We start from the raw sequence: 71,328 nt of genomic DNA on the forward strand, positions 1-71,328 counted from the left end.
AATTCTATGGGAAAAAAAAATTTTAACTCTAGGAGTTAGATCGAAGAGGTTAGATTTTCATATCATGCGTTATGTGTTGATATGGTTGATATTTATGAGTACTTATTTAAATAATATTATAATCAATTTTTAATAAATATAAAATATTTTATCCATATTAAGATAAAATATCGGTAAATTAGAGAAAAATCCCCAATGGTAATCATAACTTTGCATGCAATTCCCATGCCTAAAAAATTTTGTTTCCACTCCCTGCATGCAAAGTATTACTTGTTTCAACTCCCTCATGCAAATATTGATACCTAAATTGCCCCTCAGATTTTTTAGGTACAAAAGTCCAAAATTGAGTACAAAAAGTCTGAAAATGAGTATAATTCTTCTTAAAGTCAGTACTTTATATTAAAAATCGAGTATATTTTCTATCAAAATTGTCTCTCTTATTTTTTAGGTATAAAAAGTCTAAAAATAAGTATAATTTTTGTTAAATTCAGCACTTTACACTATAATCCAGTACTCTATACTAGGATCGAGTATATTTTCTATTGAAATTAACCCATATTTTTTAGGTACAAAAAGTCAAAAATTAAGTACAAAAAATTCGAAAATGAGTATAATTCTTCTTAAAATCAGTACTTTATATTAAAAATCAAGTTTATTTTCTATTAAATTCAGCACATTAAACTAAAATGAGTATATTTTGAGGTGAAAAAAAGAATCGTACTCAATTTAATAGAAAATATACTAGATTCTAATTTAATATACTGAATTTAAGAGGATTTATACTGATTTTTGGATTTTTTGTACCTAAAAATATCATGGGCAATTAGGTAAATATGTTTGACTGGGGAGTGAAAAGGAAGTTTTTCATGAATGAAAACTACATATAAAGTTAAGTTTACCAATGGGGAATACATACAAATTTACCCATAAAATATCCCTTATAATTTGTGTATGTGTATTTATCTTCTAAAATTTCCCATTGATGTATTAGAAAATTCTAGATATTGAGTGGGACCCAATTGCTTCTCCGCCTCGGATAGTGTCTGCGAATTCAAAACCGTCCGCACCCGCCGAAAGCTATCGGATTTTTTTTTATTACTTATTTTTATGAGTTGAAAACTATTTTTCGACGGCTCTGATACACTTTGGCGTGAGATGCACGCGTAAGCCTCGGAACCGAAGCAGACTTCAATCGGGTACATATTTTTCGGTCACGGGTCGATTTTGAGGCTATAAAACAGACAGCGGAGGTAGAGAGGACGTCATCCCAGAGAAGAGAAGACTTCCACCGTCTCGTTGTCGTCGCTGTGGTAATGAAGAAGGCTGGTGCGTTCGCCGCGTCCATCGCGGCCGCGTCTGCCGCCGCTCTTGCCGCCGCAACGTCCGACCATCGCGACGCCTGCTCCATCCCTCCATCCAAAGAGGTACGCCCTTTTCGTCTCGAATCGGGAAGAACGAGATGATCCGTTTTGACGGTTTAATTGATGATATGGATTTTGTCGATTAGGGTTCTGGATCGTCGAGGATGAGAGATGCCGCGGGAGCGGGGTCCGGAAAGGGTGCTGATAACAAATTCGCTCCGAGATTCGACGGGCTCAGGTTCATCGAGACCCTGGTGACGGCGCATCGATGATTTCCTCCCGTTTAGGGCGATGGCTTCGGCCGCCTTCCCTGCGTTTATTTCCTTTCTTTTTCATTGTTAGCGTGGGATTGCTACCAGTTTTGTTTCGAAGGAATGGTGATCCTTTTTCCGTGATTTATTTTTCTTCTGGAGTTTGATCCAAATGCTCATCGGCTTTAGGTGGCTAATTATGTTTTATTTATGCTCCGTGACCGACTCCAAATTCTTGAGAACCGATTGATCTTTTTGGAGAGAGAAGAATCTTTCGGAATGTTTATCGCGAACAAGGGGAATTCATTACAGATTTCATCATCAATCATGTAGCTGTTACACATTTGATATCAAAAGACCAATTCAAATTTTTATTTTTTTAAAAAAAATTATTTTACCTCTCAAGGATTAACAATTTTTATCTATTTGAGAGAATACAAGAACAATGAGATACGTATGTAATTTGTTCGCTTTATTACTTTTTGCTCTCAAGTAAATGAAGGTTGATTTCTGGCAGCGTTTTAACATATGCGACAGCGTTTTCTCAAGAACTGAACACCTTATTCAAGTCGAAGACATCGACAAGTTTAGGAGAGGAAGGCAAAAGAAAAGACATTATTCATTTGCCATAAATAATTTCACGAGACGATCACAAGTGCAGCATGCACCTCAGAGCCTTCCCCTGTTCCAGCAGTTCGAATGCCTTGTTGATGTCCTCAAATGGCAGCTCATGGCTGATGAACCCGTCCAGATTAATCTTATCTTCCTGCACCACCCAAAAGATGTGAAATCTAAATCAATCAAATCTTTAAAAAAAAAATCGACAAAATATCATAAAAATAGACCGAATCATTTTGTTGACCGGCACTACAGAAAAAATCTGACCCCATTCCCATGCATGCATTTCTCCGCAAACGAAGGCAGCTGCGACTTGCCCTTGAAATCTCCGAAGACACTGGCGACCAACCTCCGGCCGTCGAAGAGCTCCATGGGGTGAAAAGGGAGCATTCTCGGGGTGGGATGGATTCCCAGCATCACAGTCAAACCCCATCCCTGCCGATTCCCATCGACAACGAGACCACTTTCATGAATTTTTTTATTAAAAAAAAAAACTCATCCCTTGTGAAATTTTCGAAGAGAATGCCTACGTACGTCATGGGTCGATAGGAAAGCCTCGCGCAGGGCGTCAAGGTTTCCGGCGCACTCAAAGCTGTAGTCTACGCCTCCTCCAGTCAACTCCCTTATCACCTGCTTTCTCAGTCCATTAATTTGATTTTGTGTATCATATATTAGCACGCGTCTAAAGTTTTCTTTGAAATAGTTGACAGATTAACTCTACAATTCTACAAACAAGTAATTGCTTAGATTAGCCAAAAGAAAGTTTCACTGTTTGTATGTAATTACCTCGTGTACCGACTTGTCGTGATCTTTGGGGTTGACGAAGTCCGTGATGCCCATTTGATTTCCTGAATGGCCATAACAAATGGGTATATGTTCTCTCCTCGATCATTAATTTATTGTAAGATAACATTTAATCAGATGTTCACGGCAGCTAATTAATTAAAACAGTCATGGATCACATTAGATTATATAACTAAATAAATCCTGAGAGAAAATTTAAAAAAAGGATTTAAAAACTGACCTAAAACAAACTTATCTGGGTTGATGTCGACGCCAATAATTTGGGAAGCTTTCCTGTACCTTGCTCCTTCAGCAACCTGCACTTGTTCTTCCGATTAGAAAGACTTTAAAGCAGATTTAAGGTTTCTGAACTGTGCAGCAACATTTTGAAAATTTTGAAATGAAAAGGAAAGTGCGCAAATAATGATTTGCGCAATTTCTCACCGCAAGGCCGACGGCACCGAGTCCAAACACGGCGACGGTGGAGCCGCTGGTGACCTGAGCGGTGTTCCATACTGCACCAACTCCTATGCATTTGTGAGAAAAATAAGAAATTCGGCGAGCACTAGAAAAATTTCTACGGAGATTCGATCAAGAAGAAGAATTTTTTTTTGCAAGTTTCTCCAGCCTAAGATCTTAAACATTGGATCCAGTACCGGTGGAGATGCCGCAGCTGAGCAGGCACATGCGCTCGAGCGGCGCAGCCGGCGGGATCTTGGCGACGCAGGCGGCGTCGAGCACGGTGAACTCAACGAAGGTCGATGTGTTGAGGAAGTGGTACACGGGGCGGCGGACGCCGGAGGCGCCGTCCACAGCGGAGAAGCGCGTGCCGCCGTCGGCCACCATGACGCTCTTGAAGGGGTCCACCCGGTAGCGCGCGCAGAGGTTGGTGTTGGGGTTGCGGCAGTGCGCGCAGTCTCCGCACTCGCCGTTGAAGATTGGCACGACGTGGTCGCCGGAGCGCAGGTCCTCCACCCCTTCGCCCACGCTCTCCACCACACTGTTCGACGAAACGCCCAACTCAAATCAAAGCCAAACACTTCCCTCTTCCAAATCGTCGTCATAAACGATGTTAAATTCCTCACCCCGCTGCTTCGTGCCCAAGGATTCGAGGGTACACTCTTTGCAACTCATTCTGGAAGATCCAAACAAACAAAAAAAAAAAACAGAAACTGAAATCGTTAAAAAAACAGAGGAAGATTAAAGATGAATGTGAAAGAATAAAAAAAAAAAAAAAAAAAAAGAAGGTTACCTCGCCCTTCCATGCGCTGAGATCGGTGTGGCAGATGGAAGTAAAGAGAATTTTGATGCGAACCTCGAGCTTCTGCGGAGGCTCGACTTGAACCTTCTGGATCACGAAAGGTTCTCCAGGAGCCCACACAACAGCGGCTACAGATCAAAAGATAGACGGGTACAAGAAGGGCTTTGGCATGGAAAAAACATGAGCCTTACTCTTGCTTACCTTTGCACGTGATGATTTTTCTGTCGGCGGCAGCGGCGGAGAAGCCATTAGATTCAGAAGCCATTTATTCGGGGGAGGAAAGCCGACGACTATGTTCGTCAAACACTTGGTTTTTCATATGTATATAAAGAATTTGGAGGAATCTTAAATCGGCAACACATTAGTGCCTGTTCGTAATTTTCGCGAACAATAAATTAGTCTGCCAATTCTGAGCCGACTGTCGAATCTAATTGGCCCACTGCTACTGAAATTCAAAGGTTGCCACTTTTACCACAGGAAAAAGGGGAAAACAAATAACTATCCAAAATTTATTTTAGCCAGATTCATCAGAGAGGAGAAATCCAAATTATGTAACTCAAATAGAGATATCATTAAAAAAACTTAAGATTCACTCACTCCACGCCCGCATTTCTCTGCAAACGAAGGTAGCTGCGACTTGCCCTTAAAAAAAAAAACATAGTAGATTCGTTATCTTAGCGACCTCCTTAATATTGATCTTATGAATATGAAGGGAGGTTCATGTAAGTACACAGGCCATAGGCGCATGACGGATAAATCTCATATCGTAAATTCCTGAAAATCGACCCTGGATGGATACCTAACATCACACTCAAACCCCATCCCTGCACATACCACCAACAACAACAACAAAATTACTCATCAAATATTGTTCTTAAACTCATACACACACGCATACGTCATGGGTTGATAGGAAAGCCTCACGCAGGACGTCAAGGTTTCCAGAGCACTCAAAGCTGAAGTCAACTGCCTTATCACCTGCTTGCACTCAAATTCAAGCACAAAAAAGCCAAATGGCTTGACCAAAATCTCCGTTTGTGGAGAAATAGATGAGTGTCTAGTTATTTTTGTTTTGAGAAGTATATATAATTGATTACCTCATGCGTCGGCTTCTCGTGATCTTTGGGGTTGACAAAATCTGTGATGCCCATTGGCTTTCCTGAAGAAAGCAACTCTCGCTAATTTAGTTTTACTGTCTTAAATTCCATAAAAAAAAAATTGGAAAATAAATGTAAAATCGTATATCCGATTAAATAAAATTTAAAAGAAAAACTGACCTAAAGCAAACTTGTCTGGGTTGATGTCAATGCCTATAATTTTGGAAGCTTTTCTATACCTGGCCCCTTCAGCAACCTGCGCTCGTTTTCCCATTAGAGAGGTTTAAAAGCAGATTAAAAATTCGGAATTATAAAGCAGTATTTTGAAAATTGCTGTGCAAACAGCGAGTTTGCCGATTTCTCACCACCAGGCCCACAGCACCGAGTCCAAACACAGCGACGGTGGATCCTCGGGTAACGTTTGCAGTGTTCCATGCCGCTCCAACACCTGTGTTTATGGGGAAAAATCGAAAAATTGACCGACAACACAAAAGTCAACTCGATCGATCTACCAAAACGAGACTCAATCTGCTCCTGAGAAAAAATGCACGTTTCCCAGGAACAGATCCAGCGATCTGCATATCGAGGTACCGGTGGAAATGCCGCATCCGAGCAGGCACATGTGCCCGAGCGGCGCGGCCGGCGAGATCTTGGCGGCGCAGTGGACGTCGAGCCCGGTGAACTCGGCGAAGGTGGACGCGTTGAAGAAGTGGTGCACGGGGCGGCGGAGGCCGGTGGCGGCGTCCACGGCGGAGAACCTTGTGCGGCCGTCGCTCAACATGACGGTCTTGGAGGCGTCCACCGGGTAGTGCACGCAGAAGTTAGTATCGGGGTTGCTGCAGTAGGCGCAGTCGCCGCACTCGCCCTTGAAAAGGGGCACGACGTGGTCGCCGGCGCGCAGGTCCTCCACACCTTCGCCCACGCTCTCCACCACCCTGTTCGACGGCCAACTTAAATCAACAACAAACCATTTTTTCCTCTTTCAAACACAACGATGCTAAGTTCCTCACCCTGCCGCTTCGTGCCCATAGATCCGAGGATACTCTTGCAACCCGTACTGCGAGATCGAAACAAAGCGGAATGAGATCAATCAAAAACAGAGGAATATATATATATATATATAGAGAGAGAGATTTTAGCCTGCGGTACAATTCTTGCGGTTTTGCTGCGGTACTTATCACGTCAACGAGAAAACACAAAAAAAAATCAACGCTTCTCTCCTCTTTCTCTCCTCTGATCGGCCTGGACCGATCATGCTCCCACCTGATCGGTCTGGGCCTCTCCTGATCGGTCTGGGGGACCGATTAGGCTCCAACCTGATCGGTCCCCCAGACCGATTAGGAGAGGCCCAGACCGATCAGGTTGGAGCATGATCGGTCCAGGCCTAGATTTCTTCGCAGACGTGACAAGTACCGCAGTAAAACCGCAAGAATTACACCGCAGGCTAAAATTTCTATATATATATAGAGAGAGAGAGAGAGAGAGAAATTTTAGCCTGCGGTGCGATTCTTGCGATTTTGCTGCGGTACTTGCTACGTCAGCGAGAAAACATAAAAAAAAATCAACGCTTCTCTCCTCTTTCTCTCCTCTGATCGGCCTGGACCGATCAGGCTCCCACCTAATCGGTCTGGGCCTCTCCTGATCGGTCTGGGGGACCGATCAGGAGAGGCCCAGACCGATCAGATTGGAGCCTGATCGGTCCAGGCCTAAATTTCTTCGCAGACGTGGCAAGTACCGCAGTAAAACCGCAAGAATCGCACCGCAGGCTAAAATTTCTATATATATATATATATATATATATATATATATATATATATACAGAGTTGTTCCCCTGCGGAACAACTCGTGCGGAATGGTGCGGACCTGCCCCCGTGGCAGGTCCGTGTCAACGTTAGTTTTTTCCGCGTCAGTTTTTATCCCTGCAGCCCTAATTTCTAGCCCACGCACCCGCCGACCCCTTCCTCCTTCCCCCTCCTTCGTCCTCCCCTTCCTCCTTCCCCCTCCTTCGTCCTCCCCTTCCTCCTTCCCCCTCCTTCGTCGCGACGCAGCCGCCGACCCCTTCCTCCTTCCTCCTCCTACGTCGCGACAGCCGCCGACCCCTTCCTCCTTCATCGCGACAGCCGCCGATCCCTTCCTCCTTCCTCCTCCTTCGGAAACATACAGGCACCTTCCTCCTTCATCGTGCCAAAGCTAGGGTTTCCTATCTATTGTTACTTGATCGACAAGCTGAAGCTAGGGTTTTTCCGCACCACACCGCACTTCCCTTCATTTGTTCTCCTCGACGGTACACTCTATTGCTTGGTTTTATTTTTGCTTTTCAAAAATAGCTTTGTGTGTATAATTGCTTTTTTACACAAAGCGTGCAATTCATTTCTTTGAAGTTGAACTATGCTACTGAGCAATGATAGTGGTGCTGCAAGATGCATCCAAGATTATCATAATCAAGATGACTTGTGAACCATTAATATTAGTAAGACATTTACAGTATTGTGATAAGACACTTAATTGAAATTAGTTGTATCATATTAAACATTAAAATGATATATAATTATTGTGTTGTATTTTTGTGCTGTAAGGAGTGACTATAAATGACTATCACATGAACTAAAGATGATTATTTCATTTTCAAATAAGTCCTCTTTAACATTCGACAAAAAGTATGTTGTCTTAAAAATGTTTCACTTTTTTGTGAATTGAAGGAAATTTTAGGCCAGATGTGATGTATGAATTGCTTACTTCAATCATGGTGATTTTGTTGGGAATTTATGGCTCATGAAAAACTACTTAATGATGCTACTGTTTAAAAGCTACCACACCTGCTACTTTTTTGATGACCGTAACATTTATTTTTTAGTTGGATAACATCCGTTGGATAACATCCGTTGGATAACATCAGTTGCCTGATTATTATATAGCATCTATTCATTATCATTTCTTAATCTTCCTGATTGCATTCTTGAAAATGACACTGGTTCATTAATTTTGTCTCACTATAAACACTAATATTTACTTATTACAAAATATGATGTCATAAAATTTAGGTATTTTAATGTAAATTGTGGCTACTTTTAATGCAAATTGGTCGAATTTATCATAAAATTGTGTGATTTCCCATTACTTCAAATTGCTATTGTTTAGCTTAATTTGGTCAAATTTTACTTTTTAGGTTGTGCTTGAATGGCATCATCAAGTAATAGCAGCATCAACCATACCAAATATGAAACTGTGCGATGCAGGGACTGTGGACAAAGAGCATTGGTGCTAGTCTCTAGATCGATCAAGAACCCAGGAAGACTATATTATGGATGTAAGCATCATGGATGGTTAAAGTGGGTGAGGTCTGATACTGGACTAAATGAAGACACTAATGATGTACATTCTAGGATGTTGTCAAGAGCGGAGTCAAGGGTGGGGAGTGAACACATTGCTTATCCTGGACATAATATGGGAAATTGGAATGTACCACTTATGGTCTGGCTATTAGTGATAGTGAACTTAATTCTTTTGGCTATATACTTGTTTTGTTTGTTGGTTGGCCTAGTTAAGTAGTACTAGTATTGTAATGTGATAAAGAAATGTAATTATGGATGATGTTGACATTTGATTTTTTTTTTTATTTATGAATGATGTTGACATTTATTTACCAAAATTTATGTTGTAAACATATCTCTTGAACTTGCATGATAAACTTGCATGATTAACAAAACTCGCTTCTGACTGGTGTACCCGCAAGCCGTCTTCCAATGGATGAAATTATCATGATTTAATGATACAGGGGAGGGCAAAAACGGCATCATCACCACATTCTGCATCTCTGCTCAACTATATCAGAAGTCCGTCAATGGCTTCTGTTACACCATTGGCTAGTGCATAAGCCTCATTGCCTCTTCCATCTTAGTTTTGGATTGTTTACTAGGCTAAATCTATTCTTTTCTCCTTGGTGAGAACTAGGTCATGTCTATTCTCTAATAACCAATATCTATTGATCATGTACCGTGTAAACTGAAATTAGGATTTTGGTTACTGCCAGCTTGGTGTGTGGATTTTCTTCAATGTTCGGAATTTTTTAGGTAAAAACTTCCTATTCCTTCTGTTCTTTTCTTTTTTTTTCATAAGGATGTATATGTAACTTTGTGAGTGATCACACAGAAACTCTCTGTGGGTTATCTGATCGGTCTGGGGACCGATCAGTAACCACACAGAACATTCTGTGGGTTATCTGATCGGTCTACAGACCGATCAGAAAGAAGCGATCAGATCAGAAAGACGCGACTCAAAGGGGGATCGGTCTGTGGACCGATCCACCCATAGGCTGATCGGTCCACAGACCGATCAGACTCTTCCCAGACCGATCATCCTGATCGGTCCAGAGAGCCGTGGATCGGTCAACAGACCGATCCCCCTATCGCTTTGAGTCGCGTCTTTCTGATCGCTTATTTTTGATCGGTCTGTAGACCGATCAGATAACCCCCGATCCACCCATAGGCTGATCGGTCCACAGACCGATCAGACTCTTCCCAGACCGATCATCCTGAGAAGTATGGGAAGTATCGGTCAGAGGAGCATCGGTCAGAAAAAAAAACAACCATTTCACAAATGATACTCATTTCAGTTATATGGGAAGTAAATGATTCTCATACAACAAATGCAAGGTTCCAGAGGGAAGTAAAGACAAGGTTCCAGAGGGAAGAAAAAACAATTGCTGAAGCTCAACACTTCAGGGAAGGAAATGAACACCATGGAAGAGCAATGCTCCTGTGCTCAAACCATTTTAGAGTTCCCCAGCTTGCTTTGTTTTTTTTTTCTGCTTGCGAAGTATCAGCACTCTTGATTTTTCCTCTCCAATTTTATAGCTTCATAGGATATCATAATTTCTTTAAATTTTGCTTCGGCCACCACTGCAATAAGAAGAATGATATGCTTCCCATCATCAAATATATTGTAACCAACAAATTCTAGACACGATATAGATAAGGTAAATTGTGCGGAAAGCAGACTGTAATGCATAGACAAGTTCTAACCTGAGACAAGCAAGCACTCCAAGACGCTTAGACCCATGGTTAGAAATTTCATTGTATTCTTTTAGGAGTAATAATTATATTATCCACATAAATAAAAAAATAACACTCAGCATACTAAGAGATAAAGTGGTTTGAAGCACTTCAAATAACCTAGCTAGTAATGGATACTGGTACCTCATGATACCTAGCTAGTAATGGATACTGGTACCTGACAATCAAGCAAAAAAAAAAAACTAAATTTACACAACTTATTCACTAGAGAAGTGCCACTATAGTTAACTCTAGATTTATCATAAGAAAGGGCTAGCAGACCTCAAGTATCATAAAAATAGCAATAATTTACTAATCTAACAGCTATCAACAAACAAAATAACATACAACAAGACACTGATGATAGTGTACCATCTGAACAAACAAAATAACTCAATTGCATCTACTAAATCCAAATAAAATACATACTATCAATTAATGCATTATGAAACAGTATGATTTAGAAGTATACATTCTATACTAGACTCTTTAGAAGTATGCATTCAATACAAAAAAAATGCAGTACAGGAAATAGATGAATACATACTAGCCATAGATATTTACGACATCCTAGCGCATGTTACTAGAACCTGTAACAATAAAGATAATTTATTAATCTCATTTTCTCAATAAACAATAAACCACTATAATTTAATAAATTAAAATTTTCATAGTACCCGCGATAGATCCCAAATCAAGTTCATATGTGTCGTCAAGACTGATATGATTATTATCTTCAATCGATCTGATAAGTGACACATTGTCATATAATAAATATAATAAAATAAATTTATTTGTAAGAAACATATAATAAAAATGAAAAAATGAATCGACACAAACCCTTGTTGCAAATTGGGACAGTTACGTTTGTCATGTGATACTCCTTGTTGTCCGCATCCACGACAAAGCCTAGAATTTGATGTAGATTTCTCCTTTGATGATTTTAATCTCTTCCCACATCCCTTTGTTCTTACTGTAGAAGGATCAATAATACCAAGACCCTCATCAATGGATTTTTTTCTTTGACTTCTTTCACTGCATGTTGTACTAATGGACATCTCTTGAATTTTATTGTAGATACAATCGAATTGTTCATCCAAGAAGGTTGTCCTTTCATTACTCAAAGATGCATCATCAACTAACACGGAAGCTTTATAGGATAACCTCGAATGCCTCGACATCAAATACCTTTCTGAATCTGGATCATCAATGACATTTTGCTCCCCTAAAGCATATATTGCTCCAACTTTTGCAAGTCGTGTCCATCGTTTGAGTATATATGTATCAGGCAAATGAAACACTTGGTTGATACGAAAAAAAGCTAACATATGTCTGCATGGAATGCCCTCAAACTCAAATTTTGTGCAGCTACACGATATGTAATCTCTTTGTTTGTCATGCGTAAGCACTCTTAATTTTGAGGAAGAAGAACTTTGAAATTTCATCACGTGGTAAACCGCTGAGGCAACTCCTGTAAATGACTGTTGCACATAATAACTATGACTCTCGGTCATTTCACTTTGAAACTCCAGCCATTTTTTTTTTGTGTACAGCTTAACCATTTGAGTTTCCATTGGCCAGGTTGTATTAACCCTGGGTTGCTCATTCATATCAATATGGTCCGCAACTAACTCATTGTGTCTTTGATGCCTCAATGCTCTATTAAAACGTGTGATAAAATCCATTAATGAGTTTTTATTTGAGACATATTTCTTGAAAAATGCATGTGAGCCTTCAGATCTTTGGCTACTTGACATTCCTGCAGAAAATACATGACTAAAATATGTTGGCACCCATCTGTGTCTCAATTCATACATCAAGGATAACCAATCATTTTTCTCTAAGTAAGCATCTTTGATAGTCTCTTCCCATGACTTCTCAAAATCATCAGGTGTTGTAGAATTTACAATGACGTTCTTTATGCTGTGATAGTGGTTTCGAAAAGTCAAAGGGTCTAATTTATCTGGGAATTTATTCAATATATGCCACAAACAATATCGATGCACCATTTGAGGGAAAACTTGTGCAATTGCTTTTGTCATAGCAGGATCTTGATCAGTGATGATAATATTTGGTGAACCTTTAGGCATGACTTCTGAGAACTTTGTAAGCAACCAAATAAAAAACTCAGTTTTCTCATCACTAAGAAACCCACAACCAAAAAGAATTGTCTGATGATGATGATTAACCCCTACAAAGGGTGCCAAAATCAAGTCATATTTGTTGGTGTTATATGTCGTATCAAATACAACTACATCACCAAATACACTGTATGCCCTCCTTGATACATGATCATCCCAAAAACACCTACTAAATCTGTAATCTGAATCTGTCTCATAATCAAAGAAAAAAGCTGAATTTTTATCTTGCTCAGATGTAAAAAACTCTATCAGTGATTCAGCATCAATACCCTTTTGTTCATCTCTTAGATTTTTCTCCAAATTTCTAATATCTCTTTCTGTGCAACTGACTCCCTCAGGCCCTCCATACTCTATCTCCAATATTCGCATTTGTTGACAAGTTGGCACATTGGCCTCTGAAAACTGTTTTGTCAATGTTTTCTTTGCTGCTGAAATATTACGATGTGAGCGTAGCAAATGCACCTTTGATGGAGTCGAGAGTGGATGATTATGGGCTTCTATGAAGTTACTGACAACCCAAATAGGTCCGGCCTGTTTCTTGAGAAATGCAATATTCGACTTACAACCCGTTCTAACTGCGCCACGTGCTCTTTCCCTTGATACATGATCAACTTTTGGTTGTTTATTCGACCGCATTAGATCTGTATGATCCTCTTTAAAGCAAACAAATTGTTTCCATGTCACTTCATTTGTTATCTTATTTTTCTTGCTTGTGTTTATCCTTGAACTAAATCCAGCTTCTCGTGCATATTGATTATAGAATGAATATGCCTCCTCTAGTGATGAGAATTCCATTCCAATTTTTGGCTTTCTATCATCTACAACTTGGGGAATGAATTCTTGATCATCAACTGTATTTTCTTCCATTTCTGAAGCTCCTCGCATTACATTTGACAATATATAAGTAGATAAATAAATAAGAAATATAAGTTATTTTTTATAAAGTCAAATTTGCAAACAATTTAATAGAGAAAACGCCATATAACAAATCACAGATTATAAGTTATTTGACTTGATGATACAGTGTCAAATAAAAAAAATTAAGTGATGTCGTATAACCAATCACAGATTCATCTACACTGATATTCTTAATTGATGTAACATTGATCATGCACTTATTATAAAATCAAAACTGCAAGTTTAATTCAATTAAATTCTCTTACTTGCGAGGGATGGGAACCCTACAGTCTAAATAACTGCAAAACTTTGAAACAGGTCTGTGCATTGCTGAAACTATATGAACCTCATTCATTAATAATGATCTGCTCTAAACATAATGACACTCCTTTTTCCTTCCTAAAATTTAAACCATTTTTTCACAAACTATTTATGGTTTTTATAGCATAGCTAAGAATCCAACGCATTGGTTTTTGACTAGCAACCAATACTTCTAATATGTCATCTGTGGAAATATGTAATCAATTTATGGAGCTAAAATGTTCAAAACTTATAAGCTAAAAAAAAGATAACCTGTTGAGGGACAATCTGAAATCTTCGAAAATAGTTCAAAAACTCTTCCTTTCTCAACTCTTCCTTTCAAGATAACCTGATGGCACCGGTTGCGAGCGGAGTTCTGCTCGTGGCGAAAGCGAGAAGATGGAAGCGGAGGGCGCAGGTGCGACAGCGACGAAGGAGGAAGGGGACGAAACCCTAGCTTTGGGCGCGACGAGGTTTCCGCGTCTGTGGAGTTTCCCCGCGGCGGGTGCTGTCGCGATGAAGGAGGAGGGAGGAGGAAGGGGAGTAAGGGGTCGGCGGGTGCTGTCGCAACGAAGGAGGAGGAAGGGATCGGCGGCTGTCGCGATGAAGGAGGAAGGGGTCGGCGGCTGTCGCGATGAAGGAGGAAGGGGTCGGCGGCTGTCGCGACGTAGGAGGGGGAAGGGAGGAAGGAGGAAGGGGTCGGCGGCTGCGTCGCGACGAAGGAGGGGGAAGGAGGAAGGGGTCGGCGGGTGCGTGGGCTAGAAATTAGGGCTGTAGGGATAAAAACTGACGCGGAAAAAACTAACGTTGACACGGACCTGCCACGGGGGCAGGTCCGCACCATTCCGCACGAGTTGTTCCGCAGGGGAACAACTCTGTATATATATATATATATATATATATATATATATGATCCGTGGTCAAGGCAGGGGACCCCATTACAAAAGGTCAACGCCACGTGGAGATCAAAGGGCCGGGGGGTCCACCGTAGAAGGGTGAGCCGACCGGACTTGGGAGAAAGAGACAGACCGATCGGTCGACCGATGAGCATCCAACAGTAAAAGGTGCCTTGACAAGGGTCGGGGTTCTGACACTTGGGAGAAAGAGACAGACCGATCGGCCGACCGATGAGCATCCAACAGTAAAAGGTGCCCTGACAGGGGTCGGGGTTCCGACACTTGGGAGAAAGAGACAGACCGATCGGCCGACCGATGAGCATCCAACAGTAAAAGGTGCCCTGACAGGGGTTGGGGTTCCGACGCTCAGTTGAAACAATATCTAAGAGCCGAGCGGAAGGCCTAAGAGAAGGTGACATACTGCTAACAGTCCTTACGTAGCACCCGCCCGGAAGTCTCCCTCAGCATATCAATGCAAGTGACAGGCGGGACGGGATGGGCGTGCCGCCCGGCCGGCGCAGGGGAGGAGGGCCGTCCGGACGACGCTTTTCGTCTGGCCGGCTGGATGGACGTCCCGACCGGTGATGGGTAAAGAAGGACAGGAACTTCTTCTGACAGCCGTCAAGTCCTATGGCTTGGCCATACTCCAAGTCTGATAACGAGGTATTCTGTTGTTCCATCGAAGACGTGACTGGACTGTAGCAGTATGGCGTCAGGTAAGCTTTCTGACAGACACAAACCGAGGTATGAGCTGCTGACATGTACGCGCCTTGGTGGGCGTGTAGGAGCTCTTTCACCGCTCTATATAAAGAGCCGCATAATTCGCCGGAGGTACGCAGGAAACACCTTTGGAGCTACTTTTTCCACCACTTGCTTACCTGACTTGAGCGTCGGAGGGTCGCCGCCGGGAACCCCTTCCCGGCCCGACTTCTGTGCAGGTTCGTCGGAGCTTCGTGCCACCAGTCGAAGATCCACGTCAGCAGTCGGATAGTGCCCCGTGCCCAGCGTCCGTTGATTCAGTATTCGGACAGGATCAATTTGGCGCCGTCTGTGGGAACGCTCCTGCATCCGATCGTAAGCAATGGATGAAGCTGGATGACCACACATGGTGATGCTCTACGTGGAGAAACCCGACGCTCTGATAGAGGCAAGAGTAGCTAGGCTCGTGGAGCAACAGGAGCAGAAGGCTCAAGTAAAAGGATAACGCATCATGCTGCCTCCACCTCTGGGGGGGGGGGGCCGAGCGGCCATGGAGGACCGACCGGGAAGTTTCGCCATCCTCCTGGCCTTGATAAATTTTGACGAGTACATTGTATCCACCTCACTCCACGGGTATTCGGGAGTTGAGAAATTGAGTTAGATCTTATGCTGATCGGCATGTTAGTTTTTCGGATATAGTTTCTTTCGGGCATAGAATTCATCGTAACTTTCCGAAAGAAGGTCCGGCCGGGCGTATATCATCGGAGCCAAAGGCTCGACGAAGAAGGCCACGAGCCGATCGGCCGGAGGTATAATAACCGAGCCATGCGCTCGACGACGAAGGCCCCAAGCCTTCGGCCGGAGGAATAATAACCGAGCCATGCGCTCGACGAAGAAGGCCCCGAGCCGCTCGGCCGGAGGTATAATGTTCGAGCCAAACGCTTGATGAGGAAGACCCCGCGCCGTTCGGCCAGGAGTACGTTATCTGAGCTGGGTGAAAGGTGCGCTAAATGTAAATTTATATACATGTCGGTCGCCTATGTCCTTGTAATACAGGAAACAAAATTAATTCAAAGGATGGTCAATGGATTGGCCGAGCGGCCGTATCGAAGTTAGCCTTAAAAAAGGCCGTCGAGCTCCGACGTTAAATATCGAGAGACGAGCCGGCGTCTATAAACGTCGGAGCGGAAGACAGTCGAGCTCCGACGTTAAATATCGAGAGACGAGCCGGCGTCTATAAACGTCCGAGCGGAAGACCATCGAGCTCCGACGTTAAATATCGAGAGACGAGCCAGCGTTTATAAATGTCCGAGCGGAAGACCGTCGAGCTCCGACGTTAAATATCGAGAGACGAGCCGGCGTCTATAAACGTCCGAACGGAAGACCGTCGAGCTCCGACGTTAAATATCGAGAGACGAGCCGGCAACCGTCCGGCGGAAGACCGTCGAGCTCCGACTTAAATATCGCGAGACGAGCCGGCGTCATAAATGTCCGAGCGGAAGACCGCCGAGCTCGACGTTAAATATCGAGAGAGGCGTCAATAAACGCCCGAGCGGAAGACCGTCGAGCTCGGCGTTAAATATCGAGAGACGAGCCGCCTCTAAAGCGTCCGAGCGAAGACCGTCGAGCTCCGGCGTTAAATATCGAGAGACGAGCCGGCGTCTATAAACCCTCCGGAAGACCGCCGAGCCCGACGTTAAATATCGAGAGGCGAGCGGCGTTTATAAACGTCCGGCGGAAGACCGCCGAGCTCCGGCGTTAAATATCGAGAGGAGCCGGCGTCTATAAACGCTCGAGCGGAAGACCGCCGAGCTCCGGCGTTAAATATCGAGACGAGCCGGCGTCTATAAACGCGTCCGAGCGGAAGACCGCCGAGCCCGACGTTAAATATCGAGAGCGAACCGACGTCTATAAACGCGTCCGAGTGGAAGACCGCCGAGTTCGGCGTTAAATATCGAGACGAGCGGCGTCTATAAACGTCCGGCGGAAGACCGCCGAGCTCCGGCGTTAAATATCGAGAGCGGCGTCTATAAACGTCCGGCGGAAGACCGTCGAGCTCCGACGTTAAATATCGAGACGAGCCGGTGTCTATAAACGGCCGAGCGGAAGACCGTCGAGCCCCGACGTTAAATCTCGAGACGAGTCGGCGTCTATAAACGTCCGGCGGAAGACCGTCGAGCTCCGACGTTAAATATCGAGAGAGGAGCCGACCTGCAGCCGAGCGGAAGACCGTCGAGCTCCGACGTTAAATATCGAGAGACGAGCCGGCGTCTATAAACGTCCGAGCGGAAGACCGTCGAGCTCCGACGTTAAATATCAAGAGACGTGCCGGCGTCTATAAACGTCCGAGCGGCTCGCATTGCTAAAATCTAGTGAAAACCCCTTTGAGGTAAGGCGCAAAGCAAAAGATGGTTAATTATAATTAAAAATGTGAGCACGTGAACGGGTGACGTTCGCGCGCCGAGCGGTTGCCCAATTGCATGGCGAAAGACGTTATTGAAGGCAAGCGGCTTGAGTCCACGTTAGAGCGTGAAGTCGAGCGGAGGAGTTTTAAAGAACACTTAATGTGACGAAAGAAAAAATTCTTGCCAAAACAAAAGTTGAAGGAACGGAAAAGATAATCTATTTATGCCGAGCACTGGGCAAACCAAAAAAGTTACAGCAAAAAAACAAGTTTGGCCGAACGGCAGGGGAACAAAAAAGTTGATGAAAAACACTCCTCACGCGTCAAAATCAAAGAGTGCATCAGGAATGGCGCCCATCACGGTAGCCAGATCCTCTGGGGGGATGGTCAGCTCGGCGGGAAGGTGGCCCTTGGTCTTCAAGTGATCCACAGCCGCCTTGATCGCCTATTCAAAGGTAAGGGAGATCTTGTCAGTAAATTTCTCCCCAAAGGCATCCGAGCGGACGAATGCCTTCCTCACTTCCTCAGAACGAGCCGACTCCCCCTCCTGATACTCTTTGAGCGCGGCCTAGGAGGCATCGTTGGCAGCATGGAGAGCCTTTAAGTCTTCATCAAATTTCAGCAAATCGGCCGAGCGGCTCTCCTTCTCGGTGGTCAGAAGGGCATCTAGATCCTTGATGCGTTGCTCTAGCCCTCTGATCTCCACCTTCATTCGGTTCATATCATCGATGGCCTGGCGCTTCCGAGTGGTCGCCGTCTTGATCTCCTTATCTCGTTGTTTGACCATCGCTTCAAGCCGAGCGACCTCGCTAGCCAGATCGGAAGTCCGTTTCCGTTCGGCTTCCAGTAATCTTTTGGCCTTCTCCAGAGCGGCCGTCGGTTGTCGGTTGTCCCCTGCGGCTTTAAGTTTTTTCAATTCATCTTCCAGCTCGGCCAACCGATCGCTAACGGCAATCTGCTCCACCCAGTTCTGCGAGCAAACGTGAACAAGTTAAAAACTTAATTCAAATACACGAATAAAGAAAAAGAGCATACCCTGGTGGCCTGTTGTAGGTTGCTATCGCCTAGCTGCCCGGGAGTCAACGCGGCTATTCGACGCCGAGCATCCTCCCAAGCTTTTGCAAGAGGGCCCGTCAAAGTGATCTGCTGCTCGGGGACCACTGGCCGATCAGCAGCAGCCATGTATTCCTCCGAGGGGAGGCGTAGGACGGTTTTTATTAAATTCGGGCCGCTCGGCTCGCTCTGAGAAGCATCAGCCTTACCGGATGGCCCACCGGTGGACAAGGAAGGAAGCTCGCCCAAACGCCTGATACAGCGCAGAGTTCTTGAAGGGCTGGACGGCGGCACATCATAGCTTGCCCTCGGAGAGCCATGTGGGGTCGGGGTACTCTCTAGAGAAATGGTCCCCGATAACATCGGAGCATCCGCGCCCCGCTCGGGCTGTGGCTCATCAAAGGCAGTTGATGCAGATGCCGGCTCTGGCCGTCTGCGCTTCCGAGTGAGCAGGGGAACATCATCGGCCGAACGGCCCTCCGCCTCGGCTTGGGTAGAAGGTTCTGTGCCGCCCGCTGCCTCGTCGTGAGAGGTAGTAGCTGCTAAGGCTTCAGGGGCATCCTGAGTCCCCTCACCTACTTCGCCGGTCGGATCAGCTGGATGAAGGCCCCGCTCGGCGACTTCCTTGTTTTCACCGCCTCAATCTGAGCGGCCTTCAATTTGAGCTTCTCGGTCGCCTTAGCACGCCACATAACTTCAGCTGCAGAAATAAAGATTAAATCAATTAGAACAAAAGAAAAAGGAGGGATGGGAATCGCTTACTCATGCTGTAGGGCAGATCGGCTGGGGAAGAAGACAGGCCGAATATATACATTACTCCCGGAAGGAGCAGCTTGTCAATGTGATAGCGCTGGCCCACCAACCGCTCGCCCGCATGAAGGTATGCCGCATCGCCTCTAAATTTGCCGAGCTCCGATTGCGCCGGCATCGCCGTCTGCCACTTGGTACGGAAAGTTGGTGGCTCGGGAAAACGCACATAGAAAAAGTGCTCCTTCCAATGTTTGTTGGAGCTCGGCATATTATCAAAAAGGACGAAACCTATCCTAGACTGGAAAATAAAGGTACCCCACTCGGCTTGCTTGGGATAAAAAAGTAGTGAAAATTCTTATGGTCGAGGGGGATGTTGTTCAGTTTAAAAAGGATTATCACTCCGCTCAACAGCCTAATGGAGTTGGGGACTACCTGGCCGAGCGGAATGCGAAAATAATTACAAACTTGTAAGAAGAACTTGTGGGGTGGAAAACGCAGCCCGGCCAAAAATTGGTCTCGGAAGAAAAGAACGGTGCCGGACGGCGGTTCATGTGGCCGGTCGGTGGTATCAGCTACTATGATGTGGTGGTCGGTCGGCAGATCATAGGGTCGAGTGAGGCGCAAGGCGTCCTCCTCGTCGAACCGACTTTCCATGGTCGAATACCAAAGACCAGGAGCACCGCCGGTCGGCTATGAGGTACTGGTCATGGTATAAGGCCAGGGATGGACGCGTGATGGAAGGAAGTAGAAATAAAACTAGGAAAGAGCGCGGGATGATAAAAGAAATAGCTAATAGAGAGAAGAAAGGATAGGCAGCAAGGAAAAGGAAGCCTTACGGGCAAGGGAAATGATCGGAAGAAGCTGTAAGGTCGCCGGAGAGCCGGAACGCAAGGTCGCCGAAGAAGAAAGGAGCAGCGAGAGGTCGGGAGAAGATGAGGCCGAAATGCGGCGGAAAGCGGCAGTCGGAGCTTTATAAGGGCGGCCGCTATCAATTTCAGCCGTCCGATCCAGGTCGTCGATAACGAGGTTATCATCCAGCCGTTCATTTCAAACGGCGGCTGTCCCATCGGAAGTGACGCCACCGCCATACCCTGACAAGAGAAAGGTAGCCACGTGTCAGCAAGTTACTGGTTAACGCACGTGGTTGACAAACGCCTCGACATAATTTCCAAGGCACGGGCAAGATATCGCCGGACGACCTAGCAACCCTCAGCATGTCCGAGCGGACTAAGGTATCGGTCGCCACTCGATCAGATCGGCAGTCCAGTCAGTCGGACTTCGTCTCCTTCGACTAGACTTGAGAGGAAGACAAGTGATCCGGTGGTCAAGGCAGGGGACCCCATTGCAAGAGGTCAACGCCACGTGGAGATCAAAGGGCCGGGGGGTCCACCGTAGAAGGGTGAGCCGACCGGACTTGGGAGAAAGAGACAGACCGATCGGCCGACCGATGAGCATCCAACAGTAAAAGGTGCCCTGACAGGGGTCGGGGTTCCAACACTTGGGAGAAAGAGACAGACCGATCGGCCGACCGATGAGCATCCAACAGTAAAAGGTGCCCTGACAGGGGTCGGGGTTCCGACGCTCAGTTGAAACAATATCTAAGAGCCGAGCGGAAGGCCTAAGAGAAGGTGACATACTGCTAACAGTCCTTACGTAGCACCCGCCCGGAAGTCTCCCTCAGCATATCAATGCAAGTGGCAGGCGGGACGGGATGGGCGTGCCGCCCGGCCGGCGCAGGGGAGGAGGGTCGTCCGGACGACGCTTTTCGTCCGGCCGGCTGGATGGACGTCCCGGCCGGTGATGGGTAAAGAAGGACAGGAACTTCTTCTGACAGCCGTCAAGTCCTATGGCTAGGCCATACTCCAAGTCTGATAACGAGGTATTCTGTTGTCCCATCGAAGACGTGACTGGACTATAACAATATGTTGTCCCATCGAAAACCGAAAACCGAATTAACCGAACCGAATTCTTAAATTCGATCAGTTCGGTTCGGCTAATTCGATTTTACTGAATTTTTACTCACCCCTATCCGACACTATAAAAATTTAGTCTAAAAAAATATCTAAAATTAGAGTTGACAAGTAAACATCATTAACTCTTACGAAATTTTATTACTTAGTTGAATGTCACATTTCTATATATGGAGGATGATCGTAACATTTAACCTTTGTTTGGCGTTAAAAATGGTAGGTATATATTAAATATTTTAATACCGTAATAACCATTTATTATATATATATATATATATATTTTAAATAATTTAGCTATTTAAATTTTGTTTGAGCTAGACGGAATAGATATTCATTGAGACGACGACTACGATAGAGATTATAATGGAACTTTTGAAGTGAGTTCAAAATAACATAAAAATAATAAATTCAATTCAACTAGTTCTGAAATGATCCGTCTGACTTTATACATTTTTTAATAAATTATCAGGATAAATCAGGATGTGCTCATATTGAATAATCTAGAAGTTCAGCATTTCTTAATTGCCCATCTTATTTAGAGGAAATTTTTTTACAAATGCATCATAGCTAAAGATCAAATCGTAGATGTCTTGGTGATAAGTTTGATACCCTACAATTGCACTTAAAAGTAAACAAAAAATGATAAACTTAATTATTTTTATTGACTGGCTCAGTTCTACATAATTTTTTCATAAACCATCAGGATAAATCGGAAAGTCCTCGATAGCCAAAAAGTCCAACATTCTTTGGTTGCGCTCCCCATTTGAAGAAAAAAATGAAAAAAAATCCTATAAATTTATCATAATTAGGGATCGAATAACGGATGTCTAAGTGACAATCTATATCCTACCGCTACACCATAGCTCAGGGTGCTCGAAAGTAAATAAGAAAGTTAGATAGAGGGGAGAAGAGGATCATCAGTAATAAATAATTAAATGTAATATTTAAAAATTATGAGAAAAATGAATCTAAAAAAAAGGAAAAACGTTTATTTTAAATTATTATTTTATTGATTTGAATAAAATTAAAATGAAAATAATTAAATTTATTTTGCTCATGTTCATTACTTTTACTTGGACGTAATCAAGGTCAAACAAATATTTTTTTTTTATCATTTTCGTCACTATTTTAATATAGAATTTATTTCCTTATTTTTCCCTCCATTAAATGAAAATAAAATATAAAAGTAAATGGAGTTAAAATATTTTTTTTTATTTCCACTTACTTGAAAATAAAAAAGAAAATTAATGATTTCCTCCCTTCCTAGCCGGTTTAAGTAACCGTCAATACATAGAAAGTTGAACAATGAGCCCCTTTATTAAATATTCATCTTTTTATTATTTTTTTATCTAAGATATTCAACGTTTCTAATCTAGAGTTAATCGGCCGATTCAATATAATATTTTAGTCCACATAAATTAAGAAGCGCTTATAAAAATGGACAATATTCTTAGGGCGTATTTAGTTAGGGATTATTATTGATAACCTTGGTAAGTAATCAAGGATAATTTTGTTTGGTTTAAGTAATTAGTGATTCCGGTAATACAACATCCTTGCCATGTCAGCAATCAGGGAATATAACCCGGAATAAAAAAACCTTGGAAACCTTATGTTTTTAACGATTCCGAGGTTAACAATAATTTTCTTCCAAAATTATCCTCAACCAGCAACGATGGCAAGCAAGCAGCGATGGCGAGCATTGTGAGCAGGTGGGCACTGCGAGTAGGCGAGCACTGTGGAGTAAACACGGCTGAGGCTGGCCATCGTCAGGACGGAGCAACGATGACGGCTCACAGAGGAGAGAGCAACAGTCATAAGCTCAAGATTTTCCTCTGAATAGTTTGTGAAGGAGGGAGCAGCGGCCCAAGACACACAGTGCCGATGGTTCACGGAGGAGGTGCCAGCAGTTTGCGGAGGAAGGAGACGGAGACAGCGTCGACGGTTCGTGGAAGAGGTGGCACGCCGACGGAGGGAGCAACGGCCCAAGGTGCACGGTGCCGACGACTTGCGGAAGAGGCAACGGTGGCCCAAGGCGAACGATACTGATGGTTAGCGGAGGTGGCATCGGTGGTTCACGGAGGAGGGAGACGGTGCCACTGGTTCGCTTCGCAGAGGAGGCGGCACACCGACGACGGGAGCAGTAGCCCAAGGTGCATGGTGCCGATGGTTCGCAGAGGAGGGAGGAACAATCCAAGGAAGACGATGCCGACGGTTCGTGGAGGGCGCGCTAGCGATTCACAGAGGAGGCGACACGCCCGCCATTTGCGCAGAGGAGGCATTAGCGATGGGAGAGAAGCACAATAAAATGAGAAAGATATAATTTTTTTTAATAAATATCTAAATTTATTTTAATTATATATATATAAACTTTTTAAAAAATTTATAAAACAATTATATTTATTTATTACATACATTATCAATTTATTAATTAATAATATTATTAATTTAATTTTTAAAAAGTAATTAAATATCAAATTCAATAAAGGGTAATATAATAAATATTAAATTAGATTATAATATTAACTAGATTGAACCAAACAAGATTAAGATTATGTTTTATTCCCCATAACTTTGATTATGTGATTACTAAATAATCATATAACCAAAGTTATATACGATGACTTAAATCAAACACACCCTTAGAGTTATCATTCAACTGAGGACAAATTAATAATGTGTGCCTCAATTAAGATTCAACTCTTAAGAGTTGTCTAATTAACCGTTTAAAAAACCTAACCACTATATCATTATCCGAAACAAATATTCCCCTATTAAATATCTTATATGTATGTTATTTTCTAATTATTTCTGTCATTATTTATATTTATGTTCTTTAATTTATTAATCACCCATAATACATGCTATTTAAATGAAACCTTCCAACTTCTATAACTAAACTGAAAAAACAAAAACAAGCATGTAAAATCAATGTCAATTTAGTTCAGAAACTACAATAAATTTTCATATAATAGGCCCAAGAAAATTATAATATAATATTACTATTAACATATATATGTGGAATGGGAAACAATAAGATATATCAATTAGATTGACATTTTAAAAATGTATATTCTAAACTTGCTCAGAAAAATACTACTCAAACTATAGCATTGTAGAGTGCTTAAAGAACAGAGGAACATTTCTACTGACCACATACAAGTGGGACTGAAACAGCTGATAAAGCAAAATAATTATTACAAAAGCAAAAAAGTTATATGAAGAATCAATTTCAGACTTTGTAGAGTGTTTAAAAAACTTATGAACAATGGTTATTTCTAGATTGTAGAGACATGAATTTACCTGCCAAAACACAAATGGCATAGATGAGAAAAAGTGAATGTATGCATCAAATGGGTTACGAGCACTATTGTTTGTGCAAGGATGAACTTCCTTCTTGTCTAAATTTAAATAATTCAATTTAAACATGCAAATATTCCACAAGCCGACCTCATAATTAAGACAAAATTACCAAGCAATTAATTAGAAAACGAAGCATAATGAAAATAACAGGAATTTGTATTCTTCGAAGCATGGCATATGCCACATTAAAAGATTAGAACAGACAAGTCACTGATGTGCCAGTTATAAAAGTATTGCAGAAAAATGTAGTAACTAATATGATCTTATACTGCTTGGCAGTCCCTGCAAAGATGTGTTCAACTTTGCTTTATGCCCCAACTTTAGGAACACCCGATACCAATTTTCTTCATCAGATTTAATGAGAATGAATACGGGTTGCGTTACAAATATGGACGCATATGCCTATTTTGATAGCAGATGTGGCTTGAAAGTGTGCCCAAGAGGGGTGACAAGTCAGAAACTTGAATCACATCCTCTCAAATTGATATACTACTACTGAAATTTACATCATTGGATAAATCAAACTTGAAGAAGCACAAAACTAATGTAGTGAAAAATCACATGTTATCATTCAGTAGTACCATCAAAGGAATTGTCTCAGGTGCAGTAGATAAGAGAGATAGTCAGCATAAAATACTCATTTATAAAAAAGCAGATCCACAAGTGAATTTACACATTCTAATAAGGGTGACAAACAAATTAAACAAATGATATGAAATGCCAACTTGTTACTTAATGCACTATATAATGTGTTAACTATGTGATGTTCAAACACTTGTGAATGGATAAATTCAGTGAGATATTAAACATATCCTATTTTATTTGCCAAAAAAATATCAGCGAAAACATTAAGAGGCTAATATATGAGACATATCCTATTTTATGTGCCAAGAACAACTCCAAGTAAAACTTCAAGAATTATACATATAAGCACATGAAACGCAAGGCAAAATAGCGTGAGCATTTTACTAAAGAGGATCGACCAATCCATTAACCAAAAAGATTGAATGATTACTACAATCACAAAATCCCATTAAACAGTTTGGTAAAAATATTTGATAAGCACACACAGAAAAAAAAAAACAAAAACAAAAACAAAAAAACAAGATGATCAATAGCTACCTCGAGGCAGTCACAAAACTGTTCGAGAAGAAGTAAAATCTTGAACAGTTTACGAAATTCAATGGAATTGGAAATATGAAAAGGAAGATTCGAATGACCTCGCCAAAGTTCAGCAATCGTAAAGCTTATCTGCACGCCCTTCATTTTCCACAACCATGTTTTCCTATGTTCAACAAGCTCCAGATCTGTAGAGACGCCATTCTGCTTGTTCTACAATGAAAAACCCCTAGACTCCGGCAATCTCGTTTGCTCTAGGCTCTGAGTTTTTGGAATTCATACCATATCTCATAATGACTGAACAGCAAGCTGTCGTGCGTATGCTTCTCGACGTATTCCAAACCTAAATTTGTGAGCCTCTTCGTGCACTCTTCGCCGCCTAATCGAGAACAGAATTTGATATTGTGAGAAATAAAGATCCGACCTTTCTCAGGTTTTAGCTTGGTAGATAATCTCTCAAGCCCAACCCACACCAGAGTGTCAGGGATGTGAAGGAACACTGCGCTTGCATAAATAAGATCATAGAAAACGTCAGATCCGAATCTATCGAACACCATGTCATCTCCCCGGACAATCAGAGGCCGCTTGTGGAGGAGACCCTGAGAAGGGAGCTCGTACCGGAGCGCGGCCATGAGTGAGAGTTCATCGCGCTCGAGGCAGTGGAATCGCGCTACCTCGAGGTAACGGATGAAATGGAGGCCGACGCGGAGCGTGCCGCACCCGATCTCAAGGACATCATCGGATGGCTTGAGCTCAACAGTCGAGGCTAGAAACTCAAAGACGTCGCGGCCGCCGGCCCAAGGTTCCCCGTAATTGCTGTGGTGCTCCTCCACCAAGAGCTCTCCGGGACAAGGGAGGGCGGTGTGATTGCTACCCTCATCGCCCTCATAGTGGGAGATACCTTTGAACCTGCACAACGTGAATCTAGATCAAATTTTTATTCTGGTCATCCCCAAAAGACTTGCAGAACCAACCGGCCGAGGTCCTCGAGCTGCTGGGCGCGGGTGCGAGGATTGATGCCCTTGCGGAGGGAATGCCAGGTAGAGGTCGAGGAGGAAGGCTCTTGAATAGAGTTACGGGCGAGCTGTGATTTGAGCCAGGCGATGTCGTCGGAGGAAGGGGAGACAGGATCGGAAGATCTGGTGGTGCCGGCGGCGGAGGGAGGGCAGGATAGGGAGGCGGAGGGTGGAGGGGAAAGGGAAGGAAGGAGGAGAAAGAGGAGTAGGGCAGCGGCGGCGGTGAGGAGGAGGACGGAGGCGGGAACTGAAATGCGTCTGGATGGGTAAATTGCCATGGATCGAGTCGACGGGGACTCCACAAAAGTTACGTCGTTTCGAGGTGGACTTGAAATGCAAGGGTGGGCCCGGGCTGACTCTAAGTCAGATCCAATCCGATAAGTCAGATCGTTTGGAGCATCAGGATGGTTCGGCCCATGGGCCGAGCTAATCACAACCCACATACTAAGTTTATCAGAAAATTTTGAAATATAGAAAATAGTTTTTAAAAAAATAGAAAAAATATAAAAAAAATTATTTTTCTATATATATATATATATATATATATAAAATTTATTTTAAAATTAAAATTGGCGGGCTGTGGCCGGGTAACTATACTAGTTAAAAATGCTGATTTAACTTTTTTTTTTTTTAAAAAAAAACATTTTCAGTATTTTATAAAAATTATTATCGGCTATTTAGTTACAAGCGACGCTAAAATCAAGCATTTGTGTAATCTAATTAGATTCGACCAAACACCCAGTCGGACGTCACCGGCTCAGCCCATCTGTAATCCCTAATTCGTTCTCCTACCCCTTCTCCCCTCACTGATCGCTCCCAAGAATCGCTCACGACGGCCGTCGACCGGCTACGGCGGACGGTAGGCGGAGCTTCCATGGTATTTGCTTTCTTCGCTTCTCCTTCCTTGCTCTTCCTTCTCTCCACTCTTCTTCAGATTTCCTTTTATGCTCGTTCTCCCAAATGAAAATGTGAAAAAACTCGAAACTTTTATTGTCGTTCTATTAAAAAAATATGAACCTTTCTGTCCTCCTCTTCGTTCTCTTGGCTGAATTGCACCATCTTTAATTTCTTTAATCCTCAAGCCCCTTCTTTCCCGTGCGTATTGTTTTTGCCGTAGCTGTTTCGTGCTCTTTGAAAGTCCTTGTTGGTCATCTAAGTTTATGCTGTGCTTTCAATCCCAGCTCCAAATAACATAGGTGAAAGCAAAATGAGTTGAAGTCTACCTATATAAGAATGGAATAACAGTGATTTCAGTTCAGTTAGATTATGTACTTGTACTCATACACCTAAATGAAAACTGAAAAAGTGATTTTGTTGCATTATGCTTGACTGTCTTGTGGAATAGATTAAATAAATTACTAGGAGATCCGGTTCCAAGGTTTAAATGATAGTTTGGTGCAAGGGCATTAGTTTTTTACTGGAATGGTATAGTTTAGGTATTGTGCCATGTTAGCACTTGACACACTTTAATATGTATTAAAGCGTGCTGAGATGACTTCTGACTCATTTAGTTCATTTAATCTCCTTAACTCTAGCTTTCAAGCTTTTGATTATTAAAATATAATTATTCTACATTGTTAGCTTATAATTTAGAATTAATATTAACTATACTATTCATAATTGTACCTCTTGTTAATGACCAAAATCCTTTAGTAATGAGTCTGATTAATGTTTGATGATATATGTTAGTAATTAATAAGTTAAATAATAAGTTTAATAAACCTCTTAAGTTAATGTATATCAATTAAATCTGTAGGTTCAATTGTATAACTTTTTTAAGTTTAATAAATTTTATCTTATTAATCAATAACTTAATAAGTTATTAACTAAATTATTTCTGAAATTTATAAGCAATTAATCAATAAGTTTATAACAATTAGTAGTAATATAACTTAAAATTAATTAAATCATTATGCTTTATAACCTAACTTTAATTTGGAAAGTACCATAATAATGTACATTAATTAAATTAACAACTTATAGGTTAATTAAATTACTTAATTAGTTTGTTATATATCCTACCCTCCCACCCACTCCAACCCCCTAGGTGAACACTCCTGCCCCTCTGTGCAGCTGTTCTACATGGATCACCTTCACTTGATTAGGTGAAATGTGTGTTTCTTTGCTCTTTTCCGACTCTAGCTGCCACTTCCTCCCATTCTCATTTGAGTGTGTTTTCTCTTCTTCTCCTTATCTTGTTTAATACCCTATTTTGTTTTCTGGTTGTTGGATTCTTTGCATCTTGGCCAATGCTGGACGAGACATGCACTTGATTAGGTGAAATGTGTGTTTCTTTGCTCTTTTCCGACTCTAGCTGCCACTTCCTCCCATTCTCATTTGAGTGTTTTTTCTCTTCTTCTCCTTATCTTGTTTAATACCCTATTTTGTTTGGTTGTTGGATTCTTTGCATCTTGGCCAATGCTGGACGAGACATGACAAATCTCCATTGATTTTAGGCGATAATGTGTTGGCATTGGTGGCAGACCACAAAAATCCTATGTTGGTACAGTAGTTATTCAGGTCAACAATGTGGAAAGATATTTTTTGCTCATGGCAACCAAAAATAGTGTGATCTTTAAAAGTGTGCTTGTCGAAAGATATCTAATGTCTTACTTCAAGATGTTTGAAAGGTGTAAGCAAATGAAAGATGGATTGTTGAATCTATAATATATTTATGGTATGCAACAAAATTTTCTTCTGCTTATGAAAATTTAGGATGTGCCATAGGTTGTGAAAAACGAATTTATGCAAAAAAAATGCACATATAGAGGACTTAATATGGAGGAGGAGCAACATAAAGAGTATTTATGTCCATGGTTAATAGACAAAGCAATCCTAATGTTTTGGTATTTGGAGTTAGCCAAAATTACTAGGGAACAAACATAAAGGTCTTGAACATATAAGCGGAGAATCTCTTCCCTGTGCTTCACATGAAATTCTCCTGTCATATTTATCATTTTTTTTCTTCTTGTCTCATTTTGTGGAAGTCACATTTCATAAGTTTTCCCACATCTAAGTACTTGATGCTGCTTGTATAATAGAGATTTTGATGTTCTTGATACCTGGCAGCAGAATGCAGATAATTTGATGTTGACCAAACTTTGAGGTCAATCTTTTCATCATTACATAATGTATGAATCGTGAGTGCATAACTATTATTCAATGGATTATTCTTTTATTGTGTTTTACAGAGGAAAAAAATCTTTGGGCATATTGTTGCATTAATTTATACGAGTATAAAAATTCTTTTTATTGCTTGTTCATTTCAGGAGGGAAGCTGCATATAGCATCATGTACAGATAAAACTTCTTAAATCCTGGATAGCCTATTTATTGTGTACGGATGAATGCTGCTCACAGTGGGTTGTCACTGCACTTATTCTGTGAGATTGTTGAAGGCAGTGAAAACTTGTAGTTGGTCTCTTATCTTTTGAAATGCCAGGCTTACCTTTGGCCGTTCGAGATACCACGTAAGCCTAACTCTAAAAAAATCATATTGATAATAACTTCGATAGATTCTTGCCCACCTATAATCTTGAATTTTAATTTTTATGCTCCATGTATGTTACCTATTCTAAATTAAGAACAAGAGAAACCTTTCCATGCCAATCACTTTTGTAGGAATCATGGTTGCAGTTGTAGCCAATCAAGGACTAACCAAATTTGCCGTCAGCAATCTCGTGTTCGTTTGACTGCAGAAGAGCAAATTGCAGCGGAAGAAAGTCTTTCTGTATACTGTAAACCAGTTGAACTTTACAATATACTTCAACGTAGGGCGATACAAAATGTAAGTGCATGTACATTGTTTTGTTTTTATTAAGTTGGACTTTGTGGATAAATTCTTTAGTGTAGATGTATATTCTAAACTAGTTTACCTGTTATTATGAAAAAAATTTCAAATACTAACAGTTTTTTTTCATTGTATTCAGCCTTCATTTCTGCACAGATCTTTGCTGTACAAAATACAGGCAAAGCACAAAAGGAGGTTCTTACTCTCTGATATAGTAATTTCTCTTTTAGGTGTAGCCATGTGTTTTTGTAATCATTCATTTGGCAAAAAGGCGAAGCGCTCGCCCCCTTTTTTGTAATCATTCATACTACTGCTGGATGTGGTTTCCTTCCAATCTTCTATAGACTAGTTGTTCCTTTGATGTTTGAACTAAAAAAATAATCTTGTTGCTCTTGTCTTAATTGCTTCTATAACAAATGAAAATCCAATTTTGCCACACTGTTTGATTGAACATTCCATTTCCATCCTGATTTAAAACGCAAACTTCATTTCCTATGAATATAGATTATTGGGCTTCTGTGACTGAAAATTAAATTTCTTGTCTTTTTTTTTGAAACTTTTTCTCTTTTCCATTGGCATCACACATCTGAACTTCTCTAGGAATGGACAATTATAATAGTAAACTTTTAATATTCAGTTTCTTTATTGTATTTGAGATTTGATATGGTGCTTAAGTGGTTGAAACATATTTTAATTCTCTTCTTAACATATACCGACTCAGATTTCTTATCATGTAGAATTCAAATAACAATTTCTCTGATTGGAAGTCTGAATGCTGAGATAGAGCCACAATGTGTGTTTCCACTCTATGTACTATTTGCTAGGCCTATTGCTGATACTTTAGTTGCAGAGGTATATGAGTTTCTTACTCTGTTGTGAGCTTGTGTTTTTTATTCATTAAATGCTAAACTCTTCCTGCTATCATGGTCAACAGCACTGTGCAATGTACCGACTTGGTCATCCTCGTGTGCTAACTAATTTTGCTGAGTTTGGGAACACAGACAAAGCTGAAGCTAGCTTTCTGATTCCAGAGATTAAGAAGCTGACAACTGATGCAAGAGTTACCAATCTTGATATTATCATTATCAGCAAGGGTTAATGTTGCTTATTTCATGCATATGTGCATTTATCCTTTTGTCTTCTTTGTTATTTGACCGATATACATTCAATCTATCAATATTTGAGCTGCTTCGAATGATGTGTCTTATCTTTCAGGGGAATCAAATGGTGGTTCTGGTGAATATCTTTCATCGAGAGAACATGAAGAATGGCCCTCTTTTCTCAGTAAGTCATTCTTAATTGTGGGATTGTATGATTCTTGCTTTTTCAAGAATAATGCGTGGGCATTGTTCTCATGCGGATTAGTTGTGTTGACTTAATGATTCAACATGCTTATTGAGTTGATTGATGTTTGAACAAGTAATTTTAGATGCCCAATAACAAATTTACTTGTGTAACAATGCTACTCAGAACCCTCATTCTACAATATAGTTCCAAAATAATCAGTGATGAAAGTTTAGGTTGATTCCTTGTGAACTCAGCATCTGGCAGGAGTTTTCATCAGACAATACAATAGAGTGTAATGATGTTATTAATCTCTATAACTGAAAAAACAGTGTCGCAGGCTGATGATACTGTATGTAAATGAATAGATAATTTGATTACTTAAAGTTTTTTGATATATCCAGTTTGTCTGGTCGTTTAAAAACTAAATTGAAGGATTCAAGGGGTGTTAGTGTTTTATAGTCTATCATAATTACTTTCTGAGACTTTGTTAGATTCTCTTTTCTATTGCTTTCTGAAACATGAGGCAACTAATCATATTAAGTTCTTCTTACCTTGCATTCTTCATTATCAAAATTTGACTTTGTCCATGCTATTAAAATTTGACTCTTCATAGAATATTTACCTATCATTTCTTAAATTCAAAGCACTTTGGACTATCGAATTGATCTTATGAATTTTTCCTTAGGCTTGTTGGCATTTTAATATCATTCTATTTTGGAAGCATTGGTAACTTACCAACATGATTTACTACTCTTCCATATTAGAAATTGATTTTGATTCCTTTTGTATGTTGGAACTAACTTGTAATCAGCCAATTCCAAGCATTATCACTTAAATAGTAGCAAAAGCTATCAAAGAATCATCTGCTAATCTTCTCTTTTTCTTTCAAGAGATACAAATGGAATATACAAATTCGAAGATGGAGCTAAGCAGGCTTAGCTCCATAGGGAGGAGCATCTCTCTACTTTATGAATACACTGAATCATCCTGATGCCTGTGATCGGGAGCCTAATGTTTGCATATGAGATACTTAACCTTGGAGGAAAATTTTTGCCTAAGCATACTTGCTTAGTTCTCCAAGTTAGTTAAGGACAATTTCAACGTGATTAAACTCGTATCATTCCTGTGGATGAAGTACCAAAGATAGGATCCGTTTCAATCAGTACTAAAGAAACTGTGTCAGACCAGGTGGTACAGTGACATTTACAGTATCGGGTGGTGGTTGGAATGATATGTTTTGGTTGTGCTGACTGTCATCAATTGACACTTGAAATTATGTTGCAAATGACTCTTTAAAGGGATAATGCAGCATCTTTAATCTCTTCTTTATCAAGATTGAGATCACTTTGTATTAAAATTTAATCTAAACTGATGAAAGTTCTCTTAGTAAAAGGAAAGTTGAAATGAGAAAAAGAAAACTATCCTGAGAAAGAATCTGCTACACTCTTCTTTCAATGTAAATACCAAATTTTCAGGATCTGGTAGAGAGCTGCATGTTCCTCTTAAATCCTCTATTCCTCTTTTCTATGTTACTTTTTGAAGTTGGACTTCTTCAAAAGTGGGTAAACACTGGACAAAGTGTGATATTGATTGCATAGATATCAATTCCTGTTATTGTTTTCTATGTGCAAGATATCTTTATTTTGAACATAAAGCAATTAAATGTTGTTTCCTGTTCTGCTTTCAGAATGTGAAGGAAAGTGTCTCTGGGGGAAAATAGCAGTTAATTCACTTTGTTCATCAATGGAGAAATGTGTGACTTTGAGCTTAGGGCATCGAATGGATATGCTTTCAGCTGTTACTATGAAACCAAGCATTCTGCAGGTATGCAAAACATGATACAGTTCTTGAAAGTTTGTTAGGTGAATTAGGTAATGTGCTTGTATGATTAAGGTAGTGATTGAAATAATAGAAAACTTTCAAAACATCAATCATTTTAAGACTTACAGAATATTGTACAATTTTCTTGAAGGGATTTTAATAAGCATTTCTTATATTAAAAATTAATCCCAATTATACATCTGTTTTCGTAATTATTTTTTCTGTAAAATTTTTTCTTAGTCATAATATTAATATTTGTGTTTGGCATTTAGTTTATTTAACATAAAAAATCATTAGCTTGAGCTTGTAATGGACCACATATGCACCTCACACTAGGCACAGTAATATTCTGATGACTCATGCCATTCTGAGCATAAATCACCTTATTGGTTTCTTCCAGAGATTAAAATATTACGTTGTTTCAGTCGGCAACTGTCGTATTGTTCTATTGACTGATCAAAATCAACACCGACTTGAAATGACGAAGATGTCAAGAGGCACAACTACTTGTTCTAGCTTCTAGCTGTTTTGACTAGTGTTTCAGTCTTTTTTTTTCCTTGTTGAGATGAGGCATTAGACTTAATTCTTCTCCTAGTTGTTTCTTTCTTTGAGATGAGACACAGTAGGTCAGTAGTGACATGTCAACAACATGCCAATTTTCTTCTCTGAGATGGGATACAACAAAGACAGGTTGATAACATGCCAATTTTCTCCTTTGAGATGGGACACAAAAACAACAGGTTGATAACATATGATTCTTCTCCTCAACATCTTCCTCTTTGGGAAACAATAAGGGTGAGTGCAAAAAAGGTAAGTCTCCCTTCTTCTTCTACTAATCAACACCAGTTGTGCATCAATGGAAGGCTTTTTTTTACATGCCAAGTCCAAGAATAACCAGTCCACCTCTAGGGAGGGCAATGGAAAAGGGGTGGGATGAAATAGTAAAATCTCATGAATTTGTTTGTTTGTTTTTTTTAAAATTCATACATGATTACTGCAAGAGACAGGTACTATTTCATGCTCTTCTAAGACTCACTTGTTCCTCTCCCTTTCTTGATAAGTTCAAGTCATCTTTTTACCTACTCTCTCTTCTTTTAAGTTTGTCAATTTTCATTCCTATTATATGAATTCATTTTGAAAAAACACATGACATTTTCCAGTGCTCAGACAAGATGTGTGAAAACCAAGTTATTTTATTGGATGTTATATATTTTTTTTTCAGTTGAAATGACTATATACCTTTCATTGTGTAGACAATGTAGTTTATTCTTAGGTCAGCATAGCTGGTTCTTTTGACCATGGTTGAGATCTCAACTGATCACATAATAAGAATGCATTGCAACATGAGGCTACAATTTTTGCCAATCTATTCTATGCCATAAGCACAGTATTGTTACCCTGTTAAGTCATATCTGACCACATTCATTGATTTTCCTTTTATGGTAGTATTGCTTCAGTTAAAAGAAGTAAGCTCTTTGCAACTAGTAAAATTTTGCTATCATGTTCCTTTCTGTATTAGTTATGTTACTGACATCTTTGCTATCGGCAGCCAAAATACTTGGAAAGCCATGGCAGCATATTTTTTCAAACTCAAAATATGGATTCAGCAGTAAGTTCATGTTCTTATATTATTGCTTGTTGAGTTTGAAGACTAAAGCTGTTACATTGATAACTTCTTTCCTTCGTTTAAGAGTACTTGCCAAGTCCAAGTTAGCATATCTGCTCAAGAGGTGGGAGCAAGTGAGATTTCTCCTTATGATCTTTACTCGTACGATGATATTCCAACATCATCTTTACCTCACATTATCAGGTTGTTATGGGTTGTTGTACCACAACTAGTAATAATCAGTATCCTATTTCTTACATAACACTAAAGAATCCTCATGCTGTGTTTAGTGTGTTGCAACACTTCCAATTTTGTTCTGCTAATTGCCAGTTTTAATTTTCTTAATGTTATTGTTTGCCCATCGATACATAAATTTCTGGAATGTCTGTTTATTATAGTTGAATTTATGGGAAAGATCTGTATCAGATTAATTTCATGTGCTAATTATTTTTTTGTTGATAATATTTATAGTTTCTCTCTAGCTGTTATTATGTTAGTTCCCCTGCTTGGATCAACAAAAACTTCTGCTTGAAGGTGCAATGTCAATAATGACCAATGAATCCTGAATTTTAGGCCTTATATATCGTCTTGTAATCATTGTTATGCATGGCCTTTCCCTACTAGGTTATTGAATGGCCTTTCGTTTAGGGGAAAAAACATATCTTACAAGAATGTATTGAAGCAGTTCACTGATTTCTGTTACATTTCCTCTTTTTTTTTTCGCTTTCCAATTTTTTTCATAATATTTTTCATATTTTCTGAGAAGATCAAGCATCTACTGTGTAAAAAAATAAAATTATTACATGAGAATGTCAAAGTGTTGATATATTTTTAAAAAATTTCTATTCACTTTCCATTTTTTTTTTCTGGAAAATGAGAACCATAAATAGAAAATGGAAAATTTCACCAACCATACAAATGTCACATTATTTGGTTCAGTATCTAGCCATCTGCTTGGGCCTTAACTTGCCTTTGGTAATTGCTTGCCTTTCTTCATGGTCTAAGCAAGTCTTACTTCATATTAACGTGGACATCTTTTTTGAGCTGAAATCCTTTATCATTCATTGAATAACTGTGAAAAAAGCTTTAAAGGTAGTGCAATTTATGTACAATAAATTCCTCTTTCTTATTGCTGAACTTTTATTTTTAACAAAGACCACCCAATTAAGTTTTTTGACAAAACCGACCTTTTAGACACACACCAAATTAGATCCCAATTCATATAAATGTTGGTTTGGCTCAGCTTTGACACAATCACACTGACTCCAACTTGAGTCTGACTCAAACCCAATTTAAGATCAACTGGGTCCACATGTAACCGCAAATAATCTAATCCTAAATAGAATAAATTTAGTGTCATTAACAACCATCAAACTGTGGTTCCTCCCACTCATTGTTATCTTCAGAATTTTTCACTACCAAACTTTTAAGGTTATCACAGTAATACTCACCAGGATCCTTGTCATTTGCTTCTTCTGTTCTATTTTCTAATTCTCTTATCTTACTTTTTCACAATAATGAACAGTTTGGCTTTTATTATATAGTTCATAGTCTCGGCAATCATTATATCTCATGTCTGTCAGTTCATAGGAACTTTTCGAGTTGTCTGCTAATCTTCCTTTCCTAATTAGTCTATTTTTTTGTTTCTTTCGCTTTGTAGATTGAGAAAAGGAAATGTTCTTTTTAACTACAGATACTACAACAACTTGCTGCAAAAGACTGAAGGTGAGTTTCTCTTATTCAACTATTTTCTAATATTCCACAAGTCTAGTTCTAAATAGTAAACATATTTGTTTCTGTTTCTCTACTGCTTATTGTAACGGGAAGAATCACCTTGGATGAATTCCTAATCCATTTTAGTTGATATTCATATGCAATTAGCTTGTTATCTAAAATGTCGTCTACCTAAGTGTAATCCTATTTTATGTGTTAGCTTTACTATCATGACAACTTTATTACTCTTATTAATAATATCAGTTCTTTGTCTTAGACTCTTAGTACAAAGTTCTAACCTTGTGAATTTAAGCACTATGTTGGAAAATGTCCCTCTGGCTATTAAATTGACTTAATTTTGCAACCATACTGATAGCCATCTGAGTCGAGCATCATAAAATCTTACATTTTTCTTTTTCTAATTTGCGAGATCCCTAATCATTTTGGTTAGTGCACAATTTAACACATCAGCTCTTTTTTTTTATTTTGGACTGCCATAGGTTAAATAAGCTTATTGAAATTCAGTTGTAAATGTATTGATAGATATGCCGTTATACAAGCTAATGTAATGTGTATTTGCTGGAAGTAATATTGATATAAAACAAAATTCTGTTATATTTTTGCAAGAATCCCCTGTTTATCTTACTATGCTCTTCCGCTTTCTCTCAGCATTCCTCTTGTCTTCTCTCTTCTCCTCCACTTTCCATCATCTTACTTGATTGCTTTGGTATACTTTTCCTTCCTCAGGCCTCTTCTCTCCCTAATTATTGTCACCTTCTTTCCAGTTCCCTGACTTCTTGTTCTTTCTTTCCTCCGTACCCTCTTCTCCCTCTTCTCTTTGTAACCACTGACATTTACCCTTCATTTCTTATAAAGCTTGACATTTACCCATGAGTAGGGTTGAGCACAGTTCTGTTTTCAGTTTGTAAATTTTCAAACCAAAACTAGACCAAACAAAACTACTAAGATTTCTGAACTGAACTGAAACTTTTATTTTGGTTTAGTTTAGACCAACTAATAAGTAAATATATCTTATACTACTTCATATAGAAATTGGACAATTTAATATATATATATATATATATATATATATATATATATCACCCATATATATATACATATGTATGTGTATATATATGGACTATGGAGTTATTCCTAAATACATATAATGTGATTGTGAGGCTACTGAGTAAAGAAGGGTGAAAAAGATTGATTTAGGAATACATGACTATGTTTTTTTGGTTTTTGAATAGTAGTTATGATGTAAATTAATGGTATACTGGGCTATGCCTGGTACTTTCACTATGCTAGCTTGGTCAATGGAATCATAGATACTAACCAATGCATACAATCCTTCGTATTCAAAATTTGGCCTGATGGAGGGCCTGTAAGATGTTTGAAGTTTTGGTTTCTTTGCATCTTGTCTCATGTTTGTGACAGACTAGCCCTGAAAATTGTGTTTCTAGCTCTTGTGTATTTTTGCTAACTTACAAATCTGACAATTTTTCATAGTTGCATCATTTTCTGTTTATTTCAAGTTTTTGACCTTTACTCTAAATAACAGTTACAGAAGACTTCTCTTGTCCTTTTTGTTTAGTGAAGTGTGCGAGCTTTAAGGTAATGTACATGCTGCTTCTGCATTGTTTTTACTACTTTTGTAGCAAAGGTGATTACGCTCACCCCAGGCACCCTTCACGACCCGTCTCCAAGTTCCGTGAAGGGGGATAAATTACGGAGTCAGCTTATAGCCGACCACCAAATTAGTTAGGGGGTGGGAGGTGTTGTTTATACTACTTGGTTTCATATGTGGTGGTGTTTTCTGCAGGGTCTCAGATACCACTTGAACTCTTCCCATGACCTATTCAATTTTGAATTTTGGGTTCGTAAGCTTTTGGAATTCTTTTTTGCATATATGGGTTGTGTCTAGCATAACATGTATTGTTTGGCTGATCTTTCCTCAGGTAACTGAAGAGTATCAAGCTGTAAATGTTTCTGTGAGAACTGATGTATGGAGCTTTGAGGTTAGATTCCATTATCCAAACCTTTTCTTGAAGTTCTGTGATTATACTTTTCTATTAAAATCATTGGTGCTGATTAGCCTGCTTATTATGAAAATGCTAAGTAGGACTTACTGTGATAAAAATTTATCTTCTGATAAAACTTGCTGCATCGTATAATTGTAGGTAAGTATGGAAATGAACAGGCAGAAAGGTCTTTAGACCTATTCTGACTCATCAGACATTGAGTTATTCGTGGTAGAGAAGGCTGGCTTAAATATAATAAAGCTACTTTACTAGTTCAAAGATGACTGGTCTGATAGAATAAATCAATTCAGGATCTAAGTTACAATTTTTTATTTATTTCTACTAGGTATTAAATATGATTTTATTTGCATTTGCACTTCTAGTACACCTAGTACTCTTAATCAGACCAGGTTATTGTAAAGCATATCAAATGACCCCTATTTTTTTTTCTTCTCTCTTGTGGGATTGTATCAACCAAGATCCACGTATCTTTTTGCTGTGTCACCTAGCACATTCTATCAAGGGCCTTGCTTACACCTAAATCACCTTATCCTATATTCTAGAAAATGCTACACTGAGTGTGGATAGCGTGATGGACCTAAGTTAAAAAGAAAAAGGAAAATTGGATTTGTGGTTTTACAAAAAGTGCACACTTGACTAAATGTTGGCAAGTGAAAAAGTGCGCCATATCCAGCCGAACCTTTAGATCAAATTCCAAATTCCTGTAGGCTCTGCAGATACCTTGCATATCGCTGCCTCCTACCTCTCTTTCTTCCTGTGAGAATTTGGCCTTCTTCCTTCTATTTTTGCTATGCTCAACTTTTCCTGAGATAACCTAGATCAGCTCCTCTTTGAACAGTCACGGTCCATCCCTTCATGAATTCTCTATTTCCCCTGCTGCCATTCCTCCTTGCTGAAGAAGCCGCACCAAGAATCTGCCCTGTGAAGATCTTTTCCTCTTGTTGCCGGCACAAACCCTCTGGTGAGCTGATAGGGGGCTTCTTTTCCCCAGTCCAAGACCTTGGAACCCATCATTCTTGAAAGATGCAGATGCCATTTTTGATTAATAATGCGAGCATCAAAATCTGGACAACAAGTGTATGCCACACAGAGTGCTGAACATTTGATTAAACACTTGTGAGCAATTCTGAAAAATCTTTGACGTTTTGGCATCTTTTGTTGACAGACGCTGAAAAAAATCCCAACTTGTGTAAACTAGGAAATAGATAAATTGGCCTTGTGAAGAATGGAAAACTCAATAGGAAGTAGAAAGTTAGGGAACTCCAAATGTTGTATATTGCATGGATTTAGTACCTGGTATTCTCTCTTCCCAAGTATACTACTGAGTTTTCTTATCCAAAATCAGAATATCTGTATCTATTATGTTTTCTAATCTATGTGATGTGTCAGGTTGCATCAGATGGAAATGATCCAAGACTGCAAACTTTTTTCTACCGGTAGTCCTGTTTATGTTACTTCAGTTCTTGTTTGGCTTTGCACTATTTTTTTGTACATTAACTGGATTCCTTGAACTGAAAGTGAAAATTGAATGGCAGCTCAAACTTCAAGAAACGTAGAAGATCCAAGAATAATGTTCAGACAGCAAGCCATGTACATCCACATGTTTTGGAATCAGGTTCACCTGAAGGATCATTGGCAGGTTCTCGCAAAGAATATTGTAACAAAGATAATGCCACATGCTACTCTCAAAGGCCTTATGCATCTACAATAGATGGTTCACTCACAAATGGGTATAATGGTATGTCGAGTTCAGATTTTATTATCATATTTGAATAGTAGACAAGAAATGGAATTGTTTATGCTACTATCATTTGATACCTCTTGTAAAGATGAAGGAAAGGGTTGTAAATCATTCCTACACGGGGCTCACTTGCTCCCTATGAGGCATAAACCTGAGATCAGTTCACAACATTGTCATGCCGAAGAGTACACACGACATGTATTATCTAGCCCGGACACTTTTGGCATATGTGCATCCACAAATCAAGCTTCCACCAGTAATGAATTTACCCAGCAAGCATCTGCAACCAATTTAGCTTCACAAAATATGCTGCAGTTTGCAAAGACACGGAAGATATCTGATGAGCGTGCTGATCCAAGAAAGTTAGTTTCCATCTCATTCTAACCTGCACTGATAGAAAAGTGATATTTTCTGAGGGATGCAAAATTTTATGTAGTGTGTGCCATATCAGTTTCTATAATATGCTTACTAATCTTTATCATCTAACAGTCGCGCACTTCTACAAAAGAGGCAGTTCTTTCATTCCCACAGAGCTCAGGTGAATCACGATATCTCTCACTCTTTTCCTTTCAATTGTTATATGCATGTGTGTTTTCAGGATATTACTCAGCTACATTACTCATACTATATATGAGATGTGAGTATAGATCTGGATGTCAGACACATCAAGATTACCAAGCAGAAACATGAGGCAAGGGATGTAAGTAGTTAATACTAGATACCTTATCCAAGGTCATGCCATGTCAGTATGGGTAGTGAGCAAAAATTGGAATTCAAACCAAACCCAGAAAACCCAACCGAACCGACCTAAAAGTTTTAACTATTTTTTTTCCAGGTTTCAGGGTGTAAGACATTCCTTAGGATTTAGATCTGTTTTTGAGTTTCTATATAAAACATCAAACAATCCAATTCAGACCAGTTGTGTAATTAGTTAGTATATAATACATCAAAATATGTAATTATATTCCATCTAGTTATTATTCAAAATAGACCTTTGAAAGAAACACCAATCACTCTTGTTTAATTGTTTCCAGTTTTTGTTTGTTCTATAATCATTTTCTCTCTTTTGAGATGCCAATGGATGTTTACTACTAGTGAAATGAATATTGATTCTATTTTACCTGTATTATTAAATGAGTAAATCTTTCCATGATTTTGCAACCATAAAACTTAAGAAATTTAAAAGATACAAAAAAAAGCCTAAATACAGTAACCAAAAGTGGAAATCCAACCAGACCCAATTCAAAAATTCTGTTCTGGATATATGTTATAACTGGGTTTGGGGTTTACCGAAACTTTTTAGCATCAGAGCTCCTCAGATTCCCCATTGGGAGTGGAGGCCATAAGATTTTAACAAAGAAATGTTGAGCTTCTTGATCTACGTGGTTCAACACATGAGAAAGGATCTGAAGTTTAGCCTGCTTGATTAGTTTTTTTGATGGGACTCCTTGGGAAGTGAACATGTACACTGCCTCTTGACTATGATTTGGAATTGAAAAATGAGATTGCAGAACATTGTTGCATATCTTCAGAACAGTGTACATGCTTCTCAGAGCAGAGATAATTGGCATATACATTGATGTGCGTCTTAAATATTGCTGTTTAGCCTTTTCTCTATAATTTTCATTTCCTTCAATTACTTGATCAGTTTAATTGTAAAGTTGAGTTGTAATTGTTATTACATTGAAGCCAATGGCGCTGGAGCAAGTATTTTCAGATCGGGACAGTGAAGATGAAGTTGATGATGACATTGCAGATTTCGAAGACAGAAGGGTATTATTATATTGTCCCAACTGAATAACTATCTTTCCTTATGAATAATTTGTGACAATAAACAAGAAACTGAATTATTGTTTATTATTTTCTTGTCCATTTAGTTATTGCACTTAAAATTTTTAACATTTCCATGATGCTACATGATTCAGATGCTTGATGATTTTGTGGATGTGACAAGGAATGAAAAACAAATAATGCATTTGTGGAATTCTTTTGTAAGGAAGCAACGGTAATTCTTTTTTCCTTAAGCCAAATAATGCCTTTTGCAGAGATGCCTTCCCTTTTTTTTTAAACTCAAAAGGACATTTGTTTCACTAATTATTTGCTTGTCTAATTGACTGAATATTCTCATCATGGAAAAGCCATTTCTCACCCTTCAAGGATATATATAATTGAATGGGTTTTTCCTTGGAATTCTATGAATATTTGTTAAGTATGATGATTACCATATCTAAACTTTTGGGTTCCAAATCCATTGTGCATTAGCTGAAAAATAAATCTGAACTTTAGGATACAGTATGATTTGGGATCATGGCAATGAGGGAATATGAGGGTTTTGAGCTCATTCAGATGAGAATTAATACAAGGAAACAATGGCACAGAAGTGGGAGAGTTAACATCTGTCTTTGGCACTTTTCTCACATTGAATATGGAGTCATGTCTCCAGTTACTAGACGTGATCTGCTAGGGAGGAACCCATGATGGTACTTTGTTGGAGATTGGGAGGAACAGAGTCACAACATTAATTGTTGGGAACTCTGATCTTTGCCTGCCAACTAGACATTGGCGGCTGCCACAAGCCTTGTTCCATAGAAATTTTAAACCTATTAATTTTTTCCTCGTTAAAATCTGTTCATGTGAGAAGAAATTTGATTGTTTAATTGTGCAGACTCAACTAAGCTGCCTATTATTTGTTTGCCCTTGCAGTGTTCTTGCTGATGGTCACGTTCCATGGGCATGCGAGGCATTCTCCCAGCTCCATGGGCAAGCTCTTGTGCAGTCGCCTGCTTTAATGCGGTATTCTCTAAATTGATAATGCTGAATATTAATCCACATGGTTATGCTGGTTCACTCCTTTTCATTGCATGCAACAAAAATTCGCTTAACTCAAGATACATTGTTATTTTTTCCCGAGATCTCATTTTTAAGCCATTTCTATTGTCAATATATTGAATGACGACTTCTGGGTTGCATTTTGCAAGTTAGTTGATAACCATTTCTAATGAAAGGGTTTCTTACCCGTTGCTTCTTTTGCAGTTCCAGTATCTTTGTAAATTTTCAAAAATCCAAGCGATGATGATATATCTTACAATGTTTCATTTTCCGCTTGCAGGTGTTGGAAGTTATTTATGATCAAACTCTGGAATCAGAGCCTTTTAGATGCTCGAACCATGAACAATTGTAACCTAATACTCGAGCGATTTCAAAATGAGACCTCAGGCCCCAAGCAAAGCTGATTCATATAAACCCTCTTTTGTTAGAGTGGGTGGCTGGTAAAACAACCAGAGCAACTTGGGGCGAACAAACCACATCCTGACCGTTGCACCCCCACCATTTTTTGGGGGGTTTCCTCGTGTTGATTTTATTTTGGGGTAATTATTTGGGGTATTGTCTTCAACTGTAGATTGTTTGTTGGGAAGTATTGTCAAGTTTGTCCACATATTCAGAGGCGGTCTCTTTCGATTATGAAAGCTTCAATGACTTTTATTTTCTGAATCTTTTAGCAATTATAGTTCACGATTGCTGCCGTTCAAAGCCTGGAGCTTTGGTTGAGTTATGCTTACCATGATAGTACTTTTTTGGTTTTCATCTTTTGCCTCTGTTTTTCTAGAATAGAAAATGTTCATCTAACTATGAGCATACCTAAAGCATACAATTGCAAATCTTTATGTGAATAAATATTGATTATTGAATCAACAATTAAAATTCAAGAAATTGCTTCAAAAGCCGATATGAATCAAAGAACACATTCCAGCTTTTAAGTAAAAGGAGGAAGATAACAACAATAATCAAGTTTTAGTGGGTATCCCACTAAGTCAGCAGCTTTAAGTAAAAGGATGATGGAAAAAAAATAATTGTTTTAAGTAAAAGGTTGGACATAAACAAACTCTTTCATTTCTATTGTCTCCATTGCATCTAATATTCAGTCCTTTCTTGATGAAGTGCCTAACAATGTAAAACTCTCCGATAAAAGTAAATTTGGGGTTCCAAGTAGACATCTAATTTGCACCGCTGTTCATGTAAAAGTGTAAGAGATGAAACCATTTTATTGGGTGCAAATCCCTCGGTTCACACTTTGTAAAATACTGAAAAAAAGAATTAACAGAATAGAAAACACTGATAAACCAACAATATTTTTGAATATTATGAAAAGTGCACCATGTGGTTAACTTACTACAGCAGAGCTAGATTTGACTATATTAAATCTTGGGTCCAAAGGAGGATCCATGCACTGACCTTTAACCAGATTATTTAAGCTACTTGGAGTTTTGCTTTTAAGTTGCATAGCATCAGAAGACTTCTTATAGCTACGTGCAGAGAGGACTGAAATACCTCAAAATCTTTTGAGAAAAGCATTAGCTCACGTCTAGGTAGAACAAAGGTTCACAATTCAGGGCACTAAATAAATTGTACGAGTATGCAACAAAAAAAAAGAAGGCCATTGATCAGCAAAAACATTAGACTTCAGCAGTGGAATTATTATCTTGTGGGATCTGATTCGTATTGTCTACAGCATGTGGTTTAACTTGCCATAACATAATGCAAGCATGTTCCAAAGGCAAGGATCACTCATATGCAAGCATGTGGTTTAGCTTGCCTTTGTAGTTTGGTTCCATGTTAAGTTTGATGCAAGAAGAAACTATGTTATGTTATAGCATTAAAGGTTTGACCACCTGCAATTTATGGTCAACTGGGGAAAAGGTAATTACATCCTACCTTATTTCTTCCTATTGAAGTATATATTTTTAACTCTTTAGAAGGACCTCAACAAAGGGTTCTTATTAACCTAAAAACCTGATAGAAACTATTTAAATTTGGATAAAAATAATTCCCGGACCACAGTGTGTCACTTGTATTTCCAGACTATTTGAAACATGAACATAGTGTACCAGTGAATGCTGTTTTAGGATGTTACAAATTACAGTTTCAAGAATAGTTCCAACTATTTGGCTACATTAAGACACAATCCATGTAAAGTATTTTGCAATGTCAATCTGCCAAAGACAATTTTAGACTTTTATGGTTTTATCAGTACATCAAGAAACAACTTTAATCTTGTATGGTTCTGTCAGTATAATCAACAAGAACGGACCATGTAAAAATGATTTAATGGATATGACATAATACACTACAATAAGAATGGAGTTACACAAACTTACAAACATATAGAATCAGAAATATTGTTTACACAGATTTGACTTAAATGTTGTCTTGGCTTGTTCCAGGGGTAGGATATTTTAAATGCTAGGCAATATAGGTGCACAAGATTTTAAGATGGAATGAGTAAATGATATATTAGGTTTACAGATAAAACAATAGATTTAAAATCCTTTGATGACTATTTGTTTTGAACTTTCTTGAATGTTAAACTAATACTAATCTAGGAAGTAACAAGATAGATGATTGGCTTATCTTCTTTTGATAGAGCGGATGTTAGTCTTTGGCTAATAACATTTAATTCCATTTCTTTCAACTGTCTTATGACATTATAACTAGGCTGAGGCAGGAAGGCCGCACATGCACTGAGCATAATAAAATGATCCTGCTTATTGGTCTTTCATCGACAACTAATGCTAATCACAAGCCCTCTATCTATGATGAGTGAATCATTTTCAGAGGAGGGATCGATACTAGCTTATATACAAAATCTTTAAAGAGTAGCAGACACTGCAGCTGAACCTTTTATTTTTAAAAAATCAAGGAACTTCCAATACTGGACTGTAAAGGTGCTTAAGTTCTAGAGATCAAAGTTATTAGAAATTAGTACAATGACCGATAAAGCACTAACACTAATACATGAGGTCAACAGGAAGGAGATTTTTATTTTGTTTTGAAAGAAGGTGCTGATCTTTGGCAAATGAAATGAGTTCCAATGCTGTCCTACAGCATATCCTAATTGTGTTGAGACTAAGAATAACTTTCAGAAGAAAATAACAAATGTTGAGGATGTCAAGACCACACAAAGGAATGGAAGGATAATTCTAGAAAAAAATGGAAAAATTTTCATGCATAGAAAAAAAGAATGTTTGACAAGTAAGATCTACAATCTATTTTTTTCATTGTGTATTATCGCAAAGAAGTTACATCAAACATCTTGCCCAACTAGGGAAAAAAAGAATGTTGTATTCCACAAAATATTCTCCCAGTTTTCAACCACTAAAATCAAAAGTGAAAAGAAAAACATACAAGGAAAATATTCAACAGTACACAAGATCCAAGTATTCAGTAAGCAGCGGACACACCTGTTCAGCAGTAATCTCAACGAGCCTTTGAAGCAATCAACCTCGATAAGTATCAAATTCGCTGTTGAGACTCGATCAGAAGAGCATTAAGCATAATGTGAAGCGCCGCTTCATACACCACGCTATCGTAGTGCATCCCATCAGCTGTGCATCCTCGTCCGCAGCCGTGGCTCAAGGATCCAATATCTAGCAGTAAACAAGGTCCGCCGTCGCTTCTCAGGATGGTGCTTTCCCCAAGCTCCCGGTCATACTCATCCCACACCGTATCATTCATCCTTGCCCTTTTCTCCTCGGTGTTCAGCATCGAATTGACCAGAGTCGGCAACCCCAACCAGAACATATGGGGTGGCTGCGCTGGCGCAGTCGAAAGCAACGCCACGGCGGCCCGCTTGAGCGAGGTGAGAGACTCGCCGTAGAGGGACGAGTTGGCGAAATGTAGCATGTGCCAGAGGCCGGAACCTAGGACGACGACGTCAGGGCGGGAGGCGGGACTGCGGCGGCGGAGGACGCGGAGGAGATCCGTGAGGTTGGATTCGAAGGGGGCCCAGACGAAGTCGATGGTGAAGCCTCGATCGGAGAGAGAGGCGTGGTAATCAGAGTGGCGACGGAAAAGGTCGGCCTCGACGGGCGGGAGGGCGACGGAATCCAGGAGCAGGCGGAGGACGGCTAGGGTGAGAAGCCTGGCCTGGGAATCCCCGGCGACGACGATCCAAGAACCATTGAGGAGGACGGAGGCGTCGGGGCGGGGGACTCGCTGGAAGTCGCAAGCCGCAGCGTGGGCTTCCGGGGCCCATTGCCATGTCACCGAGGAGGAAGGGGTTTCTCGATGCCAAGTGATGTCGTGGAGGAAAGGGATGCAGGAGGAGAAAGGGACAGCGGGAATTGGATCGGAGGAAGAAGAGGAGGAGGAGTTGGCGCCGGCGTCCGAGGAGGGCGAGAGAGAGGAGAGGAGGAAGACGGAGAGGGAGGGCAGGTGGGGAGCAAGGTGGACAACGACGGCGAGGGAGATGAAGAGGGCGCCGCTGAAGAAGAGGACCTTGTTGCGGCTGAGGTGCCATCCGGCCATGCCAAGTGGCAGAAAGAGGACGATGCACGCTGCTAGGACGCCCAGCTGCGACGCCAACGCCGGGCCCATCATCGAAGACGGGTCCAAGGCGGTCGCCGCCTCGACGATCGCGTCCCACCCGTCCGTCGGATCTCGGAGGAGGGACGACGGAGATCGGCCGAGGGGGGACGCTGGCGGAGGAAGGAGGAGAAGGGAGAGGAGAAGAGCCGATTGGGGAGGCAGTAAAAAGGAAAGGGGTGCAGATCGGGTGAGGGAGGGGCGTCACCTCACAGAGATGGGAACAGAACACCGGAAGCAGGTGAGGTTCGGAGCGGCGCAGGTTAGCCGTATTAGTCGGCTTGAATCTAATGAGAGCCGGCTAACCTGTACGTTGACATTTTGTAGTGGGATCCCATGTGTGGTAGGTGTCCGGTGAGATTTCTTGCAATAGGTTCTCGAGCTGATAATCGAATAAAATAGACGGATGGAATCGGATAAGGGGCTCTTTGGAGTTTTACAAAACTAAAACTTGGGATTCTTTCAACTGTTAAAGTACCGTAGACTTTTACTTTGGTAAAAATGCACCTTAATTTTAACAAATTATAACATGGGTGTTTTTTAATAAAAAAATTGAATACGAACTGCTCAAAATACCCTTTAATTGTCTGATCAATCTGAACTCTGTATTTCTGAACTGAGTTTAAGATCAAGGTAGAGCTATCTGTTAGTTGTTACAACAATGTATTGATCATGTGATATTTTTGATCAACTTAGGTGACTTTTAAATTACAAAGCAAATTGAGGGACCTAGAGGATCCACTAGATATAAAATTAATATTGGCCCTGGATACTGGTGCAGTGATAGGGTATGGGACTGGATAGGTCATCCTCCAAATTAATTAGCGTAAATTAGATATACAGTGTTCACTGAAAAAAATTATCTAAATATGATTCACTAGGTATCAGTTAGCAAGTATTTGAACATGATAAGGGTAAAGATCTAAATAAAAAAGTAATCAAATACTAAAACAAATAAAGTGGATTCATCTACCCGATGTAAAATTACCACTATCTAAATATGATCGGTTGGATAAAAATTAGTAAATAATTATTACAACGTGTAACAATTAGCAAGTAGTTACTACAATATATATAACAATTACTTATTATAATACGATCATTGTCTTATGCTAATTTTGATAAGGTGAGGATGAAGAGCCGAATAAAATAAATATTCAAATGCTAAAACAAATGAAGCTGGTTTCATTGGATCCACCAAATTAATACTATCTGAATATAATCTGTTGTATAATCGCTGCTACAACAGTATTATTATCTTATGTTAAGAGCGAAGACTTGGATAAAACAATAATTTAAATATTAAAATAAATAAATAGACTCGATGACACATGTAAAATTAACACTATATGAATATAATCTTAGTAGCTGGCAAGTAACTCACTATAAAAAAAAAATCCATATTAACGACATAATATAAGACGAACACGAATTTTCATTGTTAATTACCAGCAGAAAAGAGTTTCGTCGCTAAGGACAAGAACTCTTTTCCATCGATGGGCACACGTATCTGTTGTTAATTGGGAAGGATTAGCGACGAAAACTCATTTCCATCATTAATTAACAATAGAATCTGGCTTCCGTCGCTAATCGATAACAACAAAAATGTATTTACGTCACTAAAATTGGGATCAAAATTAGGATAGAACCTTAATTTGGTCTTTGCATGAATGAGTTTCCTCTCTTCTTACCGATCTCGGCTCTTTGACATATTCTCCAATCTCCATTCTACTCCTATTCGGCACAAGCTAGCACGATCTCCTCTCCGATACCTAGGTAATCTAGCTAGAACTCCCTTCTCCTCTACCATCCCATCTCCCGCCACAACCAAGCTTCTCGCGCCCCTTGGCTGACCACAGCCAAGTTACTCGCGGCCACCCTAACTTGCACTTGGCCAGAGCTTTATAAAATGAATTGTTAAATATGATATTTTCTACGTGCTTTATGCTAAGTTGCTTTCTCTACATATTTTTGTTTCCTATGTATATGAACAAAATTTGGATATATAATAAATTAAAAAATGAATTTATCATCGATGATTTTTTTACTAAAGTTGAAGATTTTGTAGACTTTACTAAGAGTCATCCAGAATGTATAAATTATGCTGAATTATATGTTGTTTGTGTAATCATTGCAAATGTAGAAATTTAACTTTCCGTGATGAGGATACCATAAAAGTACATATATGTAGAAATGATTTTATTTCAAATTACTACAACTAGTACTATCATGGAGAGTCTTAAAGGATATATTGATAATAGTAATACTGAGTTTGATTATTATGGTAGACTTGATAAAATTATAGAGGTTGAATATCCTGTATTATCTATAAAAAGTGTGTTATTCAAATGTTCATGGCATGATACTGTTGGTCCCCTAGTGACTGGCAAGAGGGGGGTGAATTGCCCTGAAAATCAAAATTAACCTTTCTCGATGTATCAAAATAAATTAAGAACACACTTGTATAATAACAAAACGTAAATGCATAAATTAAAAAGCAGAGGCAAGAGGATTTACTAGATTTACAATAAGAGGATTGTTAATCCTAGACAAATGAAGTTCACTCAAGTCTCTTTTAGGCGGAATAGCCTCTTTGCACCGTTGACAGCTTACAAAAGTAGTACAATAAGAATAAAAGTCATTTTACAAGTGATGTTCTAAGCTACTGGGATCAGGATTGTATTTATAGCCCTGATCGGGATGCCTAGAAGGGTTCCAGACGCTTGGACGTGGATAGAATTTTATCCTCTTCGTAACGGATCGCGCTATGTCAATTTTTGATAAAATTTCTGGTCCGGGCTCTCGCTCCGGCTTCACTTGGTTTGGTGATTTCGGCCATCTGGAATAGGGTTCATCCGAACCTATTTTCTAGCCTTCTCGAATATCCTTCCGCTCTGACTTCTCGTCCCTCGGAAACGCCGCATACCTCCTTCTCGTCCGCTAGCATTCTCTTCCGCAACACCTCGTTCCTCGGACGCACCGAGCCCGTCAACTCTCTCCTGTGTCGCCCATTTCGTTAGCTGCGTCTTTCGCTCGACTTCATGTGCTTCTAAGTTTCTGCACACTTAGACACATGACATCAAAATAATAATAGGACCTAATTTGACTTGGTTGATCACATTAAAATCATCACGGGATACTTACAATCTTTCCTTTTTGATGTGGATCAATCCAAGTTAAGTTAGGGAAAAACAAGACATTAAATTAAAGACATTAAATGCATATTCAAGTTTGAAATAGTAGATATGCAATATTTTAAAAAACATATACCTAAGTCTCTCCCTTTGATCACATTAACAATAGAGGTTTTTACCAAAGTAAGTGGAAATTAAAATCTAAGGAATTTATACTCGAAATTAAGAAGAGTGACTTATACTTAGGAAAAATTTGAAAAATTATACTCGAAATTCTGATTTTTATGATTTAAAAGCAATTTAAAAAAAATAATTCTAAAAATTTGTTTTATTTGTTGAAAAATTATGAAATTTTTTATAAAGGTTAATCAGATATTCGATAGTAATAAAATTTTCATAAGAAAATAACATTAATTGAAGTAGTAATGATTTATTTACTATAGAAGGATGAATTTTGAAAAAAAATACTCAAAAATAGTTTAGAAGTTTAAAAATTCTTAGATTTTTTTTGAGAATAGAAATATGTATGCATATTTGTAAAAAAAAATAAATTTTCAAAAATTGGGTATTCGAGTTTTTTTTTATTTTAAAAGTTAGCATTTATATAAATAATTCATAGAAAATTAAATATTAATCAAGATATTTCAAAAATATTTTATTGGATAGAGAATATTATAAGTTTTTATCGAAAAATATATTTTGTAAAAATAACTTACAAAATATTTATTAAATTGAAAACTATAATATATGAAAAATAAATCATAAAAATAAGATAACTGTTAAACAAAATTTTGAAAATTTTTCTACAAATAGGAAATTAAATCCTCTTTTTCGGAAAAATTAATAACTAATTAATTTTGAACAAAAATTATACAAGGGAATTTATTTTAGCATATTAGGCAATCAAAAGGCAGATATTAAATTAAAATTAGAAATATGCACAAATTAAACTAAGTATGATTTTGGAACTCAATATATGTTTCTTGCTACTAGTTAATTAAATATTTTCTAGGGATGTATGTTTTCATTATTTTTCTGATTTGACTCTTGTGAAATCTATAGTACCAATTGAATCCTTTATAGTTCGTAAAATTTGAAACAAAAAATTGGAACATTTTAAATTTTCAATTTGTTCTTTCAAATTAGCATTTTCAATTTTTAACTTATCTAGATCCTCTATTAAGCATGATTTTGCTAAGGTTTTTTTATTTCTAAATTTTCAAATTTTAATTTGTCATTTTTAGTTTTTAATTTACACATTGATTTTGTCATTGATTTAATGCTGAAATACAATTGATCAGGTGGTAAGAGGCATACCTCACTTACCATGTCAGATCTGAAGCTTGACTCTCCCCTTGCTTCGTTGCATTCGTTTGAAGTCACTCCCCCTTCATCGATGTTGGCTTCTGAGGTGCTTTGTTCTCCGTGGCTATGTTGGTTGCTACTCGGAAAACCTATAGGTTCCACTGTACAAAAATTTTGTACAAAGGTCTGAACCTTTTCCTAGCTACCATGTGTTCTTTTAAATTAAATTTTGGATCGCCTGCGGAACCTAACACGTTTGATCCAAAACTTAATCTATTTGTTCTTTTAGGTTTTGACTTGGATCTCCTGCGGAACTTAACACGTTCAACCCAAGTCTCCTTAAGTTATTAATTCCATTAAATATTAATTTCCATAATTGGTTTCCAGTACTGACGTGGCGAGGCACATGACCTTCTTGGATATGGGAGCAACCACCACCGACTAGACAAAACCTTTTATAGAAAGATACTATTTAATTTCCTAAAATAACTTTAGGTTAACCAAAGAGAACAATCAAATTACAAGGAAAAGAAAAAACAAAAGAACACAACTTCGAAAAACATATTCGAAATTCTAGAACGTAAGCCTATTGTATTTGGTATTATTTCCATAAATAACTAGCATGATGCGGAAAGAAAAATTACTAGTTATACCTTGTAGAAAAACCTCTTGATCTTCTACCGTATTCCTCTTCTAACCTCGGACGTTGTGTGGGCAATGATCTACCGAGATGAGAAACCACCAACCACCTTCTTCTCCTCCAAGCAAGGTTCGGCCACAAAGGAAAACTTCACCAAGGAGAAAAACCAAAATACTAACCAAGCTCCAAGAGATGCTAGCTTTCTCTCCTTCTTCTTCTTCTTCTCCGAGTAGTATCCGGCCACCACAAGAGCTCCAATGGAAGAGAAGGGTTCGGCTACCACAAGAGGAAGAGAGGGAGAGGATGGCCGGCCACACCAAGGAACAAAAGAGGGAGAGAAATAATAGATGTTGTGTCTTGTGAAGGCACCCTCACCCCTTCTTTTATATTCCTTGGCCTAGGCAAATTAGGAAATTTAATTACAATAAAATTTCCTTAATTCCCTTGTCATGATTTAATTGAGAAAAATAAAATAATATTTCCCCAATTAATCAATGATGGCCGGCCACATCAATGGGAAGCAAATTGGACAAGTTTCAATCAACAATTAAAACTTTCCTTATTTGTTTCTGGAAATTTTAAAAATAAAATTTCTCTTCAAAAAATCTCTTCATGATTAATAAAAAGAAATTTCCATAATTTTAATTTTACAACATGTGAATAATTTTTAAAGAGAAAATAAAATATCTCACCAATCTACAAATAAGGAAAGAGATCTAATCTCTTTCTTTAATCTTTTGTAAATTTTACAAGAGAGATAATTTAATTTAAATCCTCTTTAATAAATTATTTCTTCCACATAATAAAAATTAAAATTGAAATTCTTTTTAATTTATTTTGGCCGGCCCTACTAGCTTGGGTTCAAGCTAGGGCCGACCACCCAATATTATACCTAGGCCGACCCTAGCTTGTTCCCAAGCTAGCTTGGCCGGCCCCTATTGGGTGGGTATAGAAGGTGGGTATAGGTGGGTATAGAACTCTATAAATAAGAGGCTACGATAGGGACCGAGAGGAGGAATTGGTTTTGGTCTCCTGATAAAATTAAGCATCCCGTGTTCGCCCCGAACACACAACTTAATTTTATCAATGATAATTCATTCCACTAGAGAACTATCATTGAACTACCGCACCAATCCCAAATTACATTTTTGGGCTCGTTCTTATTATGAGTGTGTTAGTCTCCCTGTGTTTAAGATATCGAATGTCCACTAATTAAGTGAGTTACTGACAACTCATTTAATTAATATCTAAGTCCAAGAGTAGTACCACTCAACCTTATTATCATGTCGGACTAAGTCCACCTGCAGGGTTTAACATGACAATCTTTATAAGCTCCTCTTGAGGACATTATCAACCTAGTATATCTAGGACACAGTTTCCTTCTATAATCAACAACACACACTATAAGTGATACCATTTTCCAACTTATCGGGTTTATTGATTCATCGAACTAAATCTCACCCATTGATAAATTAAAGAAATAAATATCAAACATATGTGCTTGTTATTATATTAGGATTAAGTGCACACACTTTCATAATAATTGAGGTCTTTGTTCCTTTACAAAGTCAGTATAAAAGAAACGACCTCTAATGGTCCTACTCAATACACTCTGAGTGTACTAGTGTAATTATATAGTCAAGATAAACTAATACCTAATTACACTACGACCTTCTAATGGTTTGTTCCTTTCCATTTTAGTCGTGAGCTACTGTTTATAATTTATAAGGTACTCATCTTCTGCATGTGACACCACATACTATGTTATCTACAATAGAAATTATATGAACAACTACAAACAAATGTAGACAATTTGACCAAATATGATTCTTTATTCATAATGAATGTTTACAAAGCTTAGGCTTTCAGTATACACTCCAACAATCTCCCACTTATACTAATGACTAAGCTGCCATATCTTCTACCATACATCTGATTCCCATTCCCTCCACATGCCGATCGAAAGCTTTCGCCGGAAGGGCCTTAGTGAAAGGATCTGCCAGGTTATCCGCTGATGCAATCTTGGCGATGACAACTTCTCCTCGCTTCACGATATCTCGTATCAGGTGGTAGTTGCGCTCTATATGTTTACTTGCCTTATGAGCTCGTGGTTCCTTCGAGTTTGTAACTGCACCGCTATTATCACAATAAATTGTGATGATTTTGGGCAAACCAGGAATCACATCTAAGTCCATTAGAAAGTTCCTGAGCCATACTGCTTCTTTAGCTGCCTCAGAGGCTGCTACATACTCAGCTTCCATGGTTGAGTCTGAAACGCATTTCTGCTTAACACTCCTCCATGCAATGGCTCCACCTCCTAAAGTAAACACATAGCCTGATGTAGACTTACTGTTGTCCCTATCTGATTGGAAATCTGAATCCGTGTAACCCACAGGGAGCAAATCGTCTGCTTGGTAAACTAGCATATAATCTCTAGTCCTTCTCAGGTACTTTAATATATGCTTTACCGCAGTCCAATGTCCTTGTCCAGGGTTACTCTGATATCTGCTGACCATGCCCACGGTAAAATAGATATCAGGTCTCGTACATAGCATTGCATACATTAGGCTTCTTACAGCTGAAGCATAAGGAACTGCTTTCATGTCATCTATCTCTTTCGATGTCTTTGGAGACATCTCTTTAGATAGAGCTACTCCATGTCTAAAAGGTAAGAAACCTTTCTTGGAATCCTGCATGCTAAAACGAGCAAGGATTGTATCTATATATGAAGCTTGGGACAGACACAACATTCTTTTCTTACGATCCCTTATAACTTTGATCCCAAGAATGTGTGCACAATCTCCTAAGTCCTTTATATCAAATTGTTTGGACAACCATATCCTTACGTCTAATAATACCTTGACATTGTTGCCAATTAGCAAAATATCATCTACGTATAGTACAAGAAATACCACCACATTTCCGTTACACTTCTTATATACACAAGACTCATCCGGACTTTGAATAAATCCATATGACTGGATTACTTCATTAAACCGGATGTTCCAAGATCTTGAAGCTTGCTTTAGTCCATAAATGGACCGACTGAGCTTGCACACTAGATGCTCTTTGCCTTTTTCAATGAACCCTTCTGGTTGCTTCATATGGATGTTCTCTTCAAGACTTCCATTAAGGAAAGCTATCTTGACATCCATTTGCCAAATCTCATAATCCATATGAGCAGCAATGGATAAGAGTATCCGGATAGACTTAAGCATGGCTACCGGTGAAAAGGTTTCCTCATAATCGATTCCCTCTTTCTGAGTGTACCCTTTCGCAACAAGCCTAGCTTTGAAGGTTTCTACCTTCCCGTCTATCCCTCTTTTCCTTTTGTAAATCCACTTGCATCCAACGGCTTTTATACCATCAAGTGGTTCTACAAGCTCCCAGACCTTATTAGAGTACATAGACTCTATTTCAGAATTCATTGCCTTTTGCCAAGATCCATCTATATCTTGGAGTGCTTCATATGTTCATGGATCAGGTTCATGTTTGCCCGGATCAAGTCCAAGACTCTCCCAAAACATGAATCTTTCAGTTGCCTTACAACCTCCCACTACGACGAGGCACTGCGTGGTTGTGTATCATGTGTGACACGTGTTGCGCTCTTGTGGTACTTCATCTTGTCTTGTTGCTGAAGTAGACATGTCCTCTAAGTTCTTCCAAAACAACTTTACTCGGGCTTGTGATCCATTATATAGTCTTCTTCTAAAACGGGCATTGGTGCTAACAATGACCTTTTGGTCTTTAGGACTATAAAATAAACCACCTTTCGTTCCTTTGGGATATCTTACAAACACGCGAACTTCTGTACGGGATTCTAACTTATCAGCATCTGGTTTCAGCACATGTGCTGGACTACCCCAAATCCGAATATGTCTTAGACGCCCATTCCACAATTCTATGGGAGTAGAAGAAACTGATTTAGAAGGTACTAAGTTCGGAACATAACTGTCGTTTCCGGAGCATATCCCCAAAACGAATTTGGTAATTCTGAATAACTCATCATTGATCTAACCATCTCCATAAGAGTCCTATTCCTTCGTTCTGCTACACCATTCTGTTGGGGTGTTCCAGGTGCAGACAATTGGGATTGAATCCCGGCCTCTGATAAGTAATTCCTAAACTCTCCTAAGAGGTATTCGCCACCACGATCAGACCGTAGTGTCTTGATACTTTTACCTAGTCGTTTCTCCACATCAGCCTTGTATTCTTTGAACTTATCAAAGCACTCGGACTTGCGGCGCATTAGGTAAATGTATCCATATCTTGAATAATCGTCTATGAAAGAGACAAAATATTCAAAACCTCCTCTTGCTTGGACAGACATAGGACCACACAAATCAGAGTGAACCAATTCTAACACTTCTTTGGCTCTATACCCCTTGGCCTTGAACGACCTTTTGGTCATTTTACCTTCTAAGCAGGATTCACAAGTTGGAAAATTTTCCAACTCTAATGAACTCAAAAGTCCATCGGCTATAAGCCTCTGAATCCTACTTAAGTTAATATGACCAAGCCTTAGATGCCAAAGATATGCTTGGTTCATTTCCGAAGGTTCTTTTCTCTTATTAGAATTAGAAGATGAGTTATAAATTTCCAAGTATTGCTTTGTGGAAGAAATTGGATTTAAAGTATACAAATTGCCAACTAATGCACCAGAACAGATAATCACTTTATTTCTTTTAATAACTACATCGTTACTAAAGGAAACTGAATATCCATCTAAAAACAGTTTAGAAACTGAAATTAAATTCTTTCTAAAACTGGGTACATAAAGACAATTTCTTAAAATCAAATTTCTATTTCTACTAAAAGATAAGTAGACGTCTCCCACTGCAACAGCTGCCACCTTAGTAGCATTGCCCATGTAGACGGTAATTTCTCCTTCAGATAGTCGTCGGGTTTCCTGGAACCCCTGCAAAGAATTGCAGACATGATCAGTGGCTCCCGTATCTACACACCAGGTGCTGGTAGATAACACCGCTAAACATGTTTCAACAACTAGAGCATGAGATATACCTTTGTTTTGGTTCCTACGAGGACAGTCCGCCTTCCAATGTCCTGACTGCTTCCAGATGAAGCACTTGCCCTTCGGCTTCTTCACTCCAATCCCGTACTCTGAGATTTATTCACTTTCTTTGCTGAGCCAGCTTGTTTCTTCTTCTTCTTTCCTTTCGGTTTAGAAGTAGAACCATTTTCAGCAAAGTGAATTTGAGAATTGTGACGAAATAATCCTTCTGCTGCTTGAAGTTCTGTCAGTAGTTCCCCTAATGAATAAATCCTTTTATTCATATTATAGTTCAGGCGGAACTGCTCAAAACTTCTAGGTAGCGTTTGGAGGATCATATCGATCTGGGTTTCCCCATCAATTTCTCCTCCAAGGATCTGTATCTCGTTCAGATAAGCCATCATCTTTAGGATATGATCCCTTACAGGAGTACCCTCTTGCATGGTGGCTGTCATTATCTTTCTCATAGCTTCTTGTCTAGAAGCCCTATCCTGATGACCAAAGAGCTCCTTGAGATTGTTCATAATATCATAAGCTGTTGGTAAATCTTGATGTTGATGTTGCAATACATTTGACATTGAAGCCAAAATGTAACACCGCGCCATCTCATCTGCCTTTACCCATCTCTTATGATATTCAATCTCCTCTTGGGTAGATTCACCAGTGGGTGCATCAGGGCACTGCTCAGTCAGTACAAATTTATAGCTTTCAGCAGTAAGAACAATGTCCAGGTTTCTTTTCCAATCTATGTAATTAGGTCCAGTAAGTCTATTCTGTTGAAGTATGATGGACAGTGGGTTGAAAGTCATCCTAAGAATCACAAATAACTTTTGGTCAGAACTCTAAATTTAGAATAATATTGATTCCTCAAACAATACTATTTTAAATTAACCAACACCTCATAACACCGTGAATTTTGTATGCCACGTTAGTGTGGACGCATACAAATTCAACATTTGTAAAAGGAGGGTTTTAACCCATTAATTTTATTATCTTGTCAACCTAACTTTTGACAAATAAAATTAATAGTTGGTATTATTTGGTCACACAAATAATAGCAGTGACTCCGTTGGGGAGGATACTATTGGATGTGTCTAAGTGTATACCATTACTTGACACTAAGTCCATTAATAAGATTATGTCCCTTCCGTTGGGGAAGATCACACGCTCTTAATTAACTTCCTATAGTCATCCATAAATGGAAGTCTGTTCTAGTGATCCGCAAACAAGCTCATCCGTTATGGAGGAAGGCACTCAGAGCCAACGCGCAAGCTTGTTTGCATCACTTACAAACCAGTAATGGAGACCATGGGATTTATTTAAAAATCCCTCTCCCACTTAGTTATTTATAAATGAGGAATTTTAACTATGCTAGCCTACTTTACTTGTAAACTAACATGCACACACAACACAATATAAAAGCAATAAATAGAAAATCTAATTTCAACTATTATGACTTTTATCTTTAGTTGTCCTCCGTGTGTTGTCATCCCAAGCTGCTGCCATATTTGGCCACCGCCACCGGGTCTAGCTGTCGCATCCATCTTGCTCCTCGTTTCGCTGCGCCTCTGGTCCTTAGAAGGTTCCACGCTTTGCAAGATTCGATCCGCGACATAAATAGAATTTTACATTTTTGATCCTATATTCCATAAAAGGAATGTACATGTATCTAGATCAAAAATAAAATCCTAATAAAACTAAATACAGCTCCTGCTGTATTTTAATACAATCATGCACACACATATAAATGCCCTTGACATGTCCAAGGGTCCAATCACACACATAATAACTAAAAGCCATAATAGTTGGATCCTGCATCCACAAAGTTAGCACATCCTACTATTATCCTGCCTAAATTATGTATGACATGTGCATAATTAAACTAAATACCAAATACACAGAGGCAAAACCCTAGCTCTGATACCAATTGTTGGTTGCTACTCGGAAAACCTATAGGTTCCACTGTACAAAAATTTTGTACAAAGGTCTGAACCTTTTCCTAGCTACCATGTGTTCTTTTAAATTAAATTTTGGATCGCCTGCGGAACTTAACACGTTTGATCCAAAACTTAATCTATTTGTTCTTTTAGGTTTTGACTTGGATCTCCTGCGAAACTTAACACGTTCAACCCAAGTCTCCTTAAGTTATTAATTCCATTAAATATTAATTTCCATAATTGGTTCCCAGTACTGACGTGGCGAGGTACATGGCCTTCTTGGATATGGGAGCAACCACCACCGACTAGACAAAACCTTTTATAGAAAGATAATATTTAATTTCCTAAAATAACTTTAGGTTAACCAAAGAGAACAATCAAATCACAAGGAAAAGAAAAAACAAAAGAACACAACTTCGAAAAACATATTCGAAATTCTAGAACGTAAGCCTCTTGTATTTGGTATTATTTCCATAAATAACTAGCATGATGCGGAAAGAAAAATTACTAGTTATACCTTGTAGAAAAACCTCTTGATCTTCTACCGTATTCCTCTTCTAACCTCTGACGTTGTGTGGGCAACGATCTACCGAGATGAGAAACCACCAACCACCTTCTTCTCCTCCAAGCAAGGTTCGGCCACAAAGGAAAACTTCACCAAGGAGAAAAACCAAAATACTAACCAAGCTCCAAGAGATGCTAGCTTTCTCTCCTTCTTCTTCTTCTTCTTCTCCGAGTTGTATCCGGCCACCACAAGAGCTCCAATGGAAGAGAAGGGTTCGGCTACCACAAGAGGAAGAGAGGGAGAGGATGGCCGGCCACACCAAGGAACAAAAGAGGGAGAGAAATAATAGATGTTGTGTCTTGTGAAGGCACCCTCACCCCTTCTTTTATATTCCTTGGCCTAGGCAAATTAGGAAATTTAATTACAATAAAATTTCCTTAATTCCCTTGTCATGATTTAATTGAGAAAAATAAAATAATATTTCCCCAATTAATCAATGATGGCCGGCCACATCAATGGGAAGCAAATTGGACAAGTTTCAATCAACAATTAAAACTTTCCTTATTTGTTTCCGGAAATTTTAAAAATAAAATTTCTCTTCAAAAAATCTCTTCATGATTAATAAAAAGAAATTTCCATAATTTTAATTTTACAACATGTGAATAATTTTTAAAGAGAAAATAAAATATCTCACCAATCTACAAATAAGGAAAGAGATCTAATCTCTTTCTTTAATCTTTTGTAAATTTTACAAGAGAGATAATTTAATTTAAATCCTCTTTAATAAATTATTTCTTCCACATAATAAAAATTAAAATTGAAATTATTTTTAATTTATTTTGGCCGGCCTTACTAGCTTGGGTTCAAGCTAGGGCCGGCCACCCAATATTATACCTAGGCCGGCCCTAGCTTGTTCCCAAGCTAGCTTGGCCGGCCCCTATTGGGTGGGTATAGAAGGTGGGTATAGGTGGGTATAGAACTCTATAAATAAGAGGCTACGATAGGGACCGAGAGGAGGAATTGGTTTTGGTCTCCTGATAAAATTAAGCATCCCGTGTTCGCCCCGAACACACAACTTAATTTTATCAATGATAATTCATTCCACTAGAGAACTATCATTGAACTACCGCACCAATCCCAAATTACATTTTTGGGCTCGTTCTTATTATGAGTGTGTTAGTCTCCCTGTGTTTAAGATATCGAATGTCCACTAATTAAGTGAGTTACTGACAACTCATTTAATTAATATCTAAGTCCAAGAGTAGTACCACTCAACCTTATTATCATGTCGGACTAAGTCCACCTGCAGGGTTTAACATGACAATCTTTATGAGCTCCTCTTGAGGACATTATCAACCTAGTATATCTAGGACACAGTTTCCTTCTATAATCAACAACACACACTATAAGTGATACCATTTCCCAACTTATCGGGTTTATTGATTCATCGAACTAAATCTCACCAATTGATAAATTAAAGAAATAAATATCAAACATATGTGCTTGTTATTATATTAGGATTAAGAGCACACACTTCCATAATAACTCTGGTCTTTGTTCCTTTACAAAGTCAGTATAAAAGAAACGACCTCTAATGGTCCTACTCAATACACTCTAAGTGTACTAGTGTAATTATATAGTCAAGATAAACTAATACCTAATTACACTACGACCTTCTAATGGTTTGTTCCTTTCCATTTTAGTCATGAGCTACTGTTTATAATTTATAAGGTACTGATAACATCATTTTCTGCATGTGACACCACATACTATGTTATCTACAATATAAATTATATGAACAACTACAAACAAATGTAGACAATTTGACCAAATGTGATTCTTTATTCATAATGAATGTTTACAAAGCTTAGGCTTTCAGTATACACTCCAACAGGCTAGCCATCAATGCTAGTCCAACGTATGCTTCTATTTCTGACTCGGATGATGAGCTTTCATCATTGAGATTCTTGTGCTTATTTTGCTTGGTCCTTTTGTCTTTTTCCTTTTTGAGTTCTGAGCAGACCTCCTTTATCTGTCCTTCTTTTTGACACTGGTAGCATCGAATCTTTCTTTTATTTCTTGGATTTTTCCTGTTCTGTATTTCATTAAATTTGTTATATCTAAATTTTTTTCTAAATTTTCTTACCATGTAAGCTTCATGGTCTCCTTCCAAATCTGATTCTGACTCGGGTTCGTCCCTTTTTGTGGCTTTTAGTGCCAGATTCTGGCTTGGTTCTTTTGTTGTACTTGCACATCCGGTTTCATGTAATTCTAAGGTATAAAAGAGTTCCTCTAGAGTATTTACTTCCAGGTTCTTCGATATGTAGTATGCATCGATTATAGAGGTCTATTTTGGAGTCTTAGGAAAAGCGTTGAGTGCGTAGCATACCGAGTCTTGATTGGTTACCGTTTCACCAAGGTTGACCAGTCCGGTGATCAGCTCCTTGATCTTCGCCTGTAGTTCGACTACCTTCTCACTTTTTTCTAGACGAATGTTTGTCAGTTTGTTTCGAAGAATGTCCCATCGTGCAAGTTTCTCTTCGGATGTTTCTTCGTGGAGTTTCAGGAACTTCTCCCAAATGACTTTTGCCGATGTGCTTCCGATGTGATTTACTTTTTAAGGCAATAATACACTTAAAAGTGATATTCCGCTCTGCTGTTGGCTACGAAATCACTTTACTCCTTTGTCCAGAGATACTTGTTGGATCGTGACGTATGTGAGAGGGGGGGGGGGTGAATCACATGGTTTTTAAAATGTTTCTTTTTCGATTTTTGAAAACATGAGTGTTGGAGCAATCTCAATAGTCCGTGTGACCATGTGTTTTGATGTTTTGGCAAAGGGTTTAAGTTATGTTCACCCTTGTATTTGATATGTGTATGTGAGTGTGCAGGTTTGCAAGATACACATGTGACTTAGGTTGACGACTTCGGGTCCGGTGAAGAATGGAGCATCCGAGGGACCGTGCACAAGGCATCAAGGACAAGGGCCGAGGGAAGCGACTTCGAGGCATACACGAAGGATGACATTGGGGACGAGCCGCGAGCTTAAATGCATCTGAGGGACGAGAGCCAAAGGAAGTAGGCTTGAAGGCAAGAGGTCGAGGCTGCGAAGGAAGTGTCAAATGAGTCGTAAGGGTGAGGGTCCGAGTGTTGATAGATTGTACTTGGGTACCAGTCGATTGGTGCAGTCGACTGGGAGTGAACATAATGCTTCTGTTCACTCGACCAGTGTGGAGCAGTCGATTGCTAGTTTTAGCAGTCGATTGGTATCGAACCGTTGGGATGTAACGGTCGAATTTCCACAGAGGGCAGTTGACTGATGGTTTTAGCAGTCGACTGGTAGTTTTAGCAGTCGACTGCTAGTTTTAGCAGTCGATTGGTATCGAGCCGTTGGGATGTAACGGTCGAATTTCCACAGAGGGAAGTTGACTGATGGTTTTAGCAGTCGACTGGTAGGCGGGGTTTTCAACCCGTGGCCTATATAACCAAGGCTTGGAAGCTTGGTTATCTCTGACAAAATTGGACTTGGTTAAAGTCTCATTAGTAGTCTACAAGTGCTCAAGAGTTTCCCTTGTGTCCAAGAGGTCTTGGTGAGTTTGTGGTGAGGTTTCTCCACCCACAAGGAGATTTGAGCTAACCGGAGTTTGCCGGGGACTAATCCACCGACGAATTGAGGGATCGTCCACCTTACGGATAGCCATGGAGTAGGAGCAAGCTATCTCCGAACCACGTTACATCGACGTGTCAATTGATTTGCTTGTCTTTCTTATTCTTTGTCTTTAGCTTTCATATTTGTAGTTAGTATTAGATTTCTGCTGCGCAAACTAACATACATAGGAAGCGATTATTTGGGGGTGTCATCTATCCAACCCCCCTTCAAGTCGGCCGCAAGATCCTCTCCAACAAGTGGTATCAGAGGAAGGCCGCGCTTCACCGAACTAATCGCCGAGAAGAGCAAATACAAGAAGATGACCGGCTTAATAAAATCGCCAATGTTCGAAGGAGAAAGCTTATAGCACATCACCTTTTGGATGGTGAAGATGAAGAACTTCTTCGACATGGATTGGGACACGATGATGGCTCTGGAAGAACCGTTCGAAGCCCCAAAAGACAAGAAAGGGAAGAAGCTCCGACCACGACATTGGACAGAAGAGCAAACCACATGGTTAAAGGCAAACGATAAGGTAATATCAATTTTGGTAGATATTTTGCCTTCTAACGTGTTAAGTGATGTAGGTGAATACAAGAATGCCTACGATTTGTGGAGCGAAGTAAAGAAAGTTCTAAGTAAAGAACTTATGCCTACACAAGAAGAAGAAAAATCCGAAGAAACAGATGAAGAAGCTCAAGTAGAGGAGGAGCAACCGGAAGGTGACAAGCACTTAACTTCCGAGGAGAAGGGGGAGAAGGATGAAGAAAGGCCATCCACAAGTGTGGATGAGGAAGATGAAGCATCATCAACATTCTCAAGGGTTGAAGAAGAATCCAAGAAGGGTGAAGAAGAGGTCTTGGAAGTGGTCAACCTAGCAAGCACCTCCACCGAAGTGAAGTCAAAAGACCATATAATTTGCTTCGGGTGCAATGAGAAGGGACACTACAAGAGTAAATGTCCTATGGGTAAGAAGAAGGTAAATCCTAAACTCAATCAAGTTATTTTAGATACTAATGTGAGTTGTAGGAATGATGGTGCCAAGAAAAAGAAGGAGAATAAATGGCACATAGTGTGCTTCACGTGTGGTGAGCGGGGGTCATTACCGAACTAAATGCCCAAAGAAGAAAGAAATCAAGAAGTTGGCGCATTTGAAGAAGGAGGAGAAGAAGTGGAGGAAGAATGGAGGCTCTAAGAGTCAAGGAGGAGCTCCAAAGGTAAAGGGTAAGGTATGTTGGTCGCTACTCGAAATTTCGTTCTGCTTCCCCTTACAAAAATTTGTACAAGCACAAAACTTCCCTAACAACCTATGTGCTCCTCATGAGTTAAACTTGAATTGGAAATGGAATTTAACATTTTTACTTCAAGTTCAACTCATGTGTTCTTCAGTAATTAAAACTTAGATTGCAAACGATACTTAACATTATTAATCCAAGTTCATCCCATGTTACAGAAGTTGATTAAACATCTATTTCAAGGATTGACTTCCAGATTAAACATGGCGAGGCACTTGACCTTCTTGGGTATGGGATCATCCACCACTTCCTAGACAAAACCTTTCAAAGAAATTGGATATTTAAACTTCTTACAGTAACCCTAGGTTTAACTACAGAGACTTCAATAGAAGCACAAGATCAAAACACTAAATCAAAACACAAAAATGAAATCGCTAGCCTCTTGTGTTGGTATTTCAAGATCTATACAAAGAACATAAACTAATTAATTTGAAGTGGAAACAATTAATTAGTTATACATTTCTTTGTAACTAAAAGACCTCTTGATCTTATGTTGTATTCCTCTCTTTCTCTTGGACGTCGTGTGGGTGACGATCTACCAAGATGAAATCCACCCAAACAACTTCTTATTCCTCCAAGAAATTCGGCCACCAAGGGAAACCAAAATAGGAAACTTCCTACTCTTCTTCTTCCTCTCCAAGCAGCCGACCACAAGAAGATGCCACTTGATGTGTTGCCGGCCCTAAGGAAGAAAACAAGGCGAAGAGGCGCCCTTCTTCTTCTCCACCACACAACCGGCCACCAAGGATGAGGATAGGTGCCGCCGGCCTCAAGGGGGAAAGGGAGAAGAAGGAGGGCCGGCCACCAAGGAATAGAAGAGGAGACTTAGGTTGTGTGTTACCCCATAAGGCACCATCTACCTCTCTTTTATAATCCTTGGTCATGGCAAAAAAGGAAAATTTAATAACAATTAAAATCTCTCTCTTTTAAATTTCCTATTGTGATGGTTACAAAAGGAAAGTTTTAAAATTAATCTCTCACTTTTAAACATTGTAGATGACTACAAAAAAAGGAAAGATTAAAATTAAAACTTTTCTTTTAAATCATGGTTACAAAAAAGGAAAGTTTTATCAAAATTAAAATCTCTCTTTTAAACACTACAAATAAAGAAAGATTTTAACAAAATTAAAATATCTCTTTTAATCCTTTGTAGATAGCTATAAAAGGAAATATTTTAAAATTTAAAACTCTCTTTTAAAATAATGTAGATGGCTTCAAAAAATGAAAGATTTTACCAAAATTTAATTTTAAATAAAATCTCCTTTTCTATCATGCTATGGCCTGCCCCTTGCTTGGGCACCAAGCAAGGTTTGGCCGGCCACATCTTGGACACCAAGATAGGCTTGGCCGACCCCTTGCTTGGGCACCAAGCATAGATGTGGCCGACCCCTAGCTTGGGTAAGAAGCTGGGTTTCGGGTGGATAAAAAGGCTTTTAATTAAGAGGCTACAACAGAGACTTAGATGAGGAATTGGTTTTGACCTCCTCATGGACTTGAGCTTCCTGTGTTCAACCCGAACACCCAACTCAAGTTCATTAATAATAACTCATACCACTAAAGAGTTATTATTGAACTACCGCACCAATCCCATATTACATTATGGGCTCCTTCTTATTATGAGTGCATTAGTCTCCCTGTGTTTAAGATATCGAATATCCATTACTTAAATGAGTTACTGACAACTCACTTAATTAATATCTAGCTCCAAGAGTAGTACCACTCAATTTCATTGTTATGTCGGACTAAATCCACTTGCAGGGTTTACATGACAATCCTTATGAGCTCCTCAAGGGGACATCATCAACCTAGATAACTAGGACACAGTTTCCTTCTATAATCAATAACACACCATATAAATAATATTATTTCCCAACTTATCGGGCCTATTGATTTAACGAATAAATCTCACTTATTGATAAATTAAAGAAATAAATACTAAGTATATGTGCTTGTTATTATATCGGGATTAAGAGTACACACATCTATAATAATAGAGATTATGCTCTTTTATGCAATCAGTATAAAAGGAACATCCTCAAATGATCTTGCTCAATACACACATAGTGTACTAGTGTAATTTTATAGTCAAGACAAAATAGTACCAAATTACACTACAACCATTCCAATGGCTTGTCCCAAACCATCTTGGTTGTGAGCTACTATTTATGATTTATAAGGAACCGATAACATGATCTTCAGTATGACACCACACACCATGCTATCTACAATATAAATTAAATGGACAACTGTATTTAACTAAATACAGACATTTGACCAATGTGATTCTTATTACAAAATAAATGTTCATTCAATAAATGTTTATACAAAAAGCTAGGCTTTTAGTATACATCCTAACAATCTCCCACTTATACTAAAAGACTATGCTGCCTTATATGCTGCCATACATCTTATTCCCATCCCCTCAATATGCCTATCAAAAGCTCTCGCCAGAAGGGCCTTAGTGAAAGGATCTGCCAGGTTATCTTCTGATGCAATCTTGGCGATAACAACTTCTCCTCGCTTTACGATGTCTCGTATCAGGTGGTACTTGTGCTCAATGTGTTTACTAGGCTTATAGGCTCGTGGTTCTTTCGAGTTTGCTACCGCACCACTATTATCACAATAAATTATGATAATTTTGGGCAAACCAGGAATCATATCTAAGTCCATTAAAAAGTTTTCGAGCCATACAACTTCTTTGGTTGCCTTAGAGGCTGCTATTAGGACCTTCGGACGCGGCTAGAGAGGGGGGGTGTGAATAGCCGACCCCAAATTCATGTTTCTTCCTACAATTTTAGTTAGCACAGCGGAAATAAAAGATAGAAATGAAACAGGAGAATATCAAACCTCAAACGCGATGATATAACGAGGTTCGGAGATGATACTCCTACTCCTCGGCGTGTCCGTAAGGTGGACGAATCCTATCAATCCGTCGGTGGATGAGACCCCAGAAAACCGGCTAATAAAAGCTCCTTCTGGGTGGAGAAACCTCGCCACAATCTCTCTTGCAACAACAAGATCAGAGTACAAAGATAAAGCAAGAAGCCAAGAACAATATGAATGTAAAAACACTAGTTTGCTTGCCTTCTTGTCGACTGGTGATGAAGCAACCACTTCACGGATGCCAACAACAGCAGCAACTGATCAGTTGGAGTCCAGCCGAGGGAAGCTCACACGAAGCTTCAGCAGTGGAGAGCTCAGCAAAGCTCAGATCGCAGGAGCAAGAAGAAGTCCACCCTATGTAGAGGCCCTCCACCTCTTGATTTATATGAACCTGCGAAGAAGAAGACACAGACACAGAAATCTAGCCGTTGTGACTCAACGGCTAGACCTGGACCGATCAGACTCCACCCTGATCGATCTAGACGGATCGATCGGCCGGGGACCGATCAGGGCCGATCGGTCCTCAGACGATCCCAACTCTCAGAGTTGGTTGCGAGCCCCGATCGGTGGGACCGATCATGCCATAGGTGGATCGGTCCACAGCGATTCCTCCTATTCCTTCTCCCAATCTGTTTGTTACTGATCGGTCGATCCAGCATGATACTGCACGGTAGAAGTCTCCGGATCGGTCAGCAGACCGATCCAGATACCCATAGTATCACTGGATCGGTCAGCAGACCGATCCAATTTCCCATCCTTAAACCCTAAAGCCTTCCTGATCTAGAGAACGAGCTACCGAGCCCTCTCCGACTTCCACGCCCGGTCCAGAGAACGAGCTACCGAGCCCTCTCCGACTTCCACGTCTAGTCCAGAGAACGAGCTACCGAGCCCTCTCGGACCTAGTCCGGAGAACGAGCCATCGAGCCCTCTCCGACTTCGTCCGGTCTAGAGAACGAGCTACCGAGCCCTCTCTGACCTAGTCCGGAGAACGAGCTACCGAGCCCTCTCCGACTCCATCCAGTCCAGAGAACGAGCTACGGAGCCCTCTCTGACCTAGTCCGGAGAACGAGCTACCGAGCCATCTCTGACCTAGTCCGGAGAACGAGCTACCGAGCCCTCTCTGACTCCATCCAGTCCAGAGAACGAGCTACCGAGCCCTCTCCGACCTCCCATGCCAAGATTCCATACTTGGACTTTTCCCCGCGCCAAGTTCCCTGCTTGGACTTTTCCCGTGCCAAGCTCCCTGCTTAGACTTTTCCGTGCCAAGTCTCCATACTTGGACTTTTCCCGAATCATGTCAACTCAAGTCGGGTCAACCAGGTCAACCTTGACCAAAGGTTGCACCCACAATCCCCCAAGTTCTTATTCTTGTCAAACATCAAAATACAACTTCTCTATTCTTGTCAAACATCAAAATATACCTCGAGTCAGGTCAACTCGAGTCGGGTCACCCAGGTCAACCTTGACCTAAGGTTGCACCAACAATCTCCCCCTTTTTGATGTTTGACAAAAACCATAATCAAGTTAGGTTAACCCAATAACCTAACTTAGGTTTTCCAATAGTTCTCCAATGTTCTTCCTTGAACATTCTCTGAACATTCTCCCCAAACTCCAATGTTCTTCCTTGAACATTCTCTGGACATTCTCCTCCTTTTTGACACACATAAAAAAGAATGAATCAAGGTCAAGAGTTTCTTCCTAATGAAAGTCTCATACCTTAATTTCCCCCTTGATACTAAAATCAACAATCAACTTAGTGATAATCACTTATCAAAAAAAACTTGACGAGCAAAAATTCCCCCTAAAAGTCAACTCCCCCTTGACCATTAGGTAAAACTCCCCCTAAAGGTCAACTCCTCCTTGACCATTGCACCAACAATGTCTTGGAGAGTTTCAACCCTTTAGAAATCTAAAGCACCAACTTCCATAGCTGAAATTTCAGACAACAGTCGAAAATCAGCATTTTGGCACGCTCTGATCGGTCACCAGACCGATCAGGACTCCACTGGATCGGTCCAGTGACCGATCCAGACTTCCCTGGACCGATCAGGATCTTCTCTGATCGGTCCACAATTCTCTGATAAGAATTTCTGATTTTTCTCCCGAAATTCAGAAACCCCTAAAAAAAATTACAGAAAATTCCAAAAATTGTAAAATTTTGAGGATACATTCCTCATAACATATATTATCATGAAAAAATAGTTTTCTATGAAAATAACTCTCATTTTTAAATCTTGATACAAAGTTCGAAAGACTTTGAAATAACTCAAGGTTAATCCATCTTTGTATCAACTTGCTCAATGATGAATGCTATCACTAGAAAATCTTCATCAAGGTTTTTCAAATCAATTTTGAAATGATTTTAAACCATTCAATTTAGGACCACAATCTTAGGGCTACATGACTTGTACACAAGTTTTCCCTATGATTCTCAATTTCGAATTAGGCTCATCTAGGTACAAGAACTATGCACCTTGATCCTAACTCATCATCCTAATATCTCACACACATCTAAGGTGTATCAAACACATCCAAGTCAATTTTGATGTGAGATATGGGTTTAGGTCATCTTAAGCTA

The 71,328-nt window shown here is 39.4% G+C and overlaps 6 protein-coding genes across 7 annotated transcripts; 1 reads left to right on the forward strand and 5 right to left on the reverse strand.

Moving 5' to 3' along the window:
* Window positions 1-2,091: 2,091 nt before the first annotated feature.
* On the reverse strand, window positions 2,092-4,629 carry LOC121977913 (alcohol dehydrogenase-like 4). The gene is made up of 10 exons (XM_042530320.1): window positions 4,476-4,629; window positions 4,266-4,402; window positions 4,099-4,148; window positions 3,670-4,013; window positions 3,458-3,540; window positions 3,255-3,330; window positions 3,017-3,078; window positions 2,765-2,860; window positions 2,498-2,665; window positions 2,092-2,378 (listed from the first exon to the last, which is right to left on the reverse strand). Exons 1-10 carry the CDS (start codon window positions 4,537-4,539, stop codon window positions 2,262-2,264), a joined length of 1,197 nt encoding a protein of 398 aa, XP_042386254.1. The 5' UTR covers window positions 4,540-4,629; the 3' UTR covers window positions 2,092-2,261.
* Window positions 4,630-4,972: 343 nt separating this feature from the next.
* LOC122041928 (alcohol dehydrogenase-like 4) lies at window positions 4,973-14,604 on the reverse strand. The gene is made up of 8 exons (XM_042601822.1): window positions 14,110-14,604; window positions 6,382-6,428; window positions 5,963-6,306; window positions 5,737-5,819; window positions 5,552-5,627; window positions 5,365-5,433; window positions 5,173-5,261; window positions 4,973-5,098 (listed from the first exon to the last, which is right to left on the reverse strand). Exons 1-8 carry the CDS (start codon window positions 14,602-14,604, stop codon window positions 4,973-4,975), a joined length of 1,329 nt encoding a protein of 442 aa, XP_042457756.1.
* Window positions 14,605-25,907: 11,303 nt separating this feature from the next.
* On the reverse strand, window positions 25,908-27,323 carry LOC121997251. Its single transcript, XM_042551615.1, has 2 exons — window positions 26,986-27,323; window positions 25,908-26,920 (listed from the first exon to the last, which is right to left on the reverse strand). Exons 1-2 carry the CDS (start codon window positions 27,303-27,305, stop codon window positions 26,266-26,268), a joined length of 975 nt encoding a protein of 324 aa, XP_042407549.1. The 5' UTR covers window positions 27,306-27,323; the 3' UTR covers window positions 25,908-26,265.
* Window positions 27,324-27,738: 415 nt separating this feature from the next.
* On the forward strand, window positions 27,739-44,521 carry LOC121977935 (polycomb group protein EMF2B-like). Of its 2 annotated transcripts, XM_042530338.1 has the most exons (22): window positions 27,739-27,904; window positions 30,297-30,496; window positions 30,648-30,813; window positions 30,956-31,011; window positions 31,554-31,668; window positions 31,751-31,910; window positions 32,032-32,100; window positions 33,791-33,927; window positions 35,474-35,533; window positions 35,616-35,734; window positions 37,191-37,255; window positions 38,808-38,860; window positions 39,069-39,122; window positions 39,205-39,264; window positions 40,678-40,724; window positions 40,824-41,026; window positions 41,118-41,391; window positions 41,519-41,567; window positions 42,719-42,802; window positions 42,955-43,034; window positions 43,733-43,822; window positions 44,139-44,521. In XM_042530338.1, exons 2-22 carry the CDS (start codon window positions 30,462-30,464, stop codon window positions 44,260-44,262), a joined length of 2,100 nt encoding a protein of 699 aa, XP_042386272.1. In that variant the 5' UTR covers window positions 27,739-27,904; window positions 30,297-30,461; the 3' UTR covers window positions 44,263-44,521. The 2 variants fall into 2 exon arrangements, with proteins under 2 accessions (XP_042386272.1, XP_042386280.1); XM_042530346.1 differs by lacking the exons at window positions 27,739-27,904; window positions 30,297-30,496 and having other exon boundaries at window positions 30,759-30,813; window positions 30,956-31,030.
* Window positions 44,522-47,051: 2,530 nt separating this feature from the next.
* Window positions 47,052-48,648, reverse strand: LOC121977952. Its single transcript, XM_042530353.1, has one exon. It carries the CDS (start codon window positions 48,404-48,406, stop codon window positions 47,321-47,323), a length of 1,086 nt encoding a protein of 361 aa, XP_042386287.1. The 5' UTR covers window positions 48,407-48,648; the 3' UTR covers window positions 47,052-47,320.
* A 9,979-nt stretch (window positions 48,649-58,627) lies between these two features.
* On the reverse strand, window positions 58,628-59,278 carry LOC121997337 (the record flags this gene model as incomplete). The annotated part of the gene is made up of 1 exon (XM_042551729.1): window positions 58,628-59,278. A coding segment is annotated over one exon (651 nt), but the record flags the coding sequence as incomplete, so codon positions are not given.
* Between the last annotated feature and the right edge of the window lie 12,050 nt (window positions 59,279-71,328).

The sequence above is a fragment of the Zingiber officinale genome, chromosome 1B (assembly GCF_018446385.1).
Source record: "Zingiber officinale cultivar Zhangliang chromosome 1B, Zo_v1.1, whole genome shotgun sequence".
Taxonomy (NCBI): domain Eukaryota; kingdom Viridiplantae; phylum Streptophyta; class Magnoliopsida; order Zingiberales; family Zingiberaceae; genus Zingiber; species Zingiber officinale.

Coding starts and splice junctions, on each gene's coding strand:
- LOC121977913 (XM_042530320.1), bottom strand. CDS start 4,539: ATGGCTTCTGAATCTAATGGCTTCTCCGCCGCTGCCGCCGACAGAAAA. Junction 4,149..4,265: donor TCAGCGCATGGAAGGGCGAG/GTAACCTTCTTT, acceptor TGGATCTTCCAG/AATGAGTTGCAAAGAGTGTA. Junction 3,079..3,254: donor CCCAGATAAGTTTGTTTTAG/GTCAGTTTTTAA, acceptor ATGGCCATTCAG/GAAATCAAATGGGCATCACG.
- LOC122041928 (XM_042601822.1), bottom strand. CDS start 14,604: ATGGTGCGGACCTGCCCCCGTGGCAGGTCCGTGTCAACGTTAGTTTTT. Junction 6,429..14,109: donor CTCGCAACCGGTGCCATCAG/GTTATCTTGAAA, acceptor TCGATCTCGCAG/TACGGGTTGCAAGAGTATCC. Junction 5,099..5,172: donor CTTTCCTATCAACCCATGAC/GTATGCGTGTGT, acceptor TGGTATGTGCAG/GGATGGGGTTTGAGTGTGAT.
- LOC121997251 (XM_042551615.1), bottom strand. CDS start 27,305: ATGGCAATTTACCCATCCAGACGCATTTCAGTTCCCGCCTCCGTCCTC. Junction 26,921..26,985: donor CAGCTCGAGGACCTCGGCCG/GTTGGTTCTGCA, acceptor CACGTTGTGCAG/GTTCAAAGGTATCTCCCACT.
- LOC121977935 (XM_042530338.1), top strand. CDS start 30,462: ATGCCAGGCTTACCTTTGGCCGTTCGAGATACCAC. Junction 38,861..39,068: donor TGAAGTGTGCGAGCTTTAAG/GTAATGTACATG, acceptor TGTTTTCTGCAG/GGTCTCAGATACCACTTGAA. Junction 42,803..42,954: donor CAGATTTCGAAGACAGAAGG/GTATTATTATAT, acceptor TACATGATTCAG/ATGCTTGATGATTTTGTGGA.
- LOC121977952 (XM_042530353.1), bottom strand. CDS start 48,406: ATGATGGGCCCGGCGTTGGCGTCGCAGCTGGGCGTCCTAGCAGCGTGC.